The sequence below is a fragment of the Coffea arabica genome, chromosome 2e (genome assembly GCF_036785885.1).
Source record: "Coffea arabica cultivar ET-39 chromosome 2e, Coffea Arabica ET-39 HiFi, whole genome shotgun sequence".
In the NCBI taxonomy this organism is placed as follows: Eukaryota; Viridiplantae; Streptophyta; class Magnoliopsida; order Gentianales; family Rubiaceae; genus Coffea; species Coffea arabica.
The window spans coordinates 53,383,201-53,455,289 of NC_092313.1; the positions used below are offsets into that span (position 1 = coordinate 53,383,201).

Here is a 72,089-nt window from a genome sequence, read left to right on the forward strand (position 1 = left end):
AATTTCTTCAATAGTGTAGCTTTGTGAGGGTTATTCGAGTGATTGTAAAACTTCCTTGCTTGATCAAGTGTATCTTGAGGCAAGGAGGAAGTGATCCTTCCCGTGTACACAAGAGATTGGTTGTATGTTGAATCAACTTGAAGGAGCTTACAATATAAAGGGATATTCAAACTCTAGTCGAGTTTGAGATTTGGTTTGCTATTCCATCTTCTTATTCACTGTTTTGCAACATTAACTGTTTATCTCTTCTGCTCTAAATTACTTCCGCTTTATCATAAATTGTTCCTTGGTCTGGTACTTTAGAAAAAGAGGGCTAGTTCAGAAAAAAAGTGATTTATATTTTGGCTAGCTTTTAAACCACCTAATTCACCCCCCCTCTTAGGTTGTCTTTGATCTTTACAATTGGTATCAGAGCTTGGTCTCCTTGAGATTAAGCTCAATCGACTTAGGAGTAAATATGACAACCAATAATGCCATGTTCTTTGAGGGACAATCAGTAACTAGACCTCCTATGTTCAATGGTTCAAACTATGTGAGTTGGAAGAAAATGATGATTATTTTCTTACAATCTATTGATATTGAGTTATGATTTATTGTCAATGAAGGTCCGTTTGATGCCTCTACTATTGATGCAAATACAAACAGGCCGAGACCAAAAACAAGAAGGGAACTAACTGCTGAAGATAGAACTCATCTCACTCTGAATGCCAAGGCGATGAATGTACTGTACAGTGCTTTAGACTCAAACGAATCTGTTAGAGTCAAGGGCTGGAAATCTGTAAAAGAAATCTGGGATAAACTTCGAGAAATACACGAAGGAAGTGAAAATGTGAGAGAACAGAAGAAGTCCATTCTGGTCACGAAGTATGAATCCTTTAAGATGGAACCTCACAAAAACATCGACAAGATGTATTGCAGATTCAATGATCTTATTAAGGATCTAGAAGTTCTTGAGAAAGATTACTCTCTAGGTGAGAAAAATAGAAAAATTCTGAATGCTCTATCAAAGGATTGGGAGAGCAAAGTGACTGCCATTGAGGAAGCCAAAGATCTGAACACTTTATCTATTGAATCCCTTATAAATTCACTAACCTCTTATGAGCTAAAACTCAAGTCTAAGGTGCAGGAAGAAGAAGATACAAGAGTTAGAAAGAGCATTGCTCTGAAGACTTCACAAGAAGAAGATGATACAATCTCTCTGGATGGAGATGACATGGAAGGTGATGATAGTGACATTGCACTCATCACACGAGACTTCAAAAGAATACTCAACAAGACAAGATTCAGAAAAGGAGGACATAGCAATTCCTTTCCAAATTAGTCCAACAACTTCAGAAATAAAGGAAAGCTGAAATTCAACAAAAAGCAAACTGATAAGTGTTTTGAATGCGGTGAACCTGGTCATTATGCAAATGAATGTCCAATGAAGAAAAAGAAGGAGAACAAGAGTGAACGAAAACCAAAATTCAACAATTTCCAGATCACCTGGAATGACTGCAATTCAGAAGGAGAAGTAGAGGAAGAAGAGGAATCCGCCCAAGTGGCTTTCATGGCCATTGGAGATGAAGAGGTAACCCAATGTAACTCTCAAACTGATAGTGATAGTGAGTCTGATGTTGATATTAATTCTTTCCTAGAAAAAATGCATAACAGCTTAAAAGAATCCTATGTTAGAAACAAGGAACTAAAACAGAAAATTAGCTTTCTAATATAAGATAATGCAAATCTTTTTCGACAAAACAAGTGTCTTAAGCATGAAAATGAGAACCTGAAAAAGATTGAAACTGATGTGCTTGCTGAATTTAACAAAAAGACAAATCTCTGTAACATGCTCAGAAGTGAACAATGCAGCCTAAAAAAAAGGATGGATGATTTATGTCAATTGTTACAACATATGAAACAGAACCGCCTTCAAAAGAATGACACTGAACCTCACCTTAACACTCATCAGAAAAGATTGAATTATAGTAAAAATGAGTTTACTGTCTACAAGAGAAGGCAAGTAAAATTCATTAAATCTGTTCATTTGATTGATCCAATGACTGTATGCAACTTTTGTTGTCAATTTAGTCACATGAATAGCAACTGTTATGTTAAGAAAAACATGAGAAATGGAATGAGATGCATGTGGGTTGTTAGACATAATGCTAACCATGAAGGACCCAAAAAGTAATGGGTACCAAACATTATATTGTGGACTACTGTGTAGGTGAACCTGATGAACATTGTTAAAGAATCAAAATGGTTCATAGATAGTGGATACTCAAGACACATGACTGGTGATGCATCACAGTTCATCAAGCTCAAGCCAAAAACAAGTGGAAAGGTTACTTTTGGAGACGATAATAAAGCCAAAACTGTTGGAATTGGTGATGTTGGTAAGAATGGTCAGACTTTTGTTCATAATGTTCTTTTAGTCGACAACCTGAGTTACAATTTGCTAAGTATTAGTCAATTATGTGATAGGAACCTGCTCGTGTTATTTAAGAAACATGAATGCCTTGTTCTTGACTCAAAACTTAACATTGTTTTCAAAGGAAAAAGAGTTAATGACATTTATGTGGTGATTCTTGAAAAAGTTGATGCTTCCAGCCTTAGTTGTCTCAAAGTAGCAAATGAGGATCCCTGGTTGTGGCACAGAAGGCTTTGTCACTTCAATATGGATTTGCTAAAAGAGATTTCCAAAAAGGACCTAGTTAGAGGGCTTCCAAAACTCAATTTTTGTAAAGATCGCATCTGTGATGCTTGCCAATTTGGAAAACAAGTCAAGGTATCTTTTAAACCAAAAAAATGTGTTTCTACCTCAAAGCCCTTAGAACTCCAACATCTTGATCTTTTTGGTCCAACTCAAACCACAAGCCTTGGTGGCAAGAGATTCTGTTTTGCTGTTGTTGATGACTATTCTAGATACACTTGGGGTGATGTTTCTTCCACATAAAGATGATGCTTTCAAAAACTTTGTTTCCCTGTTTGCCAAGATTCAAAATCTGATTGGTTTGAAAATCATAAAAATAAGAAGTGACAATGGCACAAAATTTCATTTTTGTTGATTTCCAGAATTTTGTGACAACAATGGTATTACATGTGAGACCCCAGTCAGTTCTTAAGTTTGATATTAGGGTTATATTCATTATTTGTGCGGTAACATTTGGTTTTGGGACTACTTCGAAAACCCTAAGTTGGGGTTAGGATTGAAACCCTAGTTTTTTTTGTATTAATTATAAGTTCGAGTGGTGATTAAGTTAGTTATGCTAGTGTGTGTTTTAGTGCGGGTAAGTATAGGATTTGATCCATTTTATATAGGTTAAGTGAGTTTAAAAGTTAGAAAACCCTAAACTAGAAAAGTTTCTAGTGTTATGATTTGTTAGAATTTTAAGTTGGGTTTAAAACCCTTAATACTACCCATGACAAAAGGTTGTTGTTTAATTACTTTTATATGGGATTAAGTATGATTAAGTATAGGTGATTAATATAGGAGGGTGATTAGTGAAGTAATTAAGTGTGGTTAAGTGTTTTAGATTAGATTAAGTTATAACCTATGGAGTTAATTGAAAGATTATCAAATGTTTAAGGGCAAGAGTTGATCAAATGCAAAGTTGAAGGTGTAAGGGCTTGAGAGCAAAAATGAAGCTTTTGTGTGATTGGTGGAAATAGAAATATCTTTCAAGGCTTTGACCATCTTGTATATATCATAGGATTTCCATAAAAAAAAAAACAAAACAAATAAGAAAGAAAAGAGAGAGAGAGGGCCGGCCACCTTGAGGAAAAAAAACTAAGGGAAGTTGGCAAAGTTCAACCAAATTTCTACTATAGATCTTCATCTTGAAGCATAAAGAATCCATCTTGGAGTTGGGTTGAGTTCATTAGCCATCATACAACCTTCATCTTGAGGTAAGAAAGCTTTTATACAAAGTTAAAAGTGGTTGATGATACTTGAAATCGGGGAAATGATGATAATAGTTGTTAGTTGTGATTGATTATGGTTTCACTTGTGTTTATCACTTGTTTTTATGGAGTAATTTGGTTAAATTTGGGCCTTGATGATTCGGCCATAGGAGCCCTAATTAGGGTTTCATGCTAAACAAGTTAATTAGCTCTAATGTTGTGCTATGAAGATTGTAGTGGTTGTGTTTGATGATTGGTTTCATTGGTTTGGTGAGTGAATGGTAAAAACTGATTTGGATGATGAAACCCTAGGTTTCCTTAAGTTAGTTCAGCTTGGTTAATGTTTAGTGAGTTAGGGTTTGGTTAGTAGATGGTTAGAATAAGTTCAATGGAGCAAAAAGTTAGTTTAAGGATCATGGTTAGTTTTTGGGTAATTTGGTAGTGTCTTAGAGGGAAGTTTCGGACATTTGGTAGGTCATTTAGAAGCTGGTACATATGTGTTTCTTTGGTATGAAAGTAGTTAGAAAACTTGCAAGAGAACCATGAAAACGAACCATGCGTTTGCGTTGCGCGGAACCATTCAAAACCCCAAACAGGGTAGCCAAGAACCTGAACTTAAGCTCCATTTTTCTTGATACTACGTATTGATTCAGAAGTTTCTCAAAACATGAAAGTTGTAGCTTCTTAAGTTCTTGTTGTTCCTGAACAATTTCAGCCTAATCCGATAAGCAGATCCTGAGTTATGACTAGAACACTTATAGTCATGCAAAACTGTGGTTTTGGTGACGTTTCTGGATTCAGCCTCTGACCGTGTTTTTTTCGTTTTGATAACGTACAAACTGGGTATTGACCTATTCATAAGAAATGTATATCTTGGTCTCAGCTTCGAAACAGCATAAAGTGCATCCAAATCCGAGTCCCGTAGCTTCAGTTATGACCAAAACAAGATCGATTGTCAGAACTGCCTGCGCATTGGACAGTTCTGACAAGAATGTTTGGACCCGTTTTCCTCCATGCTCTGTATTGATTCAGCTTTTGGTCCAAACATGAAAGTTATAGCCTTATGTCTTAGTTTTCTAACACCTCTGGAATTTCTTGATTCCGATTTCTGAGCCGTGAGTTACGGTCTTTCAAACAGGGCCTGTTTGGTAACCCGAAATGAAATAGCTGTAACTATTTTGTGCATTTTTGACCAATATATATTGAGATCTGGGTTGAGATGTCTAAATAAAAGTTGTAGCCCTTCCTCATAGATTCGAAACGGTGTCTCACTCACCTTGATTCGATATTCCTAACCTAACTTTTGATCAAAACGGCTTGAGATGGCGGATTTGGCCGTTCCGTGTGCCGTTCTGCGTGCGCGTGTGTCCAACTTGCCGTTTCCGCACTTGCACGTGCCGATTTTGCCGTTTTGCTTGTTTTGGGCATGTTAGTAGCCGTTTGTGATATAACGTGATGCAATCTTCTATTTCAGACTGTGGTGAGCTAGGCGGAGCCGGTGGGGCCTACTACTAGCTAAAACGCACGAAGTGATTTCCACTCTTGTACTACTTTTGTGTTTTGGGTAAGTATTCGGGCCATTTTGTATATAACTTGCTTATGTGTTTAAGGTGAATGAAAGGGTACCTAGGCGAGGGTGTACTTCATCGCACTCGACCTAAACCCTAATTTACGTGCATATTTATACAGGACATGTCTAAATGAATTATTTTGGGTTTGAACCCCTTGAGCTTGGAGCTCGGGGTGACTTTCGTGAGTTCGTGAAATATGTTGAAGTTGTGGGCCCGATCTCAAGACCTAGATGGACTACTCGAGCCGGCCGGAGCTTGGTCAAAGCCAGTCCAACCTAGTCTGAGGTCACCAAGTTCGTAGGTTCAAGTTATGAACCAAGTTTGTGACCCGAGCTTGTGATTCAAGCTCAAGTTTGTAATTTCGTTCGCTCGAGCAAGTTCGTGAGGTGACTGGCCAGTGAGGGTGATAAGGTGTTAGGTGGGTGTACAAGTGGAGTTCTACGGACCTTATTCGTGGTCGACGGAGTGTCAACAGGAGGTCACGCATGGCAAACGACTTGGCTTTAAAGCCAACCTGTATCCTCCCTTTGTATTGTTACTTTTGCACTTGACTTGGCATTTTGTGAAATAGTTGTTTATTTTAATATGAAATTTACGTGTTTACCCCCGTGTACTTACTAAGCATATAGCTTACCCCATTTCCTTTGTTTTCCTTAGCAGGGGGCGACGCGGGGAAACTTTTGGACACTGCCACTAGTATAGTTAGGGTTAGTTGTAATAGTTGGTCGGTTAAGATGTTTCTTTTTGTTTTGGTGGTTTGTATAAGGACCCACCTTAGGTTCCACCTTCTGCTGATTGTTATTATAATGTAATATGGTGGTCTGAATAGATACTTTTGAAGATGTAAATAGAACTCTTTTGGTTTAATATAGTTTTATTAGCTTTGTGTTTCAAGTCCTGGCGCGAGCTAGGCAGGCGTCCCGCCAATACCCTAGGGTTCGCCCTTAGGAGAAGCGGGGGCGTCACAGGTGGTATCAGAGCACCTAGATTAAAGGACTTGGACAAGTGGGACATACGTGATAGGCACTAGGCATATTTGATTCTTTTAAGATGAATGATATATTTTAAGCTGAAATGCCGGTTAACTAACGAATTAATGTTTGTAGGTATGGATCCGGGCAGTTCTAGTGGTGTTGGACCCAGCGGCGTGGGACCGGGACCTAGACCTCCGAGTGCGAGGGGCTCGGAGGACCGGGTGTGGCGTAAGCGGGTGATCCACTATCGGAGGAGGCTTGGGGAGCCCTACATCTTGTATTCCCCCTTTGGTCAGGTGTCGCGCCGACCCTGTGAGTGTTGGTATACATATGGTTATCCCGACGAGGTTGTCTTAACGATGGATGACGAGCGTTATCACCTAGGCAGGACGGTTGACACTTTGAGGACATAGCTGGAGGAGGCTCAAGAGATTGCCCACGGGCAGGCGTTGCGCATTAGGGACTTGGAGCGGGGCCTCCGAGACACACACCAGCACCTCTTCACTATGAAGAGGCAGCTTAGGGAAAGGGCCCGGAGTATCATGTTTGACTGCGGGGTCCTACTAGATATGGCCACGGAGGCACTACCACGAGCTATTGGCCCAGAGCGGATAGGTGAGGTAGATACCCTAGGCTCCGTTGGGGATTGGGGGCCCTAGGGGAGGCGCGTAGGGCCGTTATTTAGATTTTCTTTTGCCCATCTGACATGTTTTGTTCTAACCAGTATAACTGGTTCTTTGGTTATCTGCCGGCTAACTAGATTTTTGGAGCTCGAATGCTCATGTATTTAAAAGGGTTTTGTACCGACCGGATGTCGGATAACTTGTATATCTTTTGGTGTGGTTTTGCAAATAAATGTGTATATTTGAGTATTATCTTTTGTACTTATCCTTTGCGTGTCTTTCGTGTATTTGTTTTGTGTTTTCATTTGGTTTTTAGTTTGAATACTAAGCACACGTTATGTTTGGATTTATAGACTCTTGCACCTAAATGGCCTCCGGTACTCGAAGTAGAGGTAGAGGGCGTGGACGAAGCCCTGCTGGATGGCTGACCTGTTAGAACGTATGGTTGACCAACAGGGTCAGGGCCATGGGAATGCTATAGGAAACCCTGAAAATAATCCAGGCAATCACGAAGGAGAGGACTGTGAAAACCTCGAAATATATATATATACCTCAGTGCATATTTCATTTGCATTTCTTATTCTTTAATAAATTCTAGCATTATTTTTTTATTATTTATTTGTTTTAAATAAGTGCGAAAAAAAAAATTTATGTGAAAAATAATATAGTTGTGCTAAACTATTAAATTAATTGGTTTTGTTATACTAAATTAATAAATCTTGAGTTAAATTAATTTTATTCCTTAAAAATAAATTCTTTAAATTTCGATAGCTAGTTTAATCGTTAATAATGTAAAGGGTTATGAGGAACCTTAATATTAAGATGCAATCGATAAATTTTAGACAAAATCGAAACAAGTATACTAAGTATACTTAGGACGTGAAAATTCCCAATGATTAAATTTTCGCAAGGTTAGTATATAATTAGGCGTTTAAATCACAATTGGGATAATTTTTGGAATTAAGTTAGAATTGAGGACTTGAGTAGAAATTAGGAGGAGATGTGAAAAGACCGAAATACCCTCCACTATTTCAGAAAATTACCATGAAACCACACCAACACCCTCTCGGCCAACCTTATAACATAGCCATTTCCATTCGGCCGAACACACTTCACTTTCACCTCTCCAACACTCAACCTCTCTTCACGGCGAATCACCTCTCTCAAACACTCCACTTTATCTCAGCCTCGCACCACCACTCCACCTTACCTCGTGAGTATCGACCGTGAGAAGAGAGCTGCCTGCTGTATCCGAGAGTAAGAAAAAGAAAACCCCGAGCTGTAGTTTTTCTGTTCTGTCCGGGAGCTAGAGGGAAGAAAGGAGAGAAACACTGCGTGAGTTCCTTCTGCATTTTCTTAACCTCAACCAGCTGCTGATCGTCACCATCTTCATCAGTTCCAACCGCAACTCCACAACTGCAACCATCGAGTGCGTAAGCTGTCCGAGAGAGGAGGAAACTTGACAGCTTTTGTGCCACGCGTATAAGCTTCAGTTCGAGGTAAATCTTGGACTTAGACTGACTAACTACAAGTAGGTGAAGATGTTAAGGAGCTTTCATGTAATGTTTAAGCGCTCGGATGAGTAATTGAGGAAAGGAAAATTCTGATGTGCGCGGAAAGTGGGTTTGCCGAGACTTTAAGGGGATAATGCTGAGATTAATTCGTTTATCTCTTCACAATCTGAGCATGCAATTGTAATTAACTAAGTAAAAAAAAATAATAAGATGATTAAGACATGCATGTATTGTTTGTGCGTTCGGATGATGAGATTGATAGCTTAAGAAATCTGATTCGGAAGGAAATAGAAATTGCCGAGAGTTGATTAGGAAATGCAGACTTAATCTTGCTTAATTAAAGTAATCTGAGCTTGTAATTTCGATTAACCAACTAAACACTAGGTGATTAAGTCTTGCATGAGGATAGTTAGCTAGGTTAGGCAAGAAAAATAAAAATAAAATGAAACCAGCTTACATGCATGTTCATCCGAGGCCAGCTGGACAAATTTCTGGATTTTTGGGATGTTTGTAGTTGTTATTCGAATCTGATTTTGAACTAGAAATGTTAATTAGCTAGCTAAGTGTTTGCATGTCGAACTTGAGTACTTAAAACACTGATTTAGCCAAGGAAAAGTTGGATTGATGATCAATTAAGCTGCTGGAAAATTTGCTAGTAGCCGAGAGACTTGAGTTGGAAATTTTAACTTGTTTCTGGAATTTTTCCTTGCAAGAAAATGGTTTAGAAATGCATGAAAAATGTGTATTTAAGCCGTGTAAGTGGTTTAGCTATGAAACATTTGATATGTTGGAAGATTGGACCAAAAATGTTGAAGTATAGATGCCGGAAAATTTCCAGTTTGGCTATTTGAGTAATTTTTACAAACATTAAAGTTTTGATGAAATTAACTGCTGGAATTACTTGTTATTATTTATACTTGGTTGACAAAACCCTTGCGGTTTAGTCGATGGAACTGCTTGGAAGCCTTGCATTTATTTTGTTCAATTGTGATCTGATATGAGCCTGTTGGATACCAAGAGCTAATGATTGACGAAGCCTTGGTCATTTGTTTAAATTTTGATCAGAAATGAATCTGTTGAAACCTAGGGCTAATGATTGACGAAGCCCTAGTGAGATTTCTATTTGAAATGTGAGTTTGCTATATTGACAAATCTGAAATATTATGTGCTTGTGAATCGGAATCGTAAGAAATCCGTTTTGGTCCTGTGAACTTGAGAAAGTTTTAAGCAAGCTATTTAAATATATCTTCGCCCTAGTATCGAACGATAAAACTTGGTATTGTACGTTAACGTTAGAAAGTCTTGTGTAGAAATTTTCTAAACTTTGCCGACTCGATATTTCTTCCTTTAGCTTAAACTAACCTTATTACTTCTAGAAAACGACTTCACTAGTTTCTTAAACCCTAAGTCTTGTTTTACCTCCTTTTCTTTCCTTAAAATTTGTCCCTGGCTAGATGTCTAGAGGAAAATTGACAAAATACGAGATTTTAATAATTTTAACTAAAAAGCGTAGAAAACCTGCTCGGCAAGAAAACTTACTTTAAATAAAAAAAAAAGTACTAGTGGCACTTTGAGAAAGAAAAGTATTATAAAGAAAGCCATATGAAACAATTTACTACTTTTACTAAGTTTAATCCTAAGTGGATTGTCGAATTATTTCGAGGAAATATACTAGTAATATACCAGATAACCTTTTATATTTATATACCTAGAATTTGAATAGAAAACTTATAGTTCTTAAAACTTGGTTTTCTAGGATTTAGCGAGGACGCGGATTTCGATTCCCAACTTGACATCTGAGCTTCACTCTTGGTGAGTGTCCCTGCTTGTTTTACGACTATTTGGTTACAGTGCTTTCTTGACTAGATATATGATAATTGCAAAGTGATTTTTGATCCATCGAAGTGAGCAATGTGTACTTTATCACACTAGCCGTTTGAGTGGTAACTTGTGTGAAATGTTTTCGTGAATATCTCAAGTGTTGTGACGTCGTTGGATAAATCCCTCGACTAGTTTGTGACGTCGTTGGGTAAATCCCTCGACTAGTCTATGACGTCGTTGGGTGAATCCCTCGACTAGTTTATAAAAGGGTGTACTCGAGTATTACCACTATCATTTTTTTTTGGTGTGCAGGCCCGGGACAGGGGTATGAATGGAGGTAGGAACTGGTGTGAAGTGGCGTTCTACATGGACCGTAGGTAGTGAAAGTTGACGGAGGGTCAACTACGAAAAATTTTGATCAAGTTCGTGGAGAATGGCCCCTGAGAGCCCCTGTATCCTGCCTTGTGCTGTTATACGCTTTCCTAATCGTTTACTTTAGTTGAAATCAATATTTGCTACTTGCCTTATGTAATTGCATGTTTTGGGGCACCACTGAGCTTTAGCTCACCCCACGTTATTTTGTTTTCCTTGACAGGTTCTGGCATATGAGAAAGGCCTGAAATCTACTTTACTTGTTATTAATGTATTTCGGATTAAACAATGTAGTTTTGTTCGGTTGCCACTTGAAGCTGGAAAAGTGTAAACCCTAGATTGGTTATGTGGCTTGTGTAAATTTGTTACTTAGCTTGTAAGAATGTATTTGGCTTGTATGAATTTGTTAAATGGGATTGTTTGACTTTATTCCGTGGTTTGTAACGCGTAAGGTATTTAAGAATCGACGAGTTGCTATCTTAAAGTGCTGTTATCTCTGAAGTTAATGTGGTCTTAGTTATTTGTCTATTTTGGAGAATCAATACTGTAATATTTTAGGCTATACTTCGGAAGGATTTGGGCTAGATCTCTTGCGTGAGTCCTGGCGAGAGCTAGGCAGACAGCCCGCCAACCCTCTGGTTCGCCTTAGGGGGAAGTGGGGTCGCCACAGGTGGTATCAGAGCCTAGGTTAGAAAAGTTAATTGAAAGATATATTAGATGTGTTAGAAACCCTAATCCTTTCTAGAAGTAAGAAATGAGATACCTAGACATATTTAAGTAGTACCTGACCAAACTAGCTATTTAAGTTTTAACCTTTGGATTTTGTTTATTTTGCAGGTATGGATAACGAAAATGGGCATGCTAATGGTAATGGAGAGACTAATGGACATATAGAGCCTCTTAGGTCCATCTCCTATAGGCCACGAGGCGGAGGAGCTCATATACGCTACTCACCAGCTGATAGGCATCCCCGATGTCAGTGTAGGGCCACCCATGCCTACCCTAACGAGTTAGTGCTGTCCTTAGACGATGAGCGTCGCCATTTGAGGGACGCTAACTATACTTTGACCCAGGATGTTGAGGAGTTGAGCATCGTGGTAGACACTCAGTTTGACCGTATAGCTGAGTTAGAGCAGAGGTTAGCAGCTGAGCATGCTAGGTTGGAGGCTGCTCGCGGGGAGATAAGGAGACAGAGATCTCGGTTGACTCGATTAGCCGAGAGAGTACGTGATAGGAGTGCTGGTATTAGGGCTGACGCCACTATGATGATGGATGAGGCCACGAGTATTCTTCAGGGTAACGCTCAGGTAGGCGTTGAGGAGGACCCGGAAGAGGACCCAGAGGAGGATCCGGAGGAGAATCCAGAGGAGGATGTTGCTCCTGGTAGCCCTGCTGAGGGTTAGGTTAGATCTGACTTGATTGTATTAGATAGGTAGGGTTAGAAAGGAGGACACTAGGTTAGGCCATCAAATTTTGTCTAGCTCGATGGCCTACTTTTGAGGCACCACATCCCTGATTTTTGTTTAAGGGATTACTTGTATATGTTTTTGTTAAACTCATGTACCTTACTTTTGGAAATGTCCCAACCCGTTATTTGTATGACTTTTACACGTAGCTATATGTTAAGCATTTTATTCTTATTCTTCTCAATTTTTAGGTTGCTTTTATTTACAAAGAGAAAAATAATAACAAATAATATTCTAGCCTAATTGCCTTATTTTTCAATAATAGGCATAACTAGGCTATGGATCGCCAAGTAATAGGAATGGGACGTGGGAGACCTACTAGACAACACCCAGAAGCGGGTGGTGATAGGGAACCTGAGGTCAATCAAGACCAAGGGCAAGAGGGAATGGCCGGAGATCAAGTGGCCACCGCAATTAATCGGATCACTGATGTCTTAGAGCGCTTGACTGAACACCAAGCCTCTGGACAAGTGCATCACCAAGGAGGCCTAGCCGATACTGAGGATCGGGCATTAGAAAGATTTCTGAAGTTCGGACCTCCTAAGTTTTATGGAGGACCCGAACCGGAGATAGCCGAAGGCTGGTGGAAGAGAATCTCTGACATTTTCGCAGCCTTAAACTATGCGGAGGAGAGACAAGTGACTTTTGCCGCATTCCAGTTTGAGGGAGCTGCTCGTTCCTGGTGGAACCTGGTTAGGATTAACTGGGATAGGAACCATACTCCGAGGACTTGGGCGAACTTCACAAGGGAGTTCAACGCCAAATTCCTTCCACCTCTCATCCAAGAGAAGATAGAGGATGATTTCATCAAATGTAGGCAAGAGGCGATGAGTGTCGCCGAATATGAGGTCCAATTCACGAAATTGTCCCGTTTTGCTCCTGAATTGATAGCCACGGAGCAAAGGCGTGAAAGGAGGTTTGTGCAGGGACTGAACGTGGAAATTCAGGAAGGATTAGCTGCCGTACGGACAGACACCTTTGCCGATGCTGTCGAGAGAGCCCAACGAGTTGAAGTAGCTAGAGCCCAAGTGAAATCTTTTCAAGCTAAGAAAAGATTTGCCCCTAGCAGTAGTCGGGAACCGACTTATGGAAATGCTCCACCGGCCAAAATAGGTCGAGGAACAAGCGGAGTGAATAGTCCTGGAGCACCACGAGGCGCCCTAGCGAGAGGAACTGGGGCAAGAAGTGCAGGGGGGAGAGATAATGGAGCTAGAGGGGGACCAAATGGAAGAGGTCAACCTAGGAATGCCTCACAAGGAGGTCGTGTGACCACTCCCCAAGAAAACTGTGGGTATTGCAAGAGACCTGGCCATACTGTGGATGGTTGCTGGAGGAAACAAGGAAAGTGCTTGAAGTGTGGGAGCAGTGAGCACCAAATTTCCGGTTGCCCAAAAATGCAAGACGATGGTACCCTGAATGCTAGACCAACCAATTCTGGAGATAGCAGGCCGAAAGTCCCTGCCAGGGTGTACGCTATAGATGACCAACCTGTACCTGACTCCTCGGAAGTTGTGGAAGGTACTCTTCTAATTTTTCATCGATTAGCTAGAGTATTAATTGACCGTGGTGCAACTAAACCATTTGTGAATCCAACTTTTATGTCCAGAATTGATGTGAAACCTGTTAGATTACCCTTCGATCTTGAAGTTAGGACACCTATGGGTAATAATAATATGATCACTAGCTTAGCCTATAAGAATTGTGAATTCTGGATTGGAGAGCGTAAAATGCTAGTGGATCTAATTAGCTTGGACATAAAAGGTTATGATGTTATTATAGGAATGGATTTTCTAGCCCATCATCATGCTAAGCTTGATTGCAGAGCAAAAGTGTTAGAACTTCGGATTCCCGGGGAAGCAACCCTGAAATTAGATGTGAAAGGTAGGTTAGCATCGTCTGCTATGATCTCGGGAATACGGGCGAGGAAAATGTTACATAAAGGAGCGCAAGGTTTCCTAGCCTTCCTGATTAACGCTCCTAGTGACCAAGTGAAGTTAGAAGATGTACCAGTGGTACGGGAATTTCTGGACGTTTTTCCTGAAGAATTAAAGACATTACCGCCGGAGAGAGAAGTGGAGTTCAAGATTGACTTGGTGCTGGGAACGGCTCCGATTTCTAAGACTCCGTACCGAATGGCTCCTGCAGAGTTAAAAGAGTTGAAAATTCAACTGCAGGTACTACTAGAGAAAGGTTTCGTTAGAGAAAGTGATTCACCATGGGGAGCACCCGTTCTATTTGTTAAGAAAAAAGACGAAAGCTAGAGGTTATGTATTGATTACCGAGGGTTAAATGAGATTACAATTAAGAATAAATACCCTCTACCGTTGATTGACAGTTTATTTGATCAACTGCAAGGATCCGTAGTTTTCTCTAAGCTGGATTTGAGGCAAGGGTATTACCAGTTGAAGATTAAGAAGGAAGATATACCCAAGACTACTTTTAATACAAGATATGGATATTTTGAGTTTACAGTCATGCCATTTGGATTAACTAGTGCACCAGCTGCTTTCATGGATTTAATGCAGAGAGTCTTTAAGAAGTATCTAGATCAGTTCGTAGTGGTTTTCATCGATGATATTTTGATATACTCTAAGACTCGAGAGGAACATGTTAAGCACTTGGAGCTAGTTTTACAGATACTAAGAGAGCATAAGTTGTATGCCAAATTTAGTAAGTGCGAGTTTTGGCTGGAAGAGATATCTTTTCTAGGGCATAAAGTTTCTGAAGAGGGAATTGCCGTGGATCCGGCAAAAGTTGAGGCCGTTATGTTGTGGAAACAGCCAGAGACTCCAACAGAAGTTAGAAGCTTCTTGGGATTAGCAGGTTACTATAGGCGGTTCATCAAGGATTTTTCGAAGATTGTTGGACCTATGACCGAGCTAACCAAGAAAGGTAACAAGTTTATCTGGACTCCAAAGTGCGAGTCGAGTTTTCGGGAGTTAAAGAAGCGATTAACATCCGCTCCTTTTTTGGTATTACCTGATGGAGGAGAAGGTTATGTCGTATACTCTGATGCTTCTAGAGAAGGTCTAGGATGTGTTTTGATGCAAAAAGGTAAGGTAGTTGCCTATGCTTCTAGGAGATTGAAGCCACACGAGCAAAATTACCCAACGCATGACTTAGAACTGGCCGCAGTGATTTTTGCCTTAAAGAAATAGAGACATTACTTGTACGGCGTGACTTTTGAAGTTTATACGGACCATAAGAGCCTCAAGTACTTATTCTCCCAAAAGGAATTGAATTTGAGACAGAGGCGATGGGTAGAATTTCTGGAAGATTATGATTGTTCGATTAACTACCACCCCGGAAAAGCCAACGTGGTAGCAGACGCTTTAAGTCGAAAGGCCCAAGTAGCAGGGTTAATGGTTAAAGAATGTGACATGTTAGAAGAGGTTAGTAGTTGGAACCCTCGCTTAGAGAAATTGAAGATTTTATTTGGGAACTTGACATTAAAGTCACCATTATTAGAGCGTATCAAGGAGGCCCAGAAAACGGACCCTACAATCCAGAAGAATGTAGAGAAAGTGCAAAAAGGGGAAACACTAGATTTTAAATTATGGTCTGAAAGAGTGTTGAGGTTTCGAGATCGAATTGTGGTTCCGGCAGATGAAAAGTTAAGGAAAGAAATTTTAGAAGAATCACATCGATCAAAGTATACCATACATCCAGGAGTGAATAAGATGTATCACTGTAGACACCAATTTTTTCAGTGTTTTTAGTTTTTATTTTATTTTATTATTCTATTTTTAAGCTTTAGCATAGAATTTCTCGGGAAAAAGGAAAAGCGTTCAAAAAATATGATTTAGTCGTTTGTAATTTAAATTCAATGCTTTCTTGAAAGTGAAAAAAAGAGTGAAATGATGAAAAATGAAAAATGAAAGAAAAAGATTGAAAATGGTAACTTTGTTATTTTTTAGTTTGTTTATTTTGATTAAAATTGTTGTTTTATTATTATTTAGTTTTACTATTATTTTTGTTAAATTATTAAGTTGAAAAAAAAAAAGGAAAAACAACAGTCGTGGCATGCAAGCTGCATTTTTTTGCAGCTTTGCAAGGAAGGACTCGGGGAGCCCTTAGCTGCAATATGGAAAGAGGACTGAGTTGTTTTAGGGTTGGAAGTTCCCATATAAATAGCAAAAAGGATGGACAGCCGCAAGGGGGGAGAGATGAAGAGAGGACGAAAAAATACAAAGGGGGAGACGGCCGAAAGTTTGGAGGGAGAAAAAATCTGAACCAAAGTCCGACGGGGAAGATTGACGGCAAAAGAAAAACAGAGAGAGTAAGGGCAGTAGAAAAAAAGAAAAGAGGAGGATTCGGAGGGGGAGATAGAGGAAGGCTGGGGAGTGACGGCTAGGGATAGAGAAAAACGCAGAGGAAAGCTACGGGCATCGAGGACGGCTGGACAGAGGACGGACGGAAGTCTAAAGAAGGGAATGAAAGAAAAGGTTTTGGGGGCTGGAAAGCTGAGATAATCTGGAGGGGGGATAGGAAGGACGGCAGAGGAAAGGCTGCAAAGAGAAGAAAGCAGCTTCGGGGGTTTGAGGGAGAGGACAACCCGTGAAGAGAGTAGAGAGTGGCGGAAGAGAGCTAGAAAAGAAACAGATAGGAGGGTTTACTGGCTGAGAGATAGAGTAGGGGAGGCGATGAGAGAGAGAGGATCGGAGAGATAGAAACAAAGAAAAGGAAAGCAGAGCAATCGCTGCTCATCGCCATAACCACCCCTCGCGAACCTCCCACCACCAGTCCGCATTTGCTGCTGCTGCTGTCCGTCGACTACCACCAGCACCACCACCACCCAGCTGCAACAGGACTGAAACTTTCAATTTGTTGTAGCAGTTCAGGTATGTCGTTTTCTTTTTCTTTGTTTGGCTGCAACAATTACTCATTTAACCTGTCTGTTTTGATTGTCTATATTTGAGTGAAATACCATGTTTTTCTATATTTGTGATTGTTTGTCTGGTTAAGATTATCGCATGCTATCTGGGCGAAGCCTGAATGTTAATCATGTGTTTGGTATTTACCTTCTGATTTGGGTTCCATTTTGTTAGCTTGAAGTGTTTAGTTCCGTTAAGAGTTGTCGAGTGATGGTTTTTGCTGAAGTTCCTGGGATGGGTTGAGTTTTCCTTTGGTTGGTTTGTTGTTTGATCGTTGTGGCAAGCACTTGCTGGGCTTACTTTTTCTTTTGCTTTGGCGTGTTGGGTGATGATGATGCCATGTATATGCTTGTTTACCATTTTAAGTAGCAAGGTGCAGCATATCATTAGACTACAATAAGTAGTTAAAAGCCGTGGCAGCCGTGGCCTTCTTTGCCTTTTAGGATCTTAGCTGTTCTAACCAAAGTCTGAGCACATTTGTTTGTTTCTGGTTTCATGTTTTTGTTTGTTGTTGCATGTTTTTGTTTTCTCTTTGTCGACAAATCAGTAACCTTGTCCAGATTTTATTGATTAAATGGGTTGAGACTTTTATTGTTTTGAATTGATAAACCATGAGCTTGGTGCAATTTGTTTGGAGAAACCGCGTGGAATGAGCTGCAAAATTCATGGCAGAAATTCTGCTGCAGCTTTGACGATTCGGCCGGACTGCATTTTTCTTCCTTTTGCTGTTGTTTCCTGAACTTCCATGGCTATGGCTGTTTAGTTTAGGAAATGTCCAGTCTTGTGTCATCTTGCATGAATACCCCTGAACTGGGTAAGGAAGAAATGAAACTGCTAGCTACCGTAGTATAGCCGCAAGTGTCATTTTTTTTGCTGCATTCCTATCCAGTCATTTTGGTTTAGAGTATTTGTTAACTATATGGGTTATTAGCTTGCATGGTTTAACCTAATGTTTATGATGTTTTTTATGTTTTTTTTGAAATCTAATGTAATATTTCTGGGTAGTTAATAAGTTGTAAAGTCATAGAGAAGTGCAGCAGATTTTTGCTGCACTCTTGTTTTGGGGTTGTCGAGTCTTTTGCTGCAGTCTGTTTAGCCGTTGCCCCCTAGCAGCTATCATCCCAGATTTGCTGTCTTAATCTTGCAATAAGAGTTGTTGTCTTAACCCTACATGCTGGAATGGTTATATGTTTAGATGGAATGGTTTTGATCAAAACTTGGAAATGAGAAGTGCAGCAGTTTTCATTCTTGGCTGATTCAAGCTTAATAGAAAATAGCTGCAGAAACTTTGTGTTTACGTAGCCTGCATGAAGATTGCATGAAATAATTTTCAAAAATTACACTTTGGCCCCCAAGTCTCCCCTTGTCCTACTATGGCCCAACCAATTGAATAATGTCATCAATTTGGTCCTTCGTAGTTTTAATTTTTGCAATTTCATTGCTTGCTTTGCTTCAATTAGCTACCATGCTTTGTCAATTGCACTTAAGTCATGACGTTAGGGGCTTTATGACCAAGTGAGCTTGGGTTTGCCTATTTCCTTTAATTTTCCCAAATAAATTGGTACCTTGACCATTTCTTTTATTTTGGAGGATAAATAAGTGGTTTCACTTCATTGGGGCCTAATTGCAAGGGAGGTAACCTCTATCTCCTTAACTTTCATTTCTCCTACGTGCTCCTACGTGTTATGTGAATATGCATGTCTACTTCGCTTTCCTTGCCCTTCTTTAATTCCTTGCATTTATTTCATTTACTTTACTTTTATTTAAGTTATTCATTATGGGGTATGTGTACACCTCTTGGCTTGTAATAGATAGGGCTTGGCGAGCTTTCTTGTCCATTTTCCCTTTTCCCTTTTTTTTAAGTTATTCATTATGGGGTATGTGTACACCTCTTGGCTTGTAATAGATAGGGCTTGGAGGAGTATTCGATGAGGACCTGTTGAAGACATGTGCCTAGCTAGCAAATGTAATAGTTAGGGCTTTAATTGCTTTATGTGTCTTGCATGCTTAGTTGCTACGTGTTAATTTGCTTTGCTAGGGCCTTGCATCTAGTCGAGCATGCTAAGTGTTATGTGCTATGTGTTTATGAATGTTTGGCATGCCTACTCGCTTTCCATAGTCATGAATGAATGTAATGGATGAATGTACGTTTCCGCTAGTCCAACGCTAGTCGGAATTCATAGAATGGGCTAGTCCAACGCTAGACCCAATAGGATTTTTCCTTTGTTTTTTCATTAATGCATTATTTGCCTGTTCACGACATATCATGCATTTTTCCTTAGTTTTATCATCTGGCATGCTCCTCGATTCCCCTTTCCCCTCACTTTAGGTCTTGCATCTCATGCTAGTTAGGGTACATTTGCCTGAAGAGTCCCCTTCTGATAAGGGAAACGAGCGAGTGTGGCTACTCGATAGCCTTAGCACGCTAGTTTTGCTTTCTAATCAAAGGGAAAATCGAAGTCGAAAAGTTAGGAGTCATTCCCATACCCGACCTGATGCATTCCCTTAGGTTCATTCATTCTCATTTACCACTTACTCATTCTTTTCAATTCACATTTTCCTTTCCTTATTGTTCATTTTGATTTCTACTTCACAAAATTGCACTGAATTACACCTATATGCACTTATCACTATATTTCATACACTTGCACACAAACACTTGGATTTTTCATACAATTTCACACGTGCACGTTTTCATACACTTGCACACAAACACTTGGATTTTTCATACAATTTCACACGTGCACCTTTTTATACAATCGAACACTTGCACTTTAGCCATCATTTGCATTAATCGACCTCTATAAGGTTTTCCTTTATTGGCCGCCACAACTCATGTGGTTGGGACCAAAAACCTTACAAGAGACATTTTAGAATTTAGGTTTGAATTTTGCATTCATCTAGTCAAATCCAACATGCGATACATACCTTGGGTAGAAAAATTAGGAAAATTGGTTTAAGTCACGCAACTAGCCTTGGCTAGGTCGAAGGGGTGCCTTGGATTTTTATCCTTGCCTTCCCCTTCGTCAAATGTGACCCCCGATCCCTCTTTTGGTTACGTAGACCCAAAAGTTCTCTAAAAGGGTTTATTTACTTTTTTATTCAAAAACAAAAATCATTTTTGGGTGACTTGGTACACCCTAACCCTATACCAAGTGGCGACTCCGTTTTGATACAAAAAACCCTTTTTGAACTTTATATGGCCAAACCGTCGCATTATCAAGTCCCATGGCCTTTATTTTCACTTTGCACACGTTCACACACACACTACACACACCACAACCCACATTCAAAAAGTGGGGCGCGACAGTTGGCGACTCCACTGGGGACTTCCTAAGTGGGTCCAAGCATTTGACTTAGCCATTCGTTTCCTTTTTCTACCCTTTTTTATGCATAGCATTTGGATATTAGGGTTGCATTTTCCATTTTTAGGGCCTTTTGCCTCGCGCGCGTATCCAACTATTCCCTCACTCACGTACATGTGATTGGTTGATTGGATGTATGTTTACTTGTTTATCTCGCGCTTGCATTGCATTTGGGGGGGGTGTGTGTCACCTTAGAGCCTCGCGTGGTTCTCAACCCTTTCCCTCAAAATAGGGAACACTTCACACGTGCACCTTTTTATACAATCGCACACTTGCACTTTAGCCATCATTTGCATTAATCGACCTCTATAAGGTTTTCCTTTATTGGCCGCCACAACTCATGTGGTTGGGACCAAAAACCTTACAAGAGAGATTTTAGAATTTTGGTTTGCATTTTGCATTCATCTAGTCAAATCCAACATGCGATACATACCTTGGGTAGAAAAATTAGGAAAATTGGTTTAAGTCAGCAACTAGCCTTGGCTAGGTCGAAGGGGTGCCTTGGATTTTTATCCTTGCCTTCCCCTTCGTCAAATGTGACCCCCGATCTCTCTTTTGGTTACGTAGACCCAAAAGTTCTCTCAAAAGGGTTTATTTACTTTTTTATTCAAAAACAAAAATCATTTTTGGGTGACTTGGTACACCCTAACCCTATACCAAGTGGCGACTCCGTTTTGATACAAAAAACCCTTTTTGAACTTTATATGGCCAAACCGTCGCATTATCAAGTCCCATGGCCTTTATTTTCACTTTGCACACGTTCACACACACACTACACACACCACAACCCACATTCAAAAAGTGGGGCGCGACAGTTGGCGACTCCACTGGGGACTTCTGTAGACACCAAATTTTTTATTTTTTTAACTTTATTTGTTTAATTAATTAACTTTATTTGTTTAATTAATTTAATAGATTTATTGGCTTCAATTCTAGGGTTTTCATTTTATTTTTTTTATTTTCGTTCTAGTTTATTTTTTATTTTATTTTATTTTTGGGTCTTCATACTAAATTTCAGAAAAAGGGAAAAGAGTGAAAATGACAAGTGGGGAGGCATGCATTTGGACAAGTGTCCCCTTTGGATATTAGATAACAAGACACCTAAAGGGCTAAATGGTGGACACTTGGAGGCCCAAGAAATAGAAAAAGAAAAATGACAAAAGAAAAGGAAGCCGTAGGATGAAGGTTTGGGGGAGATGGGAGTTGTATTGAAAAACAGCCGCAAGACAGGGGAAAAAGGAGGATGGCAACGTCTGGGTTTTGAGGGGGCAGAATGAAAACAAAAGGAAAAAACAGAGTGGGCGGCAGAGCAAGAAAAACAGGGGGAGAGGAGCTATCGGGCATGGAGGCAAAAACAGGAAAACAAGAGATAAAGAAGACAGCACAGAAACGGAGGGAGAATGATTGAGGCTTACGGCAAAACAACAAAAACAGAGAAAGGCAAATAAAAAGGGATCGGCCAGAGAAAAAAGAAGGTTTCGTCTGAGGATGCCAAGAGGAAAAGAAGGAATGGGCGGCTAAGAAAACAGAGGAGGCTGGGCTGAATGAAAAGAGGGAAAAGAAAGGAGTTTGGGGGTTTCGGTGGGGAACCGAAAGAGTTGAGGGCCGCGAGGTTCGAGGGCTTGGCCGAATGGACGAAGGAGCTTCGGCTACAAGAAAGGGAGGCCTGAAAATCTGAGAAGAGAAACAGAGGAGCAAAACTACGAAAAACAGAGAGAGGAATGTTCATCTGAAGAGCTGACCGGAACCGCCGCCATTCAAGGCCGTCGCCACCGCTCCGAATCTACCATCACCATCTGTGAAAATTTCACCGAAACAAGAACACTGTAAGTTTCTTTCTCTCCAAAGAATTTTCAGTGCCTGCCTAGTTTTTGACATGGGTTTTCTGTGGTTTCATTTGGGTGCAATTTTCCTGTTAATTGACCTCATTTGGTTGAACACACATGCTGCATACGTGAATTGGATTGAATGTTTTGGTTGCTGATAAATTTTGGGGCCGGTTGTAGTGTAAATTAGGCAGAGAGTTGTTGAACTTTCCAATGACCGTTAGTTGTTTGATAAAATGACTGAGTAAAATTTTGAACCAAAAAGGAGAAGATTTTTATTCCTTTTTCTGCATGAGTTCAGGATGAAATCTGGCCAGTCCGAAACTGGCCAGAATCTGTGCATTTTCATCAGTTGGCGCAGGGAGAGAGGCCATGAACTTTTGAAATTGATTTTGTTTAATTTTGCTGTTTTTGCATTCCATAACGATGTGATGTTGTTGCCGTGTAAACTTGTCGGATGTTTTGAAACATCAGAAGTTGCAGAAACTTTTCCATTGAAAGTTTGCATCGCAGAAGAAGGATTCTGCGAAGCATGAAGTATGAATCTCTGTAAATTTCAGTGTAGCCCCTCAATTCCTGTCTAATTTCACTATGACCCAAAATCTGGAAAATCGACCTAATTTTGCCCTTTAAGCTTATTCCTCTGTTTGCATGTTTTATGCGATTTGTTGGATAGATTAATTCTGAGATTTGGATTATAATTATGGCCTAATAATTTTAGTTGATTTGCTAATCTTGTTAGGTTTGGTATTATGATTTGGGTTGTGGGTAATCATAATTTGTTTGGGTTTGATAAGTGGATTGATGACTTGTTTTTTCTGGGTTGTGACATGGGCTTGAGAAATGAAGCCCGTCTGTTTTAGTTGAATTTTGTTCGGACTTGAAGATAGGCTGGCCTGCTTGTGCTCTTAGGGTTTTCGGTTGGGCTAGGAAGGCCTTGGCCCACGATATAAATACAAATGGCCCAATGGCCTGTTATGCCAAGAAGCCTGATAACGAAATTTCATTCCAGTCCCCTGACTTTCGAGTGTTTTCACTATGGCCCCAAAAACTTTCAATTTCATTCAATTGGGTCCTTACTTTAATTGCAAATAAGTCCTTGAGCTTTATTTTTCTTTAATTTTTGACCCCAAAACTTTGTTCATTTTTGTAATTAAGTCCCTTCTTCTCTTGACTTCTTAAATGTGAATTGTTGACATGATTTAATTGATTCAAATTCATGCTTATTTTTTATCCTTTGTGATTATTTGCCAAATAAATTGGTACCTTGACCTTTTTATTGTTTTGAAGCTAATATCTCATTTACTCGATGTCCATTGCAAGGGAGGTAACTTCTATATTCTTGAGTTTATTTTTCCTACGTGCTCCTACGTGTTATGTGAATATGCATGTCTACTTTGCTTTCCTTGTCTTTCCTCAATTCTTTCGTTTATTTTATTTACTTTTGCTTTTTATTTAAGTTATTCATTTTGGGGTATGTGTACACCTCTTGGCTTGTAATAGTTAGGGATTTCATTATTTTATTCCTTTTCCCCCTTTTGGATTGTAGTAGGGTCTCCCTAATGTAATAGATAGGGCTTGGAGGAGCATTCAATGAAGACCTATCGAAGTCATGTGCCTAGCTAGCAAATGTAATAGTTAGGGCTTTAATTGTCTTATGTGTCTTGCATGCTTAGTTACTACGTGTTAATTTGCTTTGTTAGGGCCTTGCATCTAGTCGAGCATGCTAATTGTTATGTGCTATGTGTTTATAAGTGTTGGACATGTCTACTCGCTTTCCATAGCTATGAATGCATGTGATGGATGAATGTACGTTTCCGCTAGTCCAACGCTAGTCGGAATTCATAGAATGGGCTAGTCCAACGCTAGACCCTTAGGGATTTCCCCCTCATTAGCATATCATTTGCTTGTTCACCACATATCACGCATTTTCCTTAGTTTTATCATTTGACATGATCCTCGAACCCGTTTTCCCTCCATTTTAGGATTTTTGCATTTCATACTAGCTATAGGGTTCATTTTGCTTGAGTGTCCCCTTCTGATAAGGGAAACGAGCGAGTGTGGCTACCCGATAGCCTTAGCACGCTAGTTTTGCCTTCTAATCAAAGGGTAAATCAAAGTCGAAAAGTTAGGAGTCAACCCCCGTACCCGACTTGTTGCATTCCTCTAGGATCATACTTTCATTTTTTATCACCTACATACTCTTTTAATCACATTTTTTCACATTTCTCAAACCATACCTTTTTACTACATGTTACCTATCACTTGCTTATTTTCACTTCACAAATGAAATTCCACTTTACCTTCTATTTCTATTATTTTATTTTCATACACTTGCACACGAAAATACTTGAACTTTATACCATTTCACACGAGCACCTTTATACAATTTCACACAAGCACTTGCACTTACACTTCTTTCATACACCTTCACACTTGCGCACTCGAATCTCATTTGCATTAATCGACCTCTATGAGGTTTTCCTTTGTTGGCCGCCACAATTCATGTGGTTTGGGACCACAAGCCTCATAAGAGACATCGTAGCATCTAGGATTGCATTTTCCTTTCCGTTTTGCATTCATATAGTCATATTCAACGTGCGAACATACATTGGGTAGAAAACTAGGAAAGGTAAGGTTAAGTCGCGCAACTAGCCTTGGCTAGGTCAAAGGGGTGCCTTGGATTCTATCCTTGCCTTCCCCTTTGTCAAACGTGACTCCCGAACCTTTTTCTTTGGCTTACGTGGACTAGGAGTCGTTTTAAAAAGGGTTTATTACTACTTGACTTTAAAACTCATTTTTGGGTGACTTGGTACACCCTAAACCATTACCAAGTGGCGACTCCAAACTTTTCATTTCAAAACCCTTTTTAAAACTATTTTTTGGCCAAATCGTCGCTTTTCAAAGTCCCATGGCCTTTACTTTTATTTTGCACACGTTCACACCACACTTCACACACATCATCATCACACTACGATCGAAAAGTGGGGCGCGACAACTTCCTAAGTGGGTCCGAGCATTTGACTTAGCCATTCGTTTCCTTTTTCTACCCTTTTTTATGCATAGCATTTGGATATTAGGGTTGCATTTTCCATTTTTAGGGCCTTTTGCCTCGCGCGCGTATCCAACTATTCCCTCACTCACGTACATGTGATTGGTTGATTGGATGTATGTTTACTTGTTTATCTCGCGCTTGCATTGCATTTGGGGGGGGTGTGTGTCACCTTAGAGCCTCGCGTGGTTCTCAACCCTTTCCCTCAAAATAGGGAACACTTCATACGTGCACGTTTACTTACTGTTATCCCATTTTATTTTATTTTCGTGGGCGCCATCCCACACCGCCTTGTAGGACTAAGACCGATTGCCTTGGGTAGGCGGATGGTGTGCTCTGCGCCCATAGCGCTACCTAAGGGATCACTCGAGCCACCAACCAAAGGCCCTGGGAGTGATGACCCTTTGCCTTTAGGTCTGAAGGCTTGGGAGCCAACTGTCGCGCCCCACTTTTTGATGATGTGTGATGTGTGTGTAGTGTGGTGTGAACGTGTGCAAAATGAAAATAAAGGCCATGGGACTTGATAATGCGACGGTTTGGCCATATAAAGTTCAAAAAGGGTTTTTTGTATCAAAAATGGAGTCGCCACTTGGTATAGAGTTAGGGTGTACCAAGTCACCCAAAAATGATTTTTGTTTTTGAATAAAAAAGTAAATAAACCCTTTTAGAGAACTTTCGGGTCTACGTAACCAAAAGAGGGATCGGGGGTCACATTTGACGAAGGGGAAGGCAAGGATAAAAATCCAAGGCACCCCTTCGACCTAGCCAAAGCTAGTTGCGTGACTTAAACCAATTTTTCCTACTTTTTCTACCCAAGGTATGTATCGCATGTTGGATATGTCTATATGAATGCAAAAGCCTAGACCTAGGGGGATTGGGGGGAAATTTCTCTTCAAAGGTTGAGTGGTGCCAATCACATTAATTGTGAAGCCCAATAATGATCCTTTGGAGAGGTCACATAATCCTAAATGACATAAAAATGAGTGGAATGCATGCCATGTGAAAGTGTGAGTTTGTGTGAAGTGAGAAAAATGATAAAAATACGATATAAGTGGAGGTGTGCAAATGTCTTTGAATGCAAATATATACTCCAAGTGCAAGTGGGCAAAAATGCATGTATGCAATTTAAAGAAAAGTGCGAAAGTGTCGGTGTGCAAATGAAGATGAAAGTACTCGTGTGCGAGTGAAGATAAAAGTGTTCGTGTGCAAGTGAAGATAAAAAAGTGTTCGTGTGCAAGTGAAAAAAAGTGTTCGTGTGCAAGTGAAAGTGATAAAAAGGTGCATGTGTGCAAATGAGACAAAAGTGAAAGTGTAATGATAGAGTGGATTGAGAATGCATGAGCCTAGGGAATTCATGCATATTGGGTACGGGGAGACCTAAATCGTGACTCAATTTGCCCTTTTATAAAGAGGATACAAGCGTGCTAAGGCTTTAGAAAAAGCCACACTCGTCTATATCCCATATTTAAGGGGACTCTCCAGGCAAATGAACCCTATAACTAGTATGAGATGCAAAAATCCTAAAATGAGGGGAAAAGGGGTTCGAGGGGCATGCCAAATGATAAAACTAAGAAAAATGCATGACATGTAGTGAACATGCAAATATGCACTATCGAAAGGGAAATCCTAAGGGTCTAGCGTTGGACTAGCCCATCTATGAATTCCGACTAGCGTTGGACTAGCGGAAACGTACATTCATCCATCACATTCATTCATGGTTATGGAAAGCGAGTAGACATGCCAAAACACTCGTAAACACGTAACACGTAACACTTAGCATGCTCGACTAGATGCAAGAGCCTAATAAAGCAATTAAACATGTAGCAACAAAAAGCAAGCAACCAAGGGGAAGGGGAAGTGGACCAGATGCTCTCCGAGCCCTATCTATTACAAGCCAAGAGGTGTACACATACCCCATAAAAACATAAAGGGGAAGGGGAAATGGACCAGATGCTCTCCGAGCCCTATCTATTACAAGCCAAGGGTTGTACATATACCCCATAAAACTTAAATAAAAGTAAAAGCAAGTAAATGCATGCAAGGAGGTAAGGAAAGCGGAGTAGGCATGCATATTCACATAACACGTAGGAGCACGTAGGGTCAAATGAAGTGCAAATGAAGGATAGAGTGTACCTCCCTTGAAGCGACGCCCTAACGTAGTGAAATTACTAACTTACCCTCCAAAATAATAAAAAGGTCAAGGTACCACTTAAATTATCAAATAATCACATGAAACAAAAATTAAATATGAAAAATGAAAGTTAAACACTAAATTGAGTCAACTAAAGTATTTACATAGACAAACCAACCATGTACAAAGCAATTAATGCAAGAGGGACTTAATTAGAAGGACTGAAAATTTCTGAAAGAGAGTAAAATAAAATACCAAAATTGATGACTTAAGATGAGACCCATAAAAATCAAATGCAAAAATGTGATTAGAACACAAATCCAAGCTAAAAAATTCTATTAAAACTTATTGAACCTCAAAATGCATCCTAAAACTCACTAAACGTCTTACCCAAAATCATGTCAAAGCAAACCAAAAGCAATTAAGATTCTAGAATGACAAAAGTGATTAAATTATTCAACTAATTGGACCATAACAAGACAAGGGGGAACTTAGGGGGTTAAAGTGCAAGTGTTTTAGGACCTAATTGTAAGAACAAACACATAATTGGGCCCTTGAAACATAGATGGAAACTAAAGGGAGTAAAGCTGCAATTTTCTTGGACATTCTTCATGCAAAAGCATGCAACTCACGTAGAAGACATTTTTTTTGCAGAATTTCTGTCATACTTCATCAACCGAAACAAAATTCCAGCACAGCTTTTTCGAGAACAGATTTCAAGTCCAAATTCACAACTTTAAACTAGCAGCAAACTACACCATCACTATCATCCAAACAAATAGGAAACTTAAAAAAAACCATGCAAAATCATAAAAAAGTGGGCAAAACATTTGAAGAATGAAACTGCTGTAACTTTCTTAGCTTCACATTCCAAGACCAGATTTCAGATTCAAGCAACCTTAACCAAAATTTCCTTGATCTAACACCTAAACTTTGAACTAAACAAACAAGACATGAATTTGACATCTAAACAAACAAGAAACATAGGAGAACTGATGCAAAAGGTCACGGAAAAACTCAAGCATGCTGCAAACTCACGGTTGCATAGTCTCATTCAATTTCCTATCCATTTGGCCGAATCTATATTCATGCAAATAACCCAAGTATCTCCACTTGAATCAAAATGCAGAGATTTGAAGCAAAGGTGGGAGTAAGATCAAACAGGTTTTAAACTCAAAATGCAACAAAAATGATTTGAGGAACAAGATTTTTCTGCAATTTTCACATGCCACGGCTTTTCTCTCCACTTCATGATGCTGGCCAGATTTTGATTCAAATACAAAGCTTTGATTAGATGTTTTTCAACCCAACATCAAACTTTAACTAAGCAACAAGCTACTTCAAACAAGCAAGAACAATGAAGGAATTAATGCATCACAGAAATTCTGGGCAGAAGACCCATGTAAAATGGTTTGGCAATCTGAAATCCATTTCCAGCAAAGTGTTTTTTTAGACCCATACTTGCAAACTCAAACACCAAACTCTCATTCCCTCCCTTCAACATAAGATTAGGCATGCAAATTGAGTGAGAAAATTCATGGCGCAGACATGGAACAACCCAAGCAATCAACAAGAAAACATGGAAGATGCACGGACAAATGCAGCCTGACCGCAAATGAAACCAGCAGTGGTATCATCGAGACCCGAAGAAAATTTTAGCTTCTTCATTCAAACCAGCAAACATCAGACCTTTTACACTATCAGAGCAACCAGCAAATAAGATGACCGAAACTCAGTGAGTCATGGCAGAAAACAAAACAGCAAAGAGAAACGCAAGAACCTTCTGTTTTGCGGCAAACACAAAAAAATGCAGCCCAGCCCATATGTTTACACTCTTATGAAACCCGAACCTAATCTATTACTTTGTCAACCTAAACCACGTAATCATCAACCCCTTATCATTTACAGAAACCTAACAGATCGAAAACAAAATTTGAAACCCAAAACATAGGCAACTTAAAATCAAAACAGATTAGAAGGTCATGCAAATCTGACAAAGGGAAAGAAAAATCTACAATTTTGTTGGGCTTGCATGTCATGAATACCGGCCATGAAAATGAAACAAAGGGCATCTTAAATTCATGATAAAAATACCACTGAGGATTCCCAAGCTATTGTCCATGCATTCATCAACCATAAATCAAACATTAATGACATAAAAATCCAATCTTGGTGAGAGTTTATGACTGGAGTACCTTGGAACAGATGTGAAAGGCGATGGAGAGGAAAGAAAATGAAAGCTTCGGCCTCTACCTCAACTCCTGTAATTTCCCTTGCTGGCTTTCTCTTTGTTTTCGGCTCACCACCAAACCAACACTCAAACTCAGCCGTCAAACCTTCTTTTTCAGCTCTCAAACCCTCGGCCTTTCCTTTCAACCGTGAGCAAAACCCATGAAACTCGCTGCTGTTTCTTGCCTTTAGCTTTCCTTTTCGTTAGCTCCCCTACTTCCCCCCTTGCTCTCTACTCTCTTTCTCTCTCAGACCTCAGCCCCGATTTTTCTCCTTTTCTCTCGGTTTTTTTTGTTTTGCCCAGAAAAGCTTCCTCTCCTTTGTTTTCTTTTCAGTCGCTTAACTCTTTTCCAACTCCCCCCTTTGCGGCTGTAGCTTTCTTTTCTCTTTTATATCCACTTCCCAATCTCCTAAACCCTCCCTTGAAAGGTGAGGATGAGGGACAAGGACAGGCCCTCACATCCAGCCCTCCAAAGGGCAAGCCTGGCCGTCCTTTGCACGCTGCAAAAAAAATTGCAGCGTGCACGCTGCGACAAAAATTTCCCTTTTTTTTTTTTTTTTTTTTTTAAACTAATGAAATGCAGAAATGCTAATTAATATAGATAACAAATTACCTAGTAATCAATAATAAAACATAAATGCAGAAATGCTAAATAAGATAAAACGAAATGCTATTTTTCTTTCTTTCTTCTTTTTCCTCTTGTTTTTTCCGAATTAATAGATGAAATGGTAAAATAAAGTAAAAAAAAACAATAATTTACTTAATTATCAAGTGAAAATGAATAAACTGAAAATAATAAGCGGCAAAACTGCTATTTTCTATTTTCACTTTCATTTTTTATTTTCCACTTTCATCGTTTGTTCTTTGCTTCTTTTTTCTTTTCCTTTTTTCTTCAAGAAAGCAATGAATAAAACAAAAACGTTTGAAACATATTCTTTCTTTTCCTGAATTTTTCTTTTCCTAGAAACTCTATGTTAAACTTAAAACTTAAAAAAACTAAAAACTAAAAACTAAAAAATGAATAAAACTAATATAAAAATAAAATAGCAAATGAAATAGATAAAAATAAAAGGACAAAATAAATAAAACTAAAATAAAATAAAAACTAAAAATGCCAAACAAACAACAATGAACTAAAATGCAAACAATCCAAAACAAAAATCATGAACAGGATGCAACATACAAATTATTTAAAATTTGGTGTCTACAATCACGATGTGAAAGAGTTATATTGGTGGGACGGTTTGAAAAAGGACGTAGCGGGGTTCGTACAGAAATGTTTGATCTGCCAACAAGTAAAAGCTGAGCATCAGAAGCCCTCTGGTCTATTGCAACCACTAGAAATTCCCGAATGGAAATGGGAACATATAACCATGGATTTTGTAACGGGGTTGCCTCGAAGTCAAAAGGGATTTGATGCAATTTGGGTGATAGTCGACCGACTTACCAAGTCCGCACATTTTCTACCTGTAAGCATGAGCTTTTCTTTGGAGAAATTGGCCAAGTTGTACACAGAAGAGATCATGAGATTGCATGGTATCCCTATAAGTATTGTGTCTGATCGAGATCCAAGGTTTGTCTCGCGTTTCTGGCAAAAATTTCAAGAGTCATTGGGGACCAAGTTGAAATTTAGTACTGCGTACCATCCCCAAACCGATGGGCAGTCGGAAAGGACAATTCAAACTTTGGAGGATCTGCTGAGGTCGTGTATATTGGATTTTGGGGGAAAATGGAGTCAGTATATGACCTTAGTAGAATTTGCGTATAATAATAGCTATCATGCCTCGATTCAAATGGCACCTTATGAAGCGTTGTACGGGAGAAGGTGTCGATCTCCGATTCATTGGGATGAAGTGGGAGAGAAGAAAATTGTGGATCCAACAACTATACCTTGGATAGAAGAAGCCCATGAGAAAGTGAAGCTAATTTGAGAAAGGCTTCAAGTTGCCCAGAGTAGACAAAAGAGCTACGCCGACACAAGGAGAAAAGATTTGGAATTTGAAGTAGGAGACAAAGTTTTCCTAAGAGTTAAACCCTTGAAGGGCTGAGTAGTATCCAAGAAGGGTAAGAAACTAAAGTCAAGGTATATCGGACCTTTTGAGATCTTGAAACGAATCGGAAAAGTAGCATATCAGTTGAAGTTGCCTGCAAGCATGGCCAAGGTTCACGACATCTTTCATGTCTCCATGCTTAGGAAATATTACCCCGACCCAAGCCATGTGTTGCAATTGGAAGGAATTGAAGTGAATGAGTCATTAACGTATGAAGAAGGGCCAGTCCAGATTTTGGAAAGAGAAGTGAAGGAACTGAGAAATAAGAAAGTTCCTTTGGTGAAGATTTTATGGAGAAATCACGGACTAGAGGAAGCAACTTGGGAATTAGAAGAAGAAATGCAGAAAAAGTATCCCAATTTATTTCTCTAGAAAGTGTGAATTTTGAGGACAAAATTCATTGTAAGGAGGGGAGGATGTGAGAACCTCGAAATATAAATATATACCTCAGTGCATATTTCATTTGCATTTCTTATTCTTTAATAAATTCTAGCATTATTTTTTTATTATTTATTTGTTTTTAAATAAGTGCGAAAAAAAATAATTTTTATGTGAAAAATAATATAATTGTGCTAAACTATTAAATTAATTGGTTTTGTTATACTAAATTAATAAATCTTGAGTTAAATTAATTTTATTCGTTAAAAATAAATTATTTAAATTCCGATAGCTAGTTTAATCGTTAATAATGTAAAGGGTTATGAGGAACCTTAGTATTAAGATGCAATCGATAAATTTTAGACAAAATCGATACAAGTATACTAAGTATACTTAGGACGTGAAAATTCCCAATGATTAAATTTTCGCAAGGTTAGTATATAATTAGGCGTTTAAATCACAATTGGGATAATTTTTGGAATTAAGTTAGAATTGAGAACTTGAGTAGAAATTAGGAGGAGATGTGAAAAGACCGAAATACCCTCCACTATTTCGGAAAATTACCATGCAACCACACCAACACCCTCTCGGCCAACCTTATAACATAGTCATTTCCATTCGGCCGAACACACTTCACTTTCACATCTCCAACACTCAACCTCTCTTCACTGCGAATCACCTCTCTCAAACACTCCACTTTATCTCAGCCTCGCACCACCACTCCACCTTACCTCGTGAGTATCGACCGTGAGAAGAGAGCTGCCTGCTGTATCCGAGAGTAAGAAAAAGAAAACCCCGAGCTGTAGTTTTTCTGTTCTGTCCGGGAGCTAGAGGGAAGAAAGGAGAGAAACACTGCGTGAGTTCCTTCTGCATTTTCTTAACCTCAACCAGCTGCTGATCGTCACCATCTTCATCAGTTCCAACCGCAACTCCACAACTGCAACCATCGAGTGCGTAAGCTGTCCGAGAGAGGAGGAAACTTGACAGCTTTTGTGCCACGCGTATAAGCTTCAGTTCGAGGTAAATCTTGGACTTAGACTGACTAACTACAAGTAGGTGAAGATGTTAAGGAGCTTGCATGTAATGTTTAAGCGCTCGGATGAGTAATTGAGGAAAGGAAAATTCTGATGTGCGCGGAAAGTGGGTTTGCCGAGACTTTAAGGGGATAATGCTGAGATTAATTCGTTTATCTCTTCACAATCTGAGCATGCAATTGTAATTAACTAAGTAAAAAAATAATAATAAGATGATTAAGACATGCATATATTGTTTGTGCGTTCGGATGATGAGATTGATAGCTTAAGAAATCTAATTCGGAAGGAAATAGAAATTGCCGAGAGTTGATTAGGAAATGCAGACTTAATCTTGCTTAATTAAAGTAATCTGAGCTTGTAATTTCGATTAACCAACTAAACACTAGGTGATTAAGTCTTGCATGAGGATAGTTAGCTAGGTTAGGCAAGAAAAATAAAAATAAAATGAAACCAGCTTACATGCATGTTCATCCGAGGCCAGCTGGACAAATTTCTGGATTTTTGGGATGTTTGTAGTTGTTATTCGAATCTGATTTTGAACTAGAAATGTTAATTAGCTAGCTAAGTGTTTGCATGTCGAACTTGAGTACTTAAAACACTGATGTAGCCAAGGAAAAGTTGGACTGATGATCAATTAAGCTGCTGGAAAATTTGCTAGTAGCCGAGAGACTTGAGTTGGAAATTTTAACTTGTTTCTGGAATTTTTCCTTGGAAGAAAATGGTTTAGAAATGCATGAAAAATGTGTATTTAAGCCGTGTAAGTGGTTTAGCTATGAAACATTTGATATGTTGGAAGATTGGACCAAAAATGTTGAAGTATAGATGCCGGAAAATTTCCAGTTTGGCTATTTGAGTAATTTTTACAAACATTAAAGTTTTGATGAAATTAACTGCTGGAATTACTTGTTATTATTTATACTTGGTTGACAAAACCCTTGCGGTTTAGTCGATGGAACTGCTTGGAAGCCTTGCATTTATTTTGTTCAATTGTGATCTGATATGAGCCTGTTGGATACCAAGAGCTAATGATTGACGAAGCCTTGGTCATTTGTTTAAATTTTGATCAGAAATGAATCTGTTGAAACCTAGGGCTAATGATTGACGAAGCCCTAGTGAGATTTCTATTTGAAATGTGAGTTTGCTATATTGACAAATCTGAAATATTATGTGCTTGTGAATCGGAATCGTAAGAAATCCGTTTTGGTCCTGTGAACTTGAGAAAGTTTTAAGCAGGCTATTTAAATATATCTTCGCCCTAGTATCGAACGATAAAACTTGGTATTGTACGTTAACGTTAGAAAGTCTTGTGTAGAAATTTTCTAAACTTTGCCGACTCGATATTTCTTCCTTTAGCTTAAACTAACCTTATTACTTCTAGAAAACGACTTCACTAGTTTCTTAAACCCTAAGTCTTGTTTTACCTCCTTTTCTTTCCTTAAAATTTGTCCCTGGCTAGATGTCTAGAGGAAAATTGACAAAATACGAGATTTTAATAATTTTAACTAAAAAGCGTAGAAAACCTGCTCGGCAAGAAAACTTACTTTAAATAAAAAATAAAAAGTACTAGTGGCACTTTGAGAAAGAAAAGTATTATAAAGAAAGCCATATGAAACAATTTACTACTTTTACTAAGTTTAATCCTAAGTGGATTGTCGAATTATTTCGAGAAAATATACTAGTAATATACCAGATAACCTTTTATATTTATATACCTAGAATTTGAATAGAAAACTTATAGTTCTTAAAACTTGGTTTTCTAGGATTTAGCGAGGACGCGGATTTCGATTCCCAACTTGACATCTGAGCTTCACTCTTGGTGAGTGTCCCTGCTTGTTTTACGACTATTTGGTTACAGTGCTTTCTTGACTCGATATATGATAATTGCAAAGTGGTTTTTGATCCATCGAAGTGAGCAGTGTGTACTTTATCACACTAGCCGTTCGAGTGGTGACTTGTGTGAAATGTTTTCGTGAATATCTCAAGTGTTGTGACGTCGTTGGGTAAATCCCTTGACTAGTTTGTGACGTCGTTGGGTAAATCTCTCGACTAGTCTGTGACGTCGTTGGGTGAATCCCTCGACTAGTTTATAAAAGGGTGTACTCGAGTATTACCACTATCATTTTTTTTTGGTGTGCGGGCCCAGGACAGGGGTATGAATGGAGGTAGGAACTGGTGTGAAGTGGCGTTCTACATGGACCGTAGGTAGTGAAAGTTGACGGAGGGTCAACTACGGAAAATTTTGATCAAGTTCGTGGAGAATGGCTCCTGAGAGCCCCTGTATCCTACCTTGTGCTGTTATACGCTTTCCTAATCGTTTACTTTAGTTGAAATCAATATTTGCTACTTGCCTTATGTAATTGCATGTTTTGGGGCACCACTGAGCTTTAGCTCACCCCACGTTATTTTGTTTTCCTTGACAGGTTCTGGCATATGAGAAAGGCCTGAAATCTACTTTACTTGTTATTAATGTATTTCGGATTAAACAATGTAGTTTTGTTCGGGTTGCCACTTGAAGCTGGAAAAGTGTAAACCCTAGATTGGTTATGTGGCTTGTGTAAATTTGTTACTTAGCTTGTAAGAATGTATTTGGCTTGTATGAATTTGTTAAATGGGATTGTTTGACTTTATTCCGTGGTTTGTAACGCGTAAGGTATTTAAGAATCGACGAGTCGCTATCTTAAAGTGCTGTTATCTCTGAAGTTAATGTGGTCTTAGTTATTGGTCTATTTTGGAGAATCAATACTGTAATAATTTAGGCTATACTTCGGAAGGATTTGGGCTAGATCTCTTGCGTGAGTCCTGGCGAGAGTTAGGCAGACGGCCCGCCAACCCTCTGGTTCGCCTTAGGGGGAAGTGGGGTCGCCACAAGGACCGTGCTTTAGAACGGTTCCAAAAATTTGCACCTCCAAAGTTTATAGGTGGGGCCGACCCTGACTTAGCGGAGGGTTGGCTAGACCATATGTTAGATATATTTGCCGCACTTAGGTACTCGGAGGAGCGGCAGATATCTTTTGCCGTTTTTCAGTTTGAAGGGACCACAACTAAGCCGTCGAGTATAGGGAAAAATCGATCCAAAGGACCAGGTAGAGTCTATGCAATGGGTCAACGAGAGGTGTTAGACCCTTCGGCGGGCATCGAAGGTACGCCCTTCCTTATTGGCGCACCGCAATTGTTTAATAGACCCTGAGGACACGTACTTTTGTAAACCCTGCATTTATGGTTCACGAACAAAGGTATCAATTTCGAGGACGAAATCATTCTAAGTGAGGGAGGTTGTGAGACCCCGGTCAGTTCTTAAGTTTGATATTAGGGTTATATTCATTATTTGTGCGGTAACATTTGGTTTTGGGACTACTTCGAAAACCCTAAGTTGGGGTTAGGATTGAAACCCTAGTTTTTTTTGTATTAATTATAAGTTCGAGTGGTGATTAAGTTAGTTATGCTAGTGTGTGTTTTAGTGCGGGTAAGTATAGGATTTGATCCATTTTATATAGGTTAAGTGAGTTTAAAAGTTAGAAAACCCTAAACTAGAAAAGTTTCTAGTGTTATGATTTGTTAGAATTTTAAGTTGGGTTTAAAACCCTTAATACTACTCATGACAAAAGGTTGTTGTTTAATTGCTTTTACGTGGGATTAAGTATGATTAAGTATAGGTAATTAATATAGGAGGGTGATTAGTGAAGTAATTAAGTGTGGTTAAGTGTTTTAGATTAGAATAAGTTATAACCTATGGAGTTAATTGAAAGATTATCAAATGTTTAAGGGCAAGAGTTGATCAAATGCAAAGTTGAAGGTGTAAGGGCTTGAGAGCAAAAATGAAGCTTTTGTGTGATTGGTGGAAATAGAAATATCTTTCAAGGCTTTGACCATCTTGTATATATCATAGGATTTCCATAAAAAAAAAACAAAACAAATAAGAAAGAAAAGAGAGAGAGAGGGTCGGCCACCTTGAGGAAAAAAAACTAAGGGAAGTTGGCAAAATTCAACCAAATTTCTGCTATAGATCTTCATCTTGAAGCATAAAGAATCCATCTTGGAGTTGGGTTGAGTTCATTAGCCATCATACAACCTTCATCTTGAGGTAAGAAAGCTTTTATACAAAGTTAAAAGTGGTTGATGATACTTGAAATGGGGGAAATGATGATAATAGTTGTTAGTTGTGATTGATTATGGTTTCACTTGTGTTTATCACTTGTTTTTATGGAGTAATTTGGTTAAATTTGGGCCTTGATGATTCGGCCATAGGAGCCCTAATTAGGGTTTCATGCTAAACAAGTTAATTAGCTCTAATGTTGTGCTATGAAGATTGTAGTGGTTGTGTTTGATGATTGGTTTTATTGGTTTGGTGAGTGAATGGTAAAAACTGATTTGGATGATGAAACCCTAGGTTTCCTTAAGTTAGTTCAGCTTGGTTAATGTTTAGTGAGTTAGGGTTTGGTTAGTAGATGGTTAGAATAAGTTCAATGGAGCAAAAAGTTAGTTTAAGGATCATGGTTAGTTTTTGGGTAATTTGGTAGTGTCTTAGAGGGAAGTTTCGGACCTTTGATAGGTCATTTAGAAGCTGGTACATACGTGTTTCTTTGGTATGAAAGTAGTTAGAAAACTTGCAAGAGAACCATGAAAAGGAACCATGCGTTTGCGTTGCGCGGAACCGTTCAAAACCCCAAACAGGGTAGCCCAGAATCTGAACTTAAGATCCATTTTTCTTGATACTACGTATTGATTCAGAAGTTTCTCAAAACATGAAAGTTGTAGCTTCTTAAGTTCTTGTTGTTCCTGCAAAATTTCAGCCTAATCCGATCAGCAGATCCTGAGTTATGACTAGAACACTTATAGTCATGCAAAACTGTGGTTTTGGTGACGTTTCTGGATTCAGCCTCTGACCGTGTTTTTTCCGTTTTGATAACGTACGAACTGGGTGTTGTGGGTGTTGACCTCTTCATATGAAATGTAGATCTTGGTCTCAGCTTCGAAACGGTTAAAGTTTATCCAAATCCGAGTCCCGTAGCTTCAGTTATGACCAAAACAAGATCGATTGTCAGAACTGCCTGCGCATTGGACAGTTCTGACAAGAATGTTTGGACCCGTTTTCCTCCATGCTCTGTATTGATTCAGCTTTTGGTCTAAACATGAAAGTTATAGCCTTATGTCTTAGCTTTCTAACACCTCTGGAATTTCTTGATTCCAATTTCTGAGCCGTGAGTTACGGTCCTTCAAACAGGGCCTGTTTGGTAACCCGAAATGAAATAGCTGGAACTATTTTGTGCATTTTTTACCAATACCTATTGAGATCTGGGTTGAGATATCTAAATAAAAGTTGTATCCCTTCCTCATAACTTCGAAACGGAGTCTCACCCACCTTGATCCGATATTCCTAGCCTAACTTTTGATCAAAACGGCTTGAGATGGCGGATTTGGCCGTTCCGCGCGCGCGCGTGTGTCCAACTTGCCGTTTCCGTACTTGCACGTGCCGATTTTGCCGTTTTGCTTGTTTTGGGCATGTTACTAGCCGTTTGTGATATAACGTGATGCAATCTTTTATTTCAGACCGTGGTGAGCTAGGCGGAGCCGGTGGGGCCTACTACTAGCTAAAACGCACGAAGTGATTTCCACTCTTGTACTATTTTTGTGTTTTGGGTAAGTATTCGGGCCATTTTGTATATAACTTGCTTATGTGTTTAAGGTGAATGAAAGGGTACCTAGGCGAGGGTGTACTTCATCGCACTCGGCCTAAACCCCAATTTACGTGCATATTTATACAGGACATGTCTAAATGAATTATTTTGGGTTTGAACCCCTTGAGCTTGGAGCTCGGGGTGACTTTCGTGAGTTCGTGAAATATGTTGAAGTTGTGGGCCCGATCTCAAGACCTAGATGGACTATTCGAGCCGGCCGGGGCTTGGTCGAAGCCAGTCCAACCTAGTCTGAGGTCACCAAGTTCGTAGGTTCAAGTTATGAATCAAGTTTGTGACCCGAGCTTGTGATTCAAGCTCAAGTTTGTGATTTCGTTCGCTCGAGCAAGTTTGTGAGGTGACTGGCCAGTGAGGGTGATAAGGTGTTAGGTGGGTGTACAAGTGGAGTTCTACGGACCTTATTCGTGGTCGACGGAGTGTCGACAGGAGGTCACGCATGGCAAACGACTTGGCTTTGAAGCCAACCTGTATCCTCCCTTTGTATTGTTACTTTTGCACTTGACTTGGCATTTTGTGAAATAGTTGTTTATTTTAATATGAAATTTACGTGTTTACCCCCGTGTACTTACTAAGCATATAGCTTACCCCGTTTCCTTTGTTTTCCTTAGCAGGGGGCGACGCGGGGAAACTTTTGGACACTGCCACTAGTATAGTTAGGGTTAGTTGTAATAGTTGGTCGGTTAAGATGTTCCTTTTTGTTTTGGTGGTTTGTATAAGGACCTACCTTAGGGTCCACCTTCTGCTGATTGTTATTATAATGTAATATGGTGGTCTGAATAGATACTTTTGAAGATGTAAATAGAACTCTTTTGGTTTAATATAGTTTTATTAGCTTTGTGTTTCGAGTCCTGGCGCGAGCTAGGCAGGCGTCCCGCCGATACCCTAGGGTTCGCCCTTGAGAGAAGCGGGGGCGTCACATTACACATGAGTTTTCTATTGCTAGAGTACCTCAGTAAAATAGAGTGGTTGAGAGGAAAAATAGAACTCTTCAAGAAGCTGCTAAAACCATGCTTAGTGAATGCAATTTATCAAAGTACTTTTTGGCTGAATCTATAAACACTACATGCTATACCATGAACAGAGTTCTCTTAAGACCAATCTTGAACAAGACTTCATATGAGCTGTTGTTTGATAAAAAACTTGTAGTTGGTTATTTTATAGTTTTTGGTTGCAAATACTTCATTCTGAACATCAAGGAGCATCTTGGCAAGTTTGATAAAAAATCTGATGAGGGGATTTTCTTGGGATATTGTGAAAATAAGAGAGGCTTTAGAGTTTATAATCGTAGAACTTTGGTTATAGAAGAAGCTATACATATCACTTTTGATGAATCTAATGGTGACACTTCTATGAGTTGTGGTGAAGATGATGATGCAGGTGTTCGAGAAGAATTAAAAAAGCTAACAATCAGCAATCAAGGCACAGCTCCATCAGAAAATGATTCAGAGGAAGATCAAAATCAAGACAGTCCTGCTAGAGAAGACAATAACAGTGACAATGCGATTCCTAATGATCTTCCAAGAGCCTGGAAATTTGTCCAAAATCATCCTAAGGAACTTATCATTGGGGATCCATCTGAAAAGGTCAGAACATGTTCCTCCTCTAGACAATTAATAGATAACTTTGCATTGGTCTCACATTTTGAGCCCAAAAATGTTGTTGATGCATTGAATGATGAGAGCTGGATTTTGGCCATGGAAGAGGAGTTAAATCAATTTGAAAGAAATAAGGTTTGGACATTAGTTGCTATACCACAAGATCATCCTATTATTGGCACTAAATGGGTTTTTAGAAACAAAATGAATGACAAAGGTGAGATAGTTAGAAACAAGGCCACATTGGTAGCTAAGGGTTACACTCAAGAAGAAGGAATAGATTTTGATGAATCATTTGCACCCGTAGCTAGGCTAGAATCTATTAGAATGTTTTTAGCCTTTGCATGTTTGAAAAATTTTAAATTATTTCAAATGGATGTTAAAAGTGTTTTCCTAAATGGTTTTATAGATCAAGAAGTTTATGTTGATCAGCCTCCTGGTTTTGAAAATGAGAATTATCCAAACCATGTTTTTAAACTCTCAAAAGCTTTATATGGATTAAAACAAACTCCAAGAGCATGGTATGAACGCTTGAGTGATTTTTTGATTGAAAATGGGTTCAAAAGAGGCATAGTAGATACTACTCTTTTCACTAAACAAAGTTCACGTGATCTTCTAATTGTTCAAATATATGTGGATGATATTATTTTTGGTGCTACTAATGAGAAATTGTGCAAGGAATTTTCCAAAATTATGCAAAAAGAGTTTGAAATGAGCATAATGGGAGAATTAAATTTCTTCCTTGGACTCCAAGTGGTTCAAACCAGAGAAGGAACGTTTATCAATCAAACAAAATACACCAAAGAGCTGCTCAAAAGATTTGGAATGGAGGACTCAAAGCAGGTTAGAACACCTATGTGCACATCTACCAAGCTCGACAAAGATGAAGAAGGTACAAAGTTGATGAAAAGAAGTATAGAGTTCTGATTGATTTTGGTTCTGATATGGATATTGCTGTTATGATGACAAAAAGGGGGAGAAACATGGATGGAATCAGGATATGAATCTGATCTATATGTGTGGGGGAGTCGAGAATCTGATCTATATGTGAGGGGGAGTCAAGTAAATTTTTCTATGGGGTATGGAAAATTTTCTGACGGGGAGTCACTGAAGGGATATGGATATCATTCTGAGGGGGAGTTGTAAATACTCCAAGGCCTCTCTAAGAAAAGGGAAACTATACCAAAATTCCCTCACTTCATCCATTGTTTTGTCATCATCAAAAAGGGGGAGATTGTTTATCTTTGTTCGTACCTTTTGATGATTACAAACCAATTGGATAAAACTAATGTTTTCCAAGTTTTTTTTGGTCAGAAAATGGAGCAAAACAGGTTCAAAGGCCAAGCATCTGCTAAAACATCTGTCGGACGCACAAATACATCCTATCGGCCGTCCGATAACTGTTGAGTATCTTCGGACGCGCAAAGAACCTATCCTCGGACGTCCGAAGCTGATAAGTCAGCACTTCTAAGATCTCTAACCTCGATCGAACGCACAATACCTGAGCACCGGGCGTCCGACAATCGTTGCAACACTTCGGACGACAAGCATTAGAAGCACCGGACGTCTGAAAGAATTAATGAAGGATTCCAAGTTTTACATCATATGGTCGGACGCATATTCTGATGCTGCCGGACGTCCTAAAGATTTCAAGAAAATTTCTTGAACTCACTACCTGCGTTCGGATGCGTAAAACTAGCCTATCGGATGTCCGACACTACTAACGGCTAGTTGACTCTTCAGCTGCCTTGTGTCCATTAGTGGCATTAATTGAAGATGTTTTTGGTCTATTATAAATAGGATAAAAGTCAACCACCAAAAGCAAGGATACACATTAAGTCTACATCAGATCTTGAGTGATTCAAGCATAAGAATACTCCAAAAAGAAGATTTGTACTCTTAGTTATGTGATCTTCATTTAACTTTTCAAGTGTGATTCAATTTCTTCAATAGTGTAGCTTTGTGAGGGTTATTCGAGTGATTGTAAAACTTCCTTGCTTGATCAAGTGTATCTTGAGGCAAGGAGGAAGTGATCCTTCCCGTGTACACAAGAGATTGGTTGTATGTTGAATCAACTTGAAGGAGCTTACAATATAAAGGGATATTCAAACTCTAGTCGAGTTTGAGATTTGGTTTGCTATTCCATCTTCTTATTCACTGTTTTGCAACATTAACTGTTTATCTCTTCTGCTCTAAATTACTTCCGCTTTATCATAAATTGTTCCTTGGTCTGGTACTTTAGAAAAAGAGGGCTAGTTCAGAAAAAAAGTGATTTATATTTTGGCTAGCTTTTAAACCACCTAATTCACCCCCCTCTTAGGTTGTCTTTGATCCTTACAGAACGAGTGCGATAAAGTACACGCTCATCTCGACAATTCCCAATCACTTAATGAACAAGAAACAATTCAAGTATTTAGCAACAATTCATGCACTTGACACTCACCAATTCAAAAGTAAGTGAGCAAATAAGGTCTTTAGTTGTCCGCTCCGAGATTCTCTTTGAAACCCTCTTGAGCACCTGTAGAAATAGTGACCAACCATCACTCACGTATACTCTAGACCTCTTAACATTCAAGGAAGAAAATGCACTTGCTTAAAATTTAAGACAACGCCATAAGAGAGTTTTTCTCATTAAAAATCGAGATTTAAAATAAGGATTTAAAGTCACAAGGGAACTCGTATCATTCATGAAATCGAGTTTAAAATGAACCATCAATCTCAAAACGAAGTGGGGAGTTCATAAAAGTTCATTTCCTAAGAAATCAGAAATTTCCGGCTTTACGTGACAAAACTTGGAAAATCAGATCTTGTGTTTGGTAAGTCCAAAAATTGGAAAATTCACACCATTGAAAACTAGATTCAAAATACTAAAACTTTCCAGAAGACACTTTTCCCAAATTCCAACTTGAAATCATTCAAATCTCAGCTCAAAATTACTGTTTCATGAAATCAGGTCAGAACCAGTTCTTGTTTTTTAGCAATGTTTGGAAATTCGGAAAAATTCACAGGAATTGAATTAGCCTCTGAAATTTACAACACAGCAAGAGTTCTAGGTAAAGTTGTAAACACAACAAGCAGAACTAAATTTGGATTTTTGAACAGCAAGACACAACAGTTTGAAGATGGCTGGATTTCACAACCTGTTCAACAATTTTCCAGTTACCAGCCTTGACACAGTTTTGAAATCAGACCATATCTAACTCTATACAAGTCCAATTTAAGAATGGTCTATGGAGTTAGAAACTAGATTCAAAATGCTTCAAATCATCAGAAGACATCATTCTCAAACTCCTTTCACAAGTGAGATGAAATTGAGACACAAGATACAGTTTCCAGTTTCTCTCGGGTAAACAGATAAAACAAGTCAGTCCACTTTGCCGATTCATTACGGCTCACTCAAAACGAACTAGCAGGGGAATTGTATACCCGTTTGAAAGACCTTGGTGTCTAGTTTCAAATGCCACAAACGGCACTCGATTTTGACTTTTGTACAAAGATTTATGCTCAGACAAAGTACTCCTGGTCGGCTGCCCTGACAGCAAATTTCCAGATTTCTACCTTTCACAAAACCCAAGTTTTATGCAACCAATTGAAATGATTTTTGAAAGATAATTTCTACACACATCATACCACATATAAAAAGCATTTTAGCAGCCATATAATCAACAAAAACTGAAAATTCAAGTAAGACAATAGAGCAGCAAATTTCGGCCAACTCTCTCAAGGGTTTCTTCCAACTTCCTCTCCTCTTCCCAAGCCAAAATCATGTCACTCACTACACAAACAACAACAATCAAGTAAAAAGCCTCAAGTCCGCTAACTATAGGCCACCTCAAGACCACTAGCTTAGAATATAAAGTAAGAAATAAAAGTTCCTCAAGTCTTCTAGCCTAGATTCTTGATTAGGGTTTCAAACCCATGAAATTCAACCTCTACTCTTGGTAAAATTTGAAAGATTAAAGAAGGATGAAGTGGTTACCTTTCAAGCTCCTAAACCCTAGTTTTAAGCAAGACTTTCCACCAATACTTCACCAAGAAACACCACAAGCTTGCACCTTTCTTCTAGCTAGAGCAAAATTCCAAGAGATTTGTGGGTTGGATGATAAAGAACAAGCAAGATTGAAGCTAAAAGGTGAAGCTTTCTTCTCCTCCTTTGTCCTACTTGGTTCAGCCGAGAGTGAGAGAGAGTGAGGGAGTGAAATGTGGTAATTTTTTGTGGTGGAAAAGTGAAGGCAAACTAACCATAAGTTTGTATAAAAAGTCAACTCTCAGTAGTAGCGAAATAGTGCCTTGCACTACCACTTTCTCTCTTGATTGCTACACTTAAACACTAATCCTCCAAGGTAATTCCTCTAATACTGTAATTATTCATACTTACTAGTCTAATACTAAATCATCAAACCTCCAACTAGTCACGCCGGTGCGACTTTCAAGAAACTTTCGACACGCACGCGATAAAAGCTAATTTAAGAAAATTCATGCAAAAATAGTATAATTAAATAACACTAGGGCAAATAATTATAAAATAGACTAAATTAAGAATAAAAACATGAGTCCTCACAGTTGAAGCTTTTCCTTCCTCCTTTTGAGCTCCAAATTTCGGCCAAGATAGAGAGAGAGAGTGAGGGAGTTGAAGTTTTTGATTTGTGGTGAAAAGGTAAGAAGAAAGGTAGCTTTTTGTTAGGTGAGAAAGTCAACTTTGATTAGTGGGGTCATATTGACATATACTACCAATTCCTTATTGTTTGCTACACTTAAATACTAATCCTCCAAGGTAGTTCCTCTAGCACTACAATTACCCATTTTTACTAGTCTAAAATTAATTCTCCAAATCTCCGATTAGCCGTACCGGCGCGACTTTTTTTGAAAAATTTTGACGCGTAAGCAATAAAAGCACCATTTAAGAAAAATTCATGCATAACTAATAAAATTAAATAACACAACTAACACTCACAAACACAAGTCCCAGTTCATTTCACCAGTTCACCGCTTAAACACGCTATTTCACCCTTTTTGCAAAAATAAAGCATACGCATCATGCGAAACACTTTTAAAGAAATTTTCATGCTTAAGTTGATAAAAGTAAATGGTATGCTATTGTAGATGATTTAAAGTGATAAAAATGGATAATTTAAATAAATGATTAAATATTCAAATAAATAGATAATTAAATAAAATGTTTAAAAATTGCAAGTCCATACATCCTTTCCTCCTTAAGAGAATTTCGTTCTCGAAATTCATATCTTGGCTTACAAATAACTCTAGGTACGTCTTTCGGGTTTCCTCTTCATTTATCTCAACAATAAAGGCTCTTCAGATCCTAGTACATCTTATTACCTCCAGGGTGCACCGTATATTTAGAAGGGTGAGTTTCTTCTGACCCAAAATTCACACCTGTTGAACTTAGCAAAAGTTAATGCTCTCCCAAGGTTTGCAAAACTATCCTCAAGTGTCATTCTTGATTCTCTCGAGATTTAGACTACACCAATATATCATCTATGAACACCGCCACAATCTAATCCAAATAGAGCTTAAAACTCAGTGCATCAATTTTATGAAAACCGCCGGTGCATTAGTCAACCCAAAAGACATGACTACAAACTCAAAATTGGCCACGTCTTGAAGCAAAAGCAATCTTAGGTATAACTCCTCCTAAGATCTTTAACTAATAATAGTCTTACCTCAGATCCAACTTAGAAAACACATTGGCTCCTTATAATTGGTCAAACGATTCATCTATGTGAGGCAAAAGGGTATTTATTCTTAATGGTCACCTCATTCACGTCTCGAAAGTCCATGCATAACTTTAAACTTCCATCTTTTCTTAACAAAGAGTACAGGCGCCCTCCACAGGATTCACTCTCTCTAATGAATCCTTTTTCAAGTAAGCGTACGTTGCTCTCTTAATGGATCTTTCACCACTGGTACGTTTTCCAACTTCATCTTATCCCCGGGTGTATTTATAAGAAAAGCTGAATATTTTCATGCTTCCGTATGTATAGATTTTCTAGCTCGGATTCCTGATACAAGAACAGACGATGCCAGCTTACTTCTCACAGCTAGCTAGCCAATCCATCCCTAATATCACATCATACCCCTTATTCGTTAGGTCCACTAAATTTGCCAAAATTCACACTTTCTATAATTTGCACAATTTGCACTAACAATTAAACACTGATCCCCCGTAGGAGTCCTAACCTCCAAGTCAGCGATCACACTTTATTTATACCATTCATGAAACTAGGGTTTACACAAAAAATAGTTGGCTCCAAGGTCAATTAAAACTCTAGTTAAATGATTCAATCTTGTAGTTCAAAACTCGAGTAGAAGGATATATTTTGAATAGAAGACTAAACTTACCAAAATTTTCGGACTCAATTTGTCCGAAACCATTTACTGGCATTCGATTTTCAAAATTAACAATTTTAGTAATGACTTGGTTTCTTTTGTTCCAAACGACCAACCAAATTTTGTCCAAATCAAGTCAATCATAACATGCGAGATATAATCGAGGGTTTTAATGTATATTGGATATGTATGTGGCAGAATGCGATTCAAAATTTCAAAATTAGAGTTAAAGATACAAACTTTTCTTCATGGCTCGAATTTGAATTTTCTTAGTAAGAAACTTCAAATAATGTTCTTGCCACAATCATCAATACATATTTGAAATTCCTCAAATATGTTTAAATCATGCAACTCAATGCGTGGATATTAAAACACATGTATAATAAAATAACATATACATGGAGGATGTTTCAAAAATTCCCTCGAAGTTTCGAGTTAAGAGCTGCGTTTGAGTAAAACGTATATTTTAGAAAATGCTTTTAAGAAAGATAAGTAAACATGCAGGTTCATATATGTATAAACTTCGATCCAACACCTTTACCACCCTTCACATCTAATCCAAAAGCTAACTCTAATGGTGCATAAAACTCGGTCATTTTTACTCTCCAATTCACAACAAATATTCATTCTTAGTCCTAAGAAAATATTTGAACCTAAGCTCTGCCTGATTTTCGATTCTCATGCGGGTTCAAAATGTATATACATATATATAGATATTTGTGGAAAAGGAACAACAGGTAAGTGGATATATATAAAGTAATGGTCAAGCAAAAATTGAAAGTGCTTTTATTCAATTAAAACAAATAGGTAATGAGTTCAAGTCACCTCACGAATAACCAACGCAATACTTTGGGAGTTCAAACGTTCATAAAAGGTTGAAACATGTCCACATGACCAATCACAAGATACGTGTAGAACAATCATCAAAATTCACAGGGGAGAACCTCACTAGGTACCTAACTAGGTCAATCCATTATAACACTGGTAGGTCTAATCTTCTCGTTCATTTCCAACTCATATCCAGCACTAGGATCCCATTGAATTACATAAGACCATCCATCAATCTTTCCTTCCGTGATCCTTCATCTTTCTCAGGAGTGCGGGGTTACCTAAGCCCACGCCCACGACCCTTTCCTCGTTCTCGCCGAGCCATACTTAATATAAGTCTATAGGCGTAAGAAAAGGAACAATTAGGCATAAAAGAACTTAATGCATATACAAGTTGTAAAAATATTTAGAATTAAAGCATGATTCTTTACATATACCAAAAGTCATAGTACGAGTCGGGAGATCACAAAACAAGCCAAATATGTCAAATACAGGACATAGGCAACTAAGTGCCACAAAATATAGGAGTACATGCAGGCAAAATACAAAAGGTCTTACGGCGTGCACCACCCCTACTATCCTAGGCAGGATCAAAAGAAGGAAACCATAAGCCTAGTTAGGGACAGAACTAGAAGAATCCACGATACCAAGCCACATCATTCGAATAATTATAAATTTCAAATTCCATCCAAAAGCCTAAACTACTTTCTAAATTCTTAGCCTAATACTTCCAATGAATACAAGTTTTCTCACTAAATTTAAGGTGAAAGTTCCTATACAGACTAGGGTAATAAGTCAAACCAAAAGAAATGCAAAAGATGTCTCATTTTCAAGCTCAAAGTGGAGTCCAAAATTATTCAAATGGTTCAACTTTTCTGCCGGAATTTCGGCAAGCAAAAATAGTGGAGGAAGCAAGGTTTCCAACCCTTAAACTCATCAGATGGCCATTTAAAATTCATAATCTTGACTCACCTCCAACATAACTTGAAGATTAAAGTCTTCTAGTGTTTTGTGAGCAAAAATGGTGCTATAACATCAAGAAACTTTTGAAATCAAGGCTGCTTTAAGTCCTCAACTCAAGAACAACTTAAAGAGATGGAATTACCTTTAGAGTAGAGTCCACAAGACATTAAATCATAGACGTATAAGGATTTATCTCCAAAAAAAAAAACACTAGCATTCAACATCACTTTAATTAAACACAAACACTTCAATATTACTCATTAAAATATCAAGCACTAAGGTCACATTGCACTTAATACACAATCAAATCCCACAGTCCGGCATCCTAAATTTTTAACCCTAGAATACGCTACAAAGATCTGAAACCTAAGCTCTGATACCAACTGTGACGACTCCACTTCTCCTTAGAGCGAACCCTAGGGTTTCGGCAAGCCGCCTGCCTAGCACTCGCCAGGCCTCAATACGAGTCAAATTTAAACTTAAAGGTAATCAACCAATAATAAGAGTCAATATAAAGAAAAGTCGCTTCCTTATATAATCATTCGAGTCGTACATCACAAAGTTTCCAAAAGCTACATCAAATTTCGTAAAAACAAAAAAACCATCCAAAGTTGACTAAACTATTTACATCCAAATTCTAATCAAAAGGTAATCAAGTCAGCTTCTCCAAAATCTTTCCATTCCGAGCTCCTGTTAAGGAAAACAAACTACGGGGGTGAGTTAACGCTTAGTGAGGCCAAGAAAAGCATGCAAACATATAAGTTCAAGTAACAATAACACTTGTACAAGAAATATAGTTAGAAAGTTCATGTAATTCACAAATAATAGTTAAGCACAACTAATAAGGATACGGGAGCTCTCAGGAGCTAAATTTCCATTGCTTTGTCAAGGCTTGATCCAATATCTCCACGTGATGACACTCCGTCAATCGGGTAGGTAGCAAGTTCGTAGAAACCCCACTTATTTCCCCTATCAATCATTTCACCCTCTCGAATCCATAACCAAACACTCACTGGGAGGGCAATACTACTCGAGTATGCCAAGCAAGACCTCAAAAGGTCAAGCTTATAATTTTCTCATGGTTCACCAGACTTCTCAACCAAGCCCATGCCTGCTCGAGTCGCAAGGTTAGCCAATGAGTTTTGGGCGTCCCCAGGTGTACAAGTACAATTTGCCAAGTTCACGCAATTCAATTGTCAAGTCACGTTGACACAAGTCAATTGTCTAGTCATGTAAAAGAGAACGAGTGCGATAAAGTACACACTCGTCTCGACAAGTCCAAATCACTTAATTAAGTATTTAGCAACAATTCATGCACTTGACACTCACCAATTCAAAAGCATGTGAGTAAATAAAGCCCTTTAGTTGTCCGCACCGGGATTCCTTTCGAAACCCTCTTGAGCACCTGAAGAAATAGCGACCAACCATCACTTACATATACTCTAGACCGCTTAACATTCAAGGAAGAAAATGCACTTGTTTAAAACTTAACAACGCCTTAAAAGAGTTTTAATTCATCGAAAATCGAGATTCAAAAATGATGATTTAAAGTCACAAGGGAAACTTGTATCATCCATGAAATCAAGTTTAAAACGGACTATCAATCTCAAAAGGAAATTGGGAGTTCTTAAAGTTCATTTCATGTGAAACCAGCAATTTTCAGCTTTACGCGACAATACTTGAAAAATCATATCTCGAGTTTGGCAAGTCCAAAAATGGAAAACTTTATACCATTGGAAACTAGATTCAAAGTACTAAAACTTTCCTGAATACACTTTTCCCAGGTTCCAACGAGAATTCATTCGAATTTCAACTCAAAGTTACTGTTTCATGAAGACAGGGCAGAACCAGTTCTTGTTTTTCAGCAAAGTTTGAAAATTTGGCAAAATTCACAGGTATCGAATTAACCTCTGAAATTTATAACACAACAAGAGTTTCAAGTAAAGTTTTAAACACAACAAGAGGAACTAAATTTGGATTTTTGAACAGCAAGATACAATAGTTTGAAGATGGCTGGATTTCACAACCTGTTCAACAATTTTCCAGTTACCAGCTTTGACATAATTTTGAAATCAGACCATATCTAACTCTACACAAGTCCAAATTGAGAATGGTTTATAGCGTTAGAAACAAGATTCAAAATGCTTCAAATCATCAGAAGACATCATTTCCAAACTCCTTTAACAAGAGGGACGAAATTGAGACACAAGATGCAGCTACACAGTTTCTCTCGGACAACCAGGTAAAACAGGTCAGTCCACTTTGCTGATTCGCTACAGCTCACTCAAAACGAATTAGCAGGGGAATTTTATACCTTTGAAAAATAGATTTTTAGTAATACAACATCCCAGAAGAACTTTTCAGAGATTCAAATCACAAGTAGGCCAAATATTCGATCAAAGTCAAAAATTTATTTTCCTAAAGAACAGGACACAGCCTATTTTGAGGAGTCACGGACAGCAGTACACATGGAGGAAAAATATGAAAATTTTACAGAACAAAGGCCTATGAGTCTAGTTTCAAATGCCGCTGACGGCACCTCCATTGGATTTTTCTACACCAAGATATAAGCATTTTACTGAGACTGGTCAGTGAAATCCGAAAATCTGGAAACTCATTTTTCACTTGGAAAAACTCCTTTTTCTCTTTTAAAACCACAAGACTTTTATTCAAACCACCCATACACTTAAGTATGACATTCATACCAGCAATTTTAACATAATTTAAGCATCAAATTTTGAAATTAAATCAAGGAAATAACTCAGAAAAATTTCGGCAGCTCCTTCCCCTTCACCTTCAAGTTTCTTTCCAACTTTCAAGCCAACAACCAAGTTATAATCCACAAGAATATAGTCAAACAAGCAAGAATCCTTAAGTTCTCTACCTAAAAGTTCACCTCAAGGCCACTACCTAAGACATAAAGTAAGAAACAAGGGTTTTCCTCAAGTCCTCTAGCTTAGATATTTAGTTAGGGTTTCCAAATCCATGCAACAACCACTACCCATTACTAATCTCTGAAAGATTAAAGATCAAAGGGAGTAAAATTTGTTACCTCTTGAAGGTTTCTTGAACCCTAGGTAGAGCCAAGGTTTTTCACCAACAATCTACCGAACCCACCACAAGATTGCAACTTTCCTCTAACTAGAGCAATATCCAAAGGTCTTGAGGGTTGGGTGTGGATCTTTGAGCAAGATTAAGGCCAAAGGTTGAAGCTTTTCCTTTCTCCTTTTGAGCTCCAAATTTCGGCCAAGGTAGAGAGAGAGAGTGAGGGAGTTGAAGTTTTTGATTTGTAGTGAAAAGGTAAGAAGAAACGTAGCTTTTTGTTCGGTGAGAAAGTCAACTTTGACTAGTGGGGTCATAGTGACATGTACTACCAATTCGTTATTGTTTGCTACACTTAAATACTAATCCTCCAAGGTAGTTCCTCTAGCACTACAATTACCCATTCTTACTAGTTTAAAATTAATTCTCCATGTGACGGCCCCACCTCCCCCTAAGGCGAACCAGAGGGTTCGGCGGGCCGCCTGCCCAGCTCTCGCCGGGACTCAGTCGTTCACTACATTCCTCAAACAGATTATAAGATAAATCTCAAATATTACATCACATTCTCCAATAATTACATGTCACAAATACAGCGGAAACAATTCCCAACTATACATAAAATGATTCCAAATCCAAACTGTACAACATAAAGGCCATCCAATCACGCGCACAAGTACTACAAGCCTTCCTTCGCTTTGAGCCCTGTGGAGGGGAATAAAATATTTTTGGGGTGAGCTAGAAGCTCAGCGAGTAACCAGAAAATCAGTAATCAAATCGGTTTAACAATATTTCTTTTCAATGATGTCATAAATCAAATGATAAGTCCAGAAACAATTACAACATTTACAAAACATTAAATATGGAGTATCAATAATTCAAGAAACATGTACAATGGAAAGCGATAGTAACATTCATGAAAAGATACGTTCGTTCTCCTGTCATTTCCCTTTTTTTTTTCATTTGAAATTGCATCATTTTCCACCAACCTCCACCAACCTACAATGGTAATACTCGAGTATACCAAACGTTCACCCAGGTCCCTAATCGCCCGACCGAGTCCGTTTCTGGCTCGAGACGACCGGTAACAAGGGGCAATGGCCAGTTCAGCCCAAAAGGCTTACATTCATGCGCAAGTAGTATTTAATCATTTATCATGAAAATTTCATATTGATTTAGGTCGAGTGCGATAAAATACACACTCGCCTGGAAAGCTCGTTTTGGAAATCATTCAAAGCACGTAACACGTTATCAATCAATAATACAAGTCATGAAGTCAAGGAAATATATCAAACAAGGAACACTTTCATATAAGCACGCATGATATGCAAGAAAACAGTTCAAAAGTAGCTTTGGAAACAGTTCAAAAGTAAATAATGTAAGAAACATTTCACAAGTACTTTGGAAATAGTTTAGGGTCACTCACCTCCATGGCTCAGAAACCATCCATCATATATCATTGCCTTGCTCAAATCCGAGTCTTAGATCACAAACTCAATGCAAACAAATCCCTTCAAAGTTCGGACAGCACTTCCCCTAAATTTCTTTACTTTTCCAGCCATCAAGGCTTCATTATTTCCTCAGCCAGTCCCAAAGGTACACACACAACAACAAGTTCATCTAATAGTCATTCAGCAAGTTCCAAGTAGTACTAGTACAAGTCAAGCTAGGGAAAAGTCCGGAAATGAAAGTTAAGCTCAAAACCAGAAAAAAACAGTTTTGACGTCATTTTGCGGTAATGGCACCAAAGGTACTACGAGTATCGGATGGAGGTCCAAGACCCACCGTTTCGAAGCTAAGGACCAGGGGTACAACAATGTAGAAGGTCACTCAGTCCAAATCCCAGCACAACTAAGTCAAATATGCCAAATAACAAACCAGAACCGTAATTGCAGGTTTACAAATTACACTATGCTGTAATCAGTACAACTCAGTCTAAACAGGTCCAAATGCAGAAATTCCAAAGGAATATGGTAGCTAGGACATCAAGCTACATTTCATCAGAAGACCTCAACACCCAAATCCAAAACATTTCCAGTCAAAACAACCCATTTCAGACACAGTTCTAACATCCTGATGAACCCAGAACAGCAATAGTAATTTCGGCTTATCTCATTCTACACTACTCCAATTGACCTGAAATTTTACAGGCACCCTTAAAACATCAATACCTACAAATTTCATGTTTTGAGCCAAGGCCAATTCGGCTTCTATCTATGACCTAAAAATTCGGACAGAATGTTCATCACAAAACCCTCACTTTTCAATTTTTGGTCCAAAACAGAAATTGGTTGCAATTAATCACTTTTTCCACCTCCTAGAGTCATTAAACATCATTTCCAATCATCATACATGACCCCATAATCATATTCATATGAAAACAGAAAAATCCCCAATAATTATAAAACTTCACCAATTCAACCAAAATCAAGATTTAATCCATAAAAGTGCATCCTATACCACCACCAATCATGAATTGAACATCATTAGAGGAAGGAGAGGGGTCCTTCACAACTCACCTTAGCAATACAAGAGATAGAGCAACTAGTCACCTTAGCTTTCCAAACAACTCCACAAAACACCTCAAGACCACTTAGCAAAGAGATTTTATGGAATGATTTGGAGTTTTATTGGTTGGATTTGAAGATTGAGCAAGAAATAGAAGGAAGAAATTGAGAGCTTTTCTTTCTTTTCCTTTGAGAGAGAGCCGGCTATGAAGCTTTAGAAATAAGGATGATTTTTGGTAATTTTTTGATATTTATTTGGTAAAGGTAAAGGTAAAGTCAAATGGTCAAAGTCCAAGACTTAATCTTATGGTGACACTTGTCACCTTCTGGTTCAAAACTTATCTTTTTGTCTCTCCAATACAAATATCTTAACACATTGTAAAATAATATCACTAAATACAAAATTCCAAGAAGTTGTCAAAAATATATTGCGTTTACCGCACTTGCGGGTCCCACGTTCAAAATACGCTTTTAATTTCTCAAAAACTAACCGATACTAGAAAAATCATTTGAAAACTATTTTTGCTCATAAACTTTATCTGGGGAATTTTCTAATAAAGAAAATAAAGAAAAGGCGGGCGATTAAATAAAATAAACCCTAGAAAATTTTCGGGTTCTCACACTTATACTTTTCGGGGCGTCACAATCTCCCCTCCTTAAAAGAATGTCGTCCTCGACATTCCATCTTGTACCAATCAAGTCGAGACATCCCGCAAGGATCACTAATATGGCAAACCAAACCCACAGTCCGGCATCCTAAACTTCAAGACTAGGATACACTACAGAGATCTGAAGCCTAAGCTCTGATACCAACTGTGACAGTTCTCAGGGTCACATCACAAGGTACCTATCAGCTTGCCACCCGCACGCGGGCATCCCCTACGGAGAGTTTCGCTTCGTGACTCTTCACGAACGAGAGGCTCGGGGCTTTTCCAGTAAAAGGACGTAGAGTCCCAACCGTCGGCATATGGCTCTGATACCAACTGTGACGGCCCCACCTCCCCCTAAGGCGAACCAGAGGGTTCGGCGAGCCGCCTGCCCAGCTCTCGCCGGGACTCAGTCGTTCACTACATTCCTCAAACAGATTATAAGATAAATCTCAAATATTACATCACATTCTCCAATAATTACATGTCACAAATGCAGCGGAAACAATTCCCAACTATACATAAAATGATTCCAAATCCAAACTGTACAACATAAAGGCCATCCAATCACGCGCACAAGTACTACAAGCCTTCCTTCGCTTTGAGCCCTGTGGAGGGGAATAAAATATTTTTGGGGTGAGCTAGAAGCTCAGCGAGTAACCAGAAAATCAGTAATCAAATCGGTTTAACAATATTTCTTTTCAATGATGTCATAAATCAAATGATAAGTCCAGAAACAATTACAACATTTACAAAACATTAAATATGGAGTATCAATAATTCAAGAAACATGTACAATGGAAAGCGATAGTAACATTCATGAAAAGATACGTTCGTTCTCCTGTCATTTCCTTTTTTTTTTTTCATTTGAAATTGCATCATTTTCCACCAACCTCCACCAACCTACAAAGGTAATACTCGAGTATACCAAACGTTCACCCAGGTCCCTAATCGCCCGACCGAGTCCGTTTCTGGCTCGAGACGACCGGTAACAAAGGGCAATGGCCAGTTCAGCCCAAAAGGCTTACATTCATGCGCAAGTAGCATTTAATCATTTATCATGAAAATTTCACATTGATTTATGTCGAGTGCGATAAAATACACACTCGCCTGGAAAGCTCGTTTTGGAAATCATTCAAAGCACGTAACACGTTATCAATCAATAATACAAGTCATGAAGTCAAGGAAATATATCAAACAAGGAATACTTTCATATAAGCACGCATGATATGCAAGAAAACAGTTCAAAAGTAGCTTTGGAAACAGTTCAAAAGTAAATAATGTAAGAAACATTTCACAAGTACTTTGGAAATAGTTTAGGGTCACTCACCTCCATGGCTCAGAAACCATCCATCATATATCATTGCCTTGCTCAAATCCGAGTCTTAGATCACAAACTCAATGCAAACAAATCCCTTCAAAGTTCGGACAGCACTTCCCCTAAATTTCTTTACTTTTCCAGCCATCAAGGCTTCATTATTTCCTCAGCCAGTCCCAAAGGTACACACACAACAACAAGTTCATCTAATAGTCATTCAGCAAGTTCCAAGTAGTACTAGTACAAGTCAAGCTAGGGAAAAGTCCGGAAATGAAAGTTAAGCTCAAAACCAGAAAAAAACAGTTTTGACGTCATTTTGCGGTAATGGCACCAAAGGTACTACGAGTATCGGATGGAGGTCCAAGACCCACCGTTTCGAAGCTAAGGACCAGGGGTACAACAATGTAGAAGGTCACTCAGTCCAAATCCCAGCACAACTAAGTCAAATATGCCAAATAACAAACCAGAACCGTAATTGCAGGTTTACAAATTACACTATGCTGTAATCAGTACAACTCAGTCTAAACAGGTCCAAATGCAGAAATTACAAAGGAATATGGTAGCTAGGACATCAAGCTACATTTCATCAGAAGACCTCAACACCCAAATCCAAAACATTTCCAGTCAAAACAACCCATTTCAGACACAGTTCTAACATCCTGATGAACCCAGAACAGCAATAGTAATTTCGGCTTATCTCATTCTACACTACTCCAATTGACCTGAAATTTTACAGGCACCCTTAAAACATCAATACCTACAAATTTCATGTTTTGAGCCAAGGCCAATTCGGCCTCTATCTATGACCTAAAAATTCGGACAGAATGTTCATCACAAAACCCTCACTTTTCAATTTTTGGTCCAAAACAGAAATTGGTTGCAATTAATCACTTTTTCCACCTCCTAGAGTCATTAAACATCATTTCCAATCATCATACATGACCCCATAATCATATTCATATGAAAACAGAAAAATCCCCAATAATTATAAAACTTCACCAATTCAACCAAAATCAAGATTTAATCCATAAAAGTGCATCTTATACCACCACCAATCATGAATTGAACATCATTAGAGGAAGGAGAGGGGTCCTTCACAACTCACCTTAGCAATACAAGAGATAGAGCAACTAGTCACCTTAGCTTTCCAAACAACTCCACAAAACACCTCAAGACCACTTAGCAAAGAGATTTTATGGAATGATTTGGAGTTTTATTGGTTGGATTTGAAGATTGAGCAAGAAATAGAAGGATGAAATTGAGAGCTTTTCTTTCTTTTCCTTTGAGAGAGAGCCGGCTATGAAGCTTTAGAAATAAGGATGATTTTTGGCAATTTTTTGATATTTATTTGGTAAAGGTAAAGGTAAAGTCAAATGGTCAAAGTCCAAGACTTAATCTTATGGTGACACTTGTCACCTTCTGGTTCAAAACTTATCTTTTTGTCTTTCCAATACAAATATCTTAACACATTGTAAAATAATATCACTAAATACAAAATTCCAAGAAATTGTCAAAAATATATTGCGTTTACCGCACTTGCGGGTCCCACGTTCAAAATACGCTTTTAATTTCTCAAAAACTAACCGATACTAGAAAAATCATTTGAAAACTATTTTTGCTCATAAACTTTATTTGGGGAATTTTCTAATAAAGAAAATAAAGAAAAGGCGGGCGATTAAATAAAATAAACCCTAGAAAATTAGAAAATTTTCGGGTTCTCACACTTATACTTTTCGGGGCGTCACAATCTCCCCTCCTTAAAAGAATGTCGTCCTCGACATTCCATCTTGTACCAATCAAGTCGAGACATCCCGCAAGGATCACTAATATGGCAAACCAAACCCACAGTCCGGCATCCTAAACTTCAAGCCTAGGATACACTACAGAGATCTGAAGCCTAAGCTCTGATACCAACTGTGACAGTTCTCAGGGTCACATCACAAGGTACCTATCAGCTTGCCACCCGCACGCGGGCATCCCCTACGGAGAGTTTCGCTTCGTGACTCTTCACGAACGAGAGGCTCGGGGCTTTTCCAGTAAAAGGACGTAGAGTCCCAACCGTCGGCATATGGCTCTGATACCAACTGTGACGGCCCCACCTCCCCCTAAGGCGAACCAGAGGGTTCGGCGGGCCGCCTGCCCAGCTCTCGCCGGGACTCAGTCGTTCACTACATTCCTCAAACAGATTATAAGATAAATCTCAAATATTACATCACATTCTCCAATAATTACATGTCACAAATGCAGCGGAAACAATTCCCAACTATACATAAAATGATTCCAAATCCAAACTGTACAACATAAAGGCCATCCAATCACGCGCACAAGTACTACAAGCCTTCCTTCGCTTTGAGCCCTGTGGAGGGGAATAAAATATTTTTGGGGTGAGCTAGAAGCTCAGCGAGTAACCAGAAAATCAGTAATCAAATCGGTTTAACAATATTTCTTTTCAATGATGTCATAAATCAAATGATAAGTCCAGAAACAATTACAACATTTACAAAACATTAAATATGGAGTATCAATAATTCAAGAAACATGTACAATGGAAAGCGATAGTAACATTCATGAAAAGATACGTTCGTTCTCCTGTCATTTCCTTTTTTTTTTTCATTTGAAATTGCATCATTTTCCACCAACCTCCACCAACCTACAAAGGTAATACTCGAGTATACCAAACGTTCACCCAGGTCCCTAATCGCCCGACCGAGTCCGTTTCTGGCTCGAGACGACCGGTAACAAAGGGCAATGGCCAATTCAGCCCAAAAGGCTTACATTCATGCGCAAGTAGCATTTAATCATTTATCATGAAAATTTCACATTGATTTAGGTCGAGTGCGATAAAATACACACTCGCCTGGAAAGCTCGTTTTGGAAATCATTCAAAGCACGTAACACGTTATCAATCAATAATACAAGTCCTGAAGTCAAGGAAATATATCAAACAAGGAATACTTTCATATAAGCACGCATGATATGCAAGAAAACAGTTCAAAAGTAGCTTTGGAAACAGTTCAAAAGTAAATAATGTAAGAAACATTTCACAAGTACTTTGGAAATAGTTTAGGGTCACTCACCTCCATGGCTCAGAAACCATCCATCATATATCATTGCCTTGCTCAAATCCGAGTCTTAGATCACAAACTCAATGCAAACAAATCCCTTCAAAGTTCGGACAGCACTTCCCCTAAATTTCTTTACTTTTCCAGCCATCAAGGCTTCATTATTTCCTCAGCCAGTCCCAAAGGTACACACACAACAACAAGTTCATCTAATAGTCATTCAGCAAGTTCCAAGTAGTACTAGTACAAGTCAAGCTAGGGAAAAGTCCGGAAATGAAAGTTAAGCTCAAAACCAGAAAAAAACAGTTTTGACGTCATTTTGCGGTAATGGCATCAAAGGTACTACGAGTATCGGATGGAGGTCCAAGACCTACCGTTTCGAAGCTAAGGACCAGGGGTACAACAATGTAGAAGGTCACTCAGTCCAAATCCCAGCACAACTAAGTCAAATATGCCAAATAACAAACCAGAACCGTAATTGCAGGTTTACAAATTACACTATGCTGTAATCAGTACAACTCAGTCTAAACAGGTCCAAATGCAGAAATTACAAAGGAATATGGTAGCTAGGACATCAAGCTACATTTCATCAGAAGACCTCAACACCCAAATCCAAAACATTTCCAGTCAAAACAACCCATTTCAGACACAGTTCTAACATCCTGATGAACCCAGAACAGCAATAGTAATTTCGGCTTATCTCATTCTACACTACTCCAATTGACCTGAAATTTTACAGGCACCCTTAAAACATCAATACCTACAAATTTCATGTTTGAGCCAAGGCCAATTCGGCCTCTATCTATGACCTAAAAATTCGGACAGAATGTTCATCACAAAACCCTCACTTTTCAATTTTTGGTCCAAAACAGAAATTGGTTGCAATTAATCACTTTTTCCACCTCCTAGAGTCATTAAACATCATTTCCAATCATCATACATGACCCCATAATCATATTCATATGAAAACAGAAAAATCCCCAATAATTATAAAACTTCACCAATTCAACCAAAATCAAGATTTAATCCATAAAAGTGCATCTTATACCACCACCAATCATGAATTGAACATCATTAGAGGAAGGAGAGGGGTCCTTCACAACTCACCTTAGCAATACAAGAGATAGAGCAACTAGTCACCTTAGCTTTCCAAACAACTCCACAAAACACCTCAAGACCACTTAGCAAAGAGATTTTATGGAATGATTTGGAGTTTTATTGGTTGGATTTGAAGATTGAGCAAGAAATAGAAGGAAGAAATTGAGAGCTTTTCTTTCTTTTCCTTTGAGAGAGAGCCGGCTATGAAGCTTTAGAAATAAGGATGATTTTTGGCAATTTTTTGATATTTATTTGGTAAAGGTAAAGGTAAAGTCAAATGGTCAAAGTCCAAGACTTATGTAGACACCAAATTTTGAATAATTTGTATGTGGCATCTACTTCATGATTTTTATTTTAGATCGCTTGCATTTAGTTCATTGTTGTGTGTTTTGCATTTTTAGTTGTTATTTTATTTTAGTTTTATTCATTTTGCCCTTTTAGTTTGTCTATTCATGTTTATTTTGTCATTTCAGGATTTTAATCACTTTTAAGTTTTAGATTTTAGTTTTTAGTTTTTTTTAGTTTTTAAGTTTATAGAGTTTTTAGAAAGAAAGGAAAAATCATTTTAGTCATTTTGTTTTTATTCAATGCTTTCTTGAAAGAGAAATGAAAATGAAAAATCATAAAAAATGAGAAAAGAGGAAAAAGGAAAAAGAAAAATAGGCTTTAGTTGGATTGGAAAAATAAAAAAAAAAGAAAAAGAAAAAAATTTTAAAATCGTGGCATGCAGGCCGCGTTTCTACTCAGCTTGCAAAGAGGGGCTGGGCAGCCCCTTTAGCTGCAAATTTTGGAGAGTGTTGTTGAGGGTTTAGGGTTGATGACGTTCCTGGTATAAATAGAAAAAGAGAAAGGGGAGCCGCAAGGGAGAGTTTTTGGTCTGGAAAGAGGGGGAAGAAATCAGCAAGAGTGGACGGCTAAAAAAAAGAAGAAAACAACGGAGAGTCTTGAGAGATAGAGGGGGAGCTAGAGAGAAGAATGAGAGAGCTGGGTCTTCGTGAGAAGGGAGCGACGGCCGAACATCTGGAAAAAACAACGGCTGGAAAATCTGAAGTGAAAAAAAGAGAGAGGGGAGGAGACGGAGAGAGTTAAACGGCAAAAGGAAAAACACAAAAACAGCAGAGGAGGAAAAGAAAGAGAGGGATCGAGAGCTGAGGGTTTGGTCTGAGAGATTGAGGGCAGCAATGGAGAGGAGCGACGGGAGAGATAGAGGGAGAGAGCAAAAAGAGAGTTTTTTGGAAAGAGTTGACGGGCAAGAAACCAAACGAGAGAGAGGGAGGCCGTAGGATGAAGGGTTTGGGGGGATGTGAGTTGCATTGGGGAGTAGCCGCAAGAGAGGAGGATTTGGAGGGCTGAGGTTTTGGAGTTAACGGGCTGAGGGTTTGAGGAAAGGAAAGAAAAACCAAGTGAGGAAGAAACAAGAAGAGTGAAGGGAAATCTGGGGAAGAAACGAAGGAAGACAGAATTTTCTGCACAAACCATTTAGAAAAGGCTGGATTTCCGTTACCTTGCGATGCAATTTTCTCCATCGGAGAGATCTCTTCTGGGGTACCTTAACCGATCTGGATAATCTCCGGTGCTTGGGGAAGAATCTTTGTGTACAAAGCTCTTGGGAAAAACCGCTGGAACGCCCTTGAATCGAAGCCTAAACCTGCTGGAGTTGCAGCTCTTGCGTCATCGGCGCCGAACGTATCTGCTTGTAGCTGCGGTGTTTGAGCTCCCATCCCCTCAAGCTTACAGCATCATCTCAACTTCCCAAAGCTCTCAAGGTGATGTAGTTTCATTTTACTCTTGCCATTCAAGTTTAAAACTTGACCAAACTCATCCGAATCTAGCCTGCGTTACTCGATTCTCTTGCTGCACTTTTCCTGCTCACTTTGTGCGATGGCTTTTAAGGTCTTATGGCACGAATTTGATAACCAAGATAGAATCTTGATGCTTGGATCCTATGCTCTCGTTATTTCGGTAGAAAGACTTGATGTTTTGCTGTGATTTGGTTGTTTGAGCTTAGATGATGTCTGACTGAGATTCATAAAAAAATAAACTGCTGCAACAAGATGATAGGTTTGGTTTATTGCTGTCCGCATACTCGATCTTGTGTTCATGATGGTTGTAGAAGAAGTAACTGTTGTAATCTTGCTGGGTTGCTAAGGAAAATCACAGCTAGCTTGATTGTTAAAAGGTTTCGGTTGTTGAAATTCTGCTGTTGCATGGAACTTCCATTTAACTTGGCATGAAAAGCTTCCTCTCGGTCTACACGTTTTGCTGTTTTTTCCTTGTCCCATAACAACCCACGAAGCTGGTTTCCTCACCTTGTTTGCATGATCACCTTGAGCTTTGTTTGTAACTTTGGCCATTTTTCTAGGTAGCTAACAAGCTGCGAATTTGCAGCAGGAAAATGCAGCCGTCTTGTTGATTTTATTGCAGAAATGTTTTCCCTATCCTCTCGTTGTTTTCGTTTCTTTCTTTGCACATTTTGCTCCAGAATTTCTGTTTAACAAATACCAGTTGACTGAGTTGATGTTGGCAAGTTATGCTAGAAGATTGGAATGATTTGGCCTGTTAGAGTCATAAATTATGAGGAAGTGCAGCTGGTTTGGCATTGCAGAAATTGTTCGTTGCAGAAATTCTTCTTCTACGTAGGTTGCATGCATGAAAACCTTTCAAATTTTACATTTGGCCCCCCAAGTCTTTGCTTGTTCCACTAGGACCCCGTTAATTAAATCATTTCATCAATTTGGTCCTTGGCAGCTTTAATTTTTGCAATTGCGTGGCTTGCTTTGCTTCAATTAACTACCATGCTTTATCAATTGCACTTAAGTAATAACTTTAGGGACTTTATGGCTAAGTGAGCTTTGTTTTGCCCATTTCTTTTAATTTTTCTTAAATAAAGTGGTGCCTTGACCTTTTTATTATTTTGGAGGGTAATTGAATAATTTCACTTCATTGGGGCGTCAATTCAAGGGAGGTACACTCTATCCCTCATTTGCACTACATTTGACCTTACGTGCTCCTACGTGTTATGTGAATATGCCTGTCTACTTCGCTTTCCTTACCTCCTTACCTCCTTGCATGCATTTACTTGCTTTTTACTTTTATTTAAGTTTTATGGGGTATGTGTACACCTCTTGGCTTGTAATAGATAGGGCTCGGAGAGCATCTTGTCCATTTCCCCTTCCCCTTTATGCTTTTATGGGGTATGTGCACACCTCTTGGCTTGTAATAGATAGGGCTCGGAGAGCATCTGGTCCACTTCCCCTTCCCCTTGCTTGCTTGTTTTTGTTGCTACATGTTTAATTGCTTTAGTAGGCTCTTGCATCTAGTCGAGCATGCTAAGTGCAACGTGCTACGTGTTTACGAGCGTTTTGGCATGTCTACTTGCTTTCATAACCATGAATGAATGGAATGGATGAATGTACGTCACCACACTAGTCCAATGCTAGTTGTGGCTCATTAGGCCATCCCTTTTTGTTAGTGCATATTTGCATGTTCACTACATGTCATGCATTTTTCTTAGTTTTATCATTTGGCATGCTCCTCGAGCCCCTTTTCCCTCATTTTAGGATTCTTTGCATCTCATGCTAGTTAGGGTACATTTGCGTGAGAGTCCCCTTTCGATAAGGGAAACGAGCGAGTGTGGCTACTCGATAGCCTTAGCACGCTAGTTTTGCCTTCTAATCAAAGGGAAGATTAAGTCACAAAGTTAGGTCTCCCCGTACCCAATATGCATGAATTCCCTAGGCTCATGCACTCTCAATCCACTCTATCATCACACTTTCACTTTTGTCTCATTTGCACACATGCACCTTCTTATCACTTTCACTTGCACACGAACACATTTTTATCTCCACTTGCACACGAACCCTTTTATCTTCACTTGCACACGAGCATTTTATCTTCACTCGCACACGAGTACTTTCATCTACATTTGCACACCTTCACTTATATCTTATTACTTTTATCATTTTTCTCACTTCACACAAACTCACACTTTCACATGGCATGCATTCCACTCATTTTTCACGTCATTTAGGTTTAGGTGTGACCTCTCCAAAAGGATCATTGTTGGGCTTCACAATTAATGTGATTGGCACCACTCAACCTTTGAAGAGAAATTTCCCCCAATACCCCTAGGTCTAGGATTTTGCATTCATATAGACATATCCAACACGCGATACATACCTTGGGTAGAAAATTAGGGAAAATTGGTTTAAGTCACGCAACTAGCCTTGGCTAGGTCGAAGGGGTGCCTTGGATTTTTATCCTTGCCTTCCCCTTCGTCAAATGTGACCCCCGATCCCTCTTTTGGTTACGCAGACCCAAAAGTTCTCAAAAAGGGTTTATTTACTTTTTTTATTCAAAAACAAAAATCATTTTTGGGTGACTTGGTACACCCTAACTCTATACCAAGTGGCGACTCCATTTTTGATACAAAAAACCCTTTTGAACTTCACTTGGCCAAATCGTCGCATTCAAAGTCCCATGGCCTTTTACTTTTCATTTTGCACACGTTCACACCACACACACATCACACCATCATTCATTCATCAAAAAGTGGGGCGCGACAGTTGGCGACTCCACTGGGGACTTCCTAAGTGGGTCCAAGCATTTGACTTGGCCATTCTTTTCCTTTTTCTACCCTTTTTTATGCATTGCATTTGGATATTAGGGTTGCACTTTCCATTTTTAGGGCCTTTTGCCTCGTGCGCGTATCCAACTATTCCCTCACTCACGTACGTGTGATTGGTTGATTGGATGTATATTTTACTTGTTTTATGTCGCGCTTTGCATTGCATTTGGGTGGGGGGACATACCCTAGAGCCTCGCGTTGGTTCTTGATCCCTCCCCTCTAAACGAGCACTAGCATACGTGCATACGCTTTAATTTTTCACCCTCCATTTATTTTTCTTTTAGTGGCTTGTCACGCCACTCCACCCTGTTAGGATCTTAGACGACCCACTTGGACGTGTGATCGTGACACGACGTGTGCGTAACACGATCCGAGGGGTCACTTAATCTTCCGCTTTAAGCTTTGGGTTAATAGCCTATAGCTTTTAGTCGAAGATTGAGGATTTTTGATAAATTCACTCAGACATGTGGCCGTGACACGACGTGTGCGTAGCAATGTCTGGGGAATCGCTCGAGCCACCGACAAAGAACCTTGGGATTGATGACCCTTGGTTTCCCAGTCTGAAGGCTCGGGGACCTAAAACCTATCGAGTCTAGATACATTAGTGAGCCCCAACCTCATGCATTCATGATAGTTTTACCTAGGATAGCGTCTGCCTTACCCTATTAGGAACACTATTCACGAGGGGAGGAGTCCAACCCCTCTCTCCTTTTTATTGCTTTATTTCTTTGTATTGATTTCGTTGCTACAACGTGTTATGTGTATTTATCTGGCTGAACTAACTTTTCTTGGTTTTGTGTCCCCATTGCATTCACAAACCCAAGCAAATAAGAGGTCTGGCGTGACCTTCTTTTAGAACCTACCCCCGTAGATAGGTTATTGCACGTTTGAAGATTTTGGGATATTGCATTCATAGATTAATAATTGCATAGCATTCTAAGCCTACCTTGGCGTATAAAAGGTCCTTTTAGGTCATGATTTCATTTTAAATTGCATGTTTTACTGCTTTAATAAATGGCATCATGCATAAACCATAGAAAGGGAATGCCACATAGGGAATCCCGTGTTTAGGAATAAGCCGCCTTGTGTCTCGGATACTTAATCCAGTGAGACTTGCACGTTTACATTTTGTACCATCCAAAGGGGTAGTGCACAAGGTAAGGTAGGATCCGATCATTTTCACAGAGTGATCTTTGGAATATGAGCATCTAATAATCACTTTTTGGCCATTTTATCAAAAATTGGTAAAAATCCCATGCGTGAAGGATATTAATTTGAAGAAAATCACAAATGATTCCTCCTGTTGAGACGATAAATGAATTGAGGCCAAAATTTGATTTTTAGAAGGTCATAGACCAATGCACCTCAATAATTTTGAAATGACTAATGGCCGGACAATTCAACCAATCCATTTTGCCAATTCATTCAATAAATCATCAATTCATTTGACCAATCGACCCTTTTTAGGGTCACCTGGCCAATTTTTGAATAAATCATCAATTCATTTGACCAATCTACCCTTTTTAGGGTCACCTGGTCGATTTTTGAACAAATCATCAATTCATTTGACCAATCTACCCTTTTTAGGGTCATCCAGTCGATTTTCAATAAATCGTCAATTCATTTGACCGATTTACCCTTTTAGGGTCATTCGGCCGATTTTTGAATAAACCACTAAATCAGTTTCATTCATGTGCCAATTTACCCATTCTTAGGGCAACTGAGCCGATTTTGAATAAATCAAGTTTCGTTCAATCTATTTGGTCAATTTACCCTTTTTAGGGTGATCTGATTAATTTTGGATAAATTAAATTTCATTCAATTCATTTGACCTGTTTCCCTTCTTAGGGTAATCCGGTCGATTTTTAATAAATTGTCATTTTCATTTGACCAATTAGGATTTCAATGTCGAATTTCAAAATGGAAAATCAGGTCGATTTTGAGAAAAACATCAGTTGTATCCAACTACTTGATCAGTTGGGGTTTTGACTCATGCTTCACTGAGAAATTTTGTTAACGAACTCCAATCTCTTCGATAGGAAGTTCGTCAAGGTCAAACCCATGCGTTTTACAAATCAAAGGTGATCAATTTACTCAGACGTTGTCTTCATTTTGACGAATCTCTCGTCACTCCAATGGGCCAAATTTTTCAAATTATTTTTTCACTCAATGAGTTGATCAGATCCATCAGGTATGGTATAGTGCCTGCTCTGGAGGATTGCATTTTCATGCTAGGCCTACCCTTGGTATAAAAGGGTTCTCCCATAGGACATGCATACCGATTTTGCAGTTTTGCCTACTAACTCGGGGTATTTTTCTTTTGTTTCCCCCTCCCCTGCATTCATAAAAATATTTCAATAAGACGGAAATGTTCTTCTATATCTGATGATAATTTTAATCCAATAAAGTTTGAAGATTACAAGTGTTATTTGATTCTTGGGCAGATCCTACGATGAAAACATAAATGATCTATCTGGAAGCTCTACGCTAAAGCCTCTGAGAGATGTTGTGATTGTTTTCCAAAGGAAAATTTTCTATATTTGATTTGTTAATACATTTTGTTCCAAAAAGAAAAGGAGACAAAAAGTGTATATGTGGAGCTCTTTACAAGTTTCTCTCTTCTCATTTGTATTGTAATTGAATGAGAAATTTTGTTTCAAACTTTTTCAGTAATAAACTTTTTGGACAATCATTGTTTTGTGCATATTTATGTACATTTCATTCTTTATTCTTATTCATTGGAGATTTCGTGACGAATTTTAAGAAGTAAGACCAAATTGAAAAGCTTCATGATCACAAGGGTCTGCTTTCAAAAATCCTTATGTACACCAGATTGTTGATCCGAGTCATCCAATAAGAGTGCTCAGAAAGAAAGAGAGTGAACGGTCACTCAAAAGGCCCTATGAGATACCTTTCTCCTTCCCTTAATTCCAAAATAAAATCAGTCACATTGATTGATAAATTGCAAATTGGGACAATCTTTGCTTGGAAAAATCCCCATTGGTTTAACCGGATTCAATTCACATCTAAGTGAAAGCAAAAATGTGCATTATTCTTGTTCATTTTAAAAATTTGGAATGATACTTTGAGCATTTGTTTCACTACCTATACAGATTTTTATCACTTGCTCTCCCATTTGAGCCTATGAAAGAATAATTTCGTTTCAAATAAGAGCCCTAATGATCACCACCCTATATTGGAAAATTTTCAAATATCAAATAGGGGAATGGATTTTCAATAACCGTTTCGTTACTTTGGTTGTCATGAAGTGTAAGAATGATGCTTTGGCCGTCGTTTCTACAACCTAAACACTGATCACCCCTTGCATCCCCATTTTGACCTAAAATTGGTGGTTCTTTTCTAATGCACTCATGGTTGTACCCCACATTGGGGAGGGAGATTGGAGAATTTTCAAAAAAACAAAAAAAAGAGGAAAAAGGGAAAAAGCAAAAATGCTAGAATAAGGAGGGAGCTGCAAATTGGGGAAATTTGATTCCACTTGGGTTCCAAGTTTGAAAAAAGAAAAGGAAGGGTTTTTGTCCATGTGAATCGCCTATGTTTCACAAATATGGATGAACAAGGGTCTTCCCCAATCAGTTAATTCAGATACATGCCAAAAATTTCCCATTAATGAAAATTTCCTTTCAGAGTTATTGTAAGGAACGGAATACAAGTCAGGCCATCTTCTTTTCCAATCAAACATTCTATCCCTAGTTATCCCTTTTGAGCCTTCAAAATAAAATACTTCATTTGGCACCCCCCTGAGAATCGCAAACCCCACACTGGGGCAAGTTGGGTTGAAAAAGAAAATTTCAAGAAGCGAAAAAGTGAAAACCCACAAAATCAAAAGGCAAAAGAAGAAAAGAGAACCTCAGTTCAAAATTAAACTGGGGCAAATTTTGTGAAATTTCAAAGAATGGCAAAAAGGCCGAAAAGTCAAAAGGAAAAGGAAAAATGAAAGTGAAAAGCCTCAATTGAGCAAAAACTGAGGCAGATTTTGATTTAACCTTGAAATAGGGTTGGCGCAACAATGCGATCTCGGATTTTTCAAACCACTTTGAAATCCGTTTTCAAGCATTAACTTTTCTAAGCACCCCACCTGACCCCATTACAAAAGCCGAAAGCCCTGACTTCTGTTCTTAGCAATGGCCCTGTTAAGAAAATTTCTGATGTCGAAAATTTTAGCTGTATTTCTGAATTGATTTGGCGTGAGGCTGACACTGCTCTTCATATGAAACCCCGAGAAGGTATTTCTGAAAAGAGGGAAAAAGAAAAGAAAAACGAGCGAAATGAATGCAAAAGAAAGATGCAAAAAGATTTGATGTTGAAAGACCCTGTTGGGTGATGATAAAAAGTCAAACAAAGTCCAAGAATCTGGAGTCCAGATGAAGGCAATGTTGAAAAATGCGATCTGTGGTGTAATGTCCTTGAAAGTTTTATTCTTTAGCTATCGTTTTCAAGCCACATTACAAGCTCATAAAGTCCATCGTTGACTTATTCCTTCATGACAATCCAAAGTGACGACTATGCTCGTAAGAAATCCATCAATCATTTGTGATCATAAGGGAACAACCGGTTTTTTCATGTTTTAGCTATCGTTTCCATCCGTGTTATTGCAAGCCTATAAAGCTCGTATGTGGACTACGTTTTCTTAAGAAATAAGGATGATAAACTCTTTGCTTTCACCAAGATGTGGTATAGAAGGGGTTACATACCATCTGAGCACATGAATAAGACAAATCTTGACCTCCCATTTCCAAATCAGAAATAACGCCATTACCCAAAGCTTCGATGCTAAGGTAAGGAAGAAATCCTTTGTAATTTGGCATTATTTTGAGAAATTCATCATGAAATTTTCTTTCTTATAGTGTTCGCATAAATGGAAAGTCATCCAAACCAATTGTTTGCAATCAAATGGGCCCATACTGGGGCAAAATTTTTATTCGCAAGATTTCACAAAATAAGCCCACACTGGGGCAAATTTTTTATAGTCCATTTGAGGATTTCGTCAAAGACTCAAGCAAGACTTTCAAATCAATCACGCTGCCTTTTTCTTGAAAATTTGAGTGCATGTAAGCCCCCTGTGCAGGTATTCACAGTTGAAGTCGACGAAAAGCATCTGGCGATGTGGAAGGCCGATGCCGAAGAAAAGAAAGAAGGGAAAAAGGCCCTACACTGGGGCAAATTATTTTTGGAAAAAAGATTCTCTCGAAAAATCAGAAAAATTCAAAAGTCAAAAATCGAAAATCAAGTTCAAATTTTCGTTTCTTGGAAAATCAAAATTTAATTTCTTATATCTTGACAGATCAAATCAAATTTTAAATTTCTGTCCGGGTCTATCCCGTGGGTCTATCCCAATTTTACATTTCTGTCCGGGTCTATCCCGTGGGTCTATCCCAATTTTAAATTTCTGTCCGGGTCTATCCCGTGGGTCTATCCCAAGTTTAAATTTCTGTCCGGGTCTATCCCGTGGGTCTATCCCAATTTTACATTTCTGTCCGGGTCTATCCCATGGGTCTATCCCAATTTTAAATTTCTGTCCGGGTCTATCCCAATTTTAAATTTCTGTCCGGATCTATCCCATGGGTCTATCCCAATTTTACATTTCTGTCCGGGTCTATCCCGTGGGTCTATCCCAATTTTAAATTTCTGTCCGGGTCTATCCCGTGGGTCTATCCCAATTTTACATTTCTGTCCGGGTCTATCCCGTGGGTCTATCCCAAGTTTAAATTTCTGTCCGGGTCTATCCCAATTTTAAATTTCTGTTCGGGTCTATCCCGTGGGTCTATCCCAATTTTAAATTTCTGTCCGGGTCTATCCCGTAGACCAATTTTAAATTTCTGTCCGGGTCTATCCCGTGGGTCTATCCCAATTTTAAATTTCTGTCCGGGTCTATCCCGTGGGTCTATCCCAAATTTACATTCCAGTCCGGGTCTATCCCGTGGGTCTATCCCAATTTTACATTTCTGTCCGGGTCTATCCCATTTGTTCATTGGAATCCTTTTGCAGCCAAATAACACAGGTAAGTATTTGGTGTCTACTTCTTTGTCCCAAGTTTTTTCAAAACTCAGACAAAGAGGGGCAAACTGTAGACACCAAATTTTGAATAATTTGTATGTGGCATCTACTTCATGATTTTTATTTTAGATCGCTTGCATTTAGTTCATTGTTGTGTGTTTTGCATTTTTAGTTGTTATTTTATTTTAGTTTTATTCATTTTGCCCTTTTAGTTTGTCTATTCATGTTTATTTTGTCATTTCAGGATTTTAATCACTTTTAAGTTTTAGATTTTAGTTTTTAGTTTTTTTTAGTTTTTAAGTTTATAGAGTTTTTAGAAAGAAAGGAAAAATCATTTTAGTCATTTTGTTTTTATTCAATGCTTTCTTGAAAGAGAAATGAAAATGAAAAATCATAAAAAATGAGAAAAGAGGAAAAAGGAAAAAGAAAAATAGGCTTTAGTTGGATTGGAAAAATAAAAAAAAAAGAAAAAGAAAAAAATTTTAAAATCGTGGCATGCAGGCCGCGTTTCTACTCAGCTTGCAAAGAGGGGCTGGGCAGCCCCTTTAGCTGCAAATTTTGGAGAGTGTTGTTGAGGGTTTAGGGTTGATGACGTTCCTGGTATAAATAGAAAAAGAGAAAGGGGAGCCGCAAGGGAGAGTTTTTGGTCTGGAAAGAGGGGGAAGAAATCAGCAAGAGTGGACGGCTAAAAAAAAGAAGAAAACAACGGAGAGTCTTGAGAGATAGAGGGGGAGCTAGAGAGAAGAATGAGAGAGCTGGGTCTTCGTGAGAAGGGAGCGACGGCCGAACATCTGGAAAAAACAACGGCTGGAAAATCTGAAGTGAAAAAAAGAGAGAGGGGAGGAGACGGAGAGAGTTAAACGGCAAAAGGAAAAACACAAAAACAGCAGAGGAGGAAAAGAAAGAGAGGGATCGAGAGCTGAGGGTTTGGTCTGAGAGATTGAGGGCAGCAATGGAGAGGAGCGACGGGAGAGATAGAGGGAGAGAGCAAAAAGAGAGTTTTTTGGAAAGAGTTGACGGGCAAGAAACCAAACGAGAGAGAGGGAGGCCGTAGGATGAAGGGTTTGGGGGGATGTGAGTTGCATTGGGGAGTAGCCGCAAGAGAGGAGGATTTGGAGGGCTGAGGTTTTGGAGTTAACGGGCTGAGGGTTTGAGGAAAGGAAAGAAAAACCAAGTGAG

At 38.8% G+C, this 72,089-nt stretch overlaps 1 protein-coding gene across 1 annotated transcript; it reads left to right on the forward strand.

Moving 5' to 3' along the window:
* The first annotated feature begins 12,525 nt into the window (after window positions 1-12,525).
* Window positions 12,526-41,601, forward strand: LOC113729149 (uncharacterized). The gene is made up of 5 exons (XM_072077708.1): window positions 12,526-12,918; window positions 13,018-14,400; window positions 14,602-15,280; window positions 40,226-40,672; window positions 41,429-41,601. The coding sequence occupies exons 1-5, from the start codon at window positions 12,526-12,528 to the stop codon at window positions 41,599-41,601; spliced, it is 3,075 nt and encodes a 1,024-aa protein (XP_071933809.1).
* The last annotated feature ends 30,488 nt before the right edge of the window (window positions 41,602-72,089 follow it).

Excerpts from the sequence above, each read along its gene's own strand:
- LOC113729149 (XM_072077708.1), top strand. The coding sequence starts at position 12,526 with ATGGGACGTGGGAGACCTACTAGACAACACCCAGAAGCGGGTGGTGAT. Across the intron at positions 14,401-14,601 it reads AGTTGAAAATTCAACTGCAG|CTGGATTTGAGGCAAGGGTA; the intron begins GTACTACTAGAG and ends GTTTTCTCTAAG. Across the intron at positions 15,281-40,225 it reads ATGTGTTTTGATGCAAAAAG|ATGATGATGCAGGTGTTCGA; the intron begins GTAAGGTAGTTG and ends GTTGTGGTGAAG.